Source organism: Nicotiana tabacum, chromosome 23 (genome assembly GCF_000715075.1).
Source record: "Nicotiana tabacum cultivar K326 chromosome 23, ASM71507v2, whole genome shotgun sequence".
Classification (NCBI taxonomy): domain Eukaryota; kingdom Viridiplantae; phylum Streptophyta; class Magnoliopsida; order Solanales; family Solanaceae; genus Nicotiana; species Nicotiana tabacum.
The window spans coordinates 112,861,972-112,934,060 of record NC_134102.1 but is presented as its reverse complement, the minus strand read 5'-3'; the positions used below and the strand labels follow the sequence as shown (position 1 = coordinate 112,934,060).

At 38.8% G+C, this 72,089-nt stretch overlaps 1 protein-coding gene and 2 non-coding genes across 5 annotated transcripts; 1 reads left to right on the top strand and 2 right to left on the bottom strand.

The window, feature by feature from the left end:
• Nucleotides 1–32,347: 32,347 nt before the first annotated feature.
• Nucleotides 32,348–32,420, bottom strand: LOC142177859 (small nucleolar RNA Z105). The gene has a single exon (XR_012706404.1). It is a non-coding gene; the product is annotated as a small nucleolar RNA Z105 (small nucleolar RNA).
• Nucleotides 32,421–32,506: 86 nt separating this feature from the next.
• On the bottom strand, nt 32,507–32,604 carry LOC142177863 (small nucleolar RNA Z161/Z228). Its single transcript, XR_012706408.1, has one exon. It is a non-coding gene; the product is annotated as a small nucleolar RNA Z161/Z228 (small nucleolar RNA).
• Nucleotides 32,605–37,519: 4,915 nt separating this feature from the next.
• LOC107796465 (uncharacterized) lies at nt 37,520–43,064 on the top strand. Of its 3 annotated transcripts, XM_075245273.1 has the most exons (5): nt 37,530–38,988; nt 39,945–40,096; nt 40,206–40,260; nt 41,006–41,204; nt 42,527–43,064. In XM_075245273.1, the coding sequence occupies exon 1, from the start codon at nt 37,703–37,705 to the stop codon at nt 38,759–38,761; it is 1,059 nt and encodes a 352-aa protein (XP_075101374.1). In that variant the 5' UTR covers nt 37,530–37,702; the 3' UTR covers nt 38,762–38,988; nt 39,945–40,096; nt 40,206–40,260; nt 41,006–41,204; nt 42,527–43,064. The 3 variants fall into 3 exon arrangements, with proteins under 3 accessions (XP_016474726.2, XP_075101374.1, XP_075101375.1); XM_075245274.1 differs by lacking the exon at nt 40,206–40,260; XM_016619240.2 differs by having other exon boundaries at nt 37,520–38,988; nt 39,945–41,204.
• Nucleotides 43,065–72,089: the final 29,025 nt, after the last annotated feature.

Here is a 72,089-nt window from a genome sequence, read left to right as displayed (position 1 = left end):
TTATGTTATTTTAAACAAGTGATGAGTAAATTGGTGAAGGTGAGAGAGTAATCAAATCGAAGAAAATAAATTTCGTCGAAATTTGATATTTTGGGATAAAATATGGCCCGGGCTAAAATACCTGGTATTTATGGACTAGTACCATACAAGGTACCACATGGCCATGATAGTAAGATATATAAGGTATGTGAGAAGTGGGTAGCATTTTAAGTAAGTGGAAATAATTTTTAATTATGAGAGTAATTGATTAATTATTGGGTAATGGGACATTACCTAGTTAATTAATAATTAGTGGTAGATTAATTGAAGTCTTTGGATAAAGACTGAAGCAAAAACGTGGCAGTAACTCAATCTATGTTTGATGACTCTTACAAGTTACTTGATAAGGCTTATGTTGGCTTAGTCATCAACTTTGGAAGGTTTAGTCATTGATGCCTCATTCATTTTAAGGAAAATGGATGTAAAGTTGCATAGTAACGTTATGGTATTGGCTTAGTCATCAACCTTGGAAGGCTTAGTCATTGATGTCTCATTCATTTTAAGGAAAATGGATATAAAATTGCAAAGTAACGTTATGGTATTGGCTTAGTCATCAACCTTGGAAGGCTTAGTCATTGATGCCTCCTTCATTTTAAGAAAAATGGATATAAAGTTGCAAAGTAACGTTATTAGCTCCAAATGGCAATGGTAACGTGAGGCTTCTCCAAAAATCACAAGTTAAAAGAGGGTCATATTCAGTAAGGTAACCGTCTTAAACAAAATTTCATACGAGATTTCATAAGGTAATAGCAACGGGATTTTGCGATTCTAAGGGAGTACGGTGCAACCTTTTCCAAGAATATCATACGGATTTTTCCCTACTTTAGGTATGTTAAGGTTAAGCCCTTCTTTCATTTTGGCATGATCTCGTAATTACACGAGTTTGATAACGAGGCATAAAGAAAGTTCATACTCCCGAATTTATGTATATTTTTCTAGTCTCGTAAGTTACAATATTCTCCTTATCGGGACTCCATATTTAATTGAGTATTGTCGTGTTCTAGTCAAGAGAGCAGAGAGCATGTATATGCAGTATTATAGTATTTTCATTACCATCGAGCTATAATTGATGGGCAGGCCCCTATTGGGCAACCTCTAATCAGATGGTAAGTTATATATCGAGCCTATTGTGGCCGAGCGCCTATGAGCGAGCCCAGTTGGCCGAGACACAGAACCTAGTATGGTCAAGCGCCTATGAGCGAGCCTACTACGACAGAGCAGTTATATATATACCGAGCCTTATAGGGTCGGGCATCTATTTTACTTACTATATTGAGAGAATTGAGTCAGTATCAGCAGGTAAGCATATCTTCAGATTATCTTTGACTCTCAGTTACTTTCAGTTATTATATTATCAGTTCAATTTTAGCTTTCAGTATATTGCCTTATATACTCGGTACATTATTTGTACTGACGTCCCATTTACCTGGGAATTCTGCGTTTTATGCCCGCAGGTCTCGATAGACAGGTCGAGAATCCTCCAAGTAGGCAATCAGCTCAGCGAAAGATGTTGGTACACTCCATTTGCTCCGGAGTTGCTTGTTTTGTCAGTATGATTTAGATGTGTATTGTTTGGTATGGCGGGGCTCTGTCCCTACCTTTATGACAATTATATATTCTTAGGGGCTTGTAGACAGATGCCATGTACGTAAACGATTGTATGGCCTTGTCGGCCTATGTTCAGTATACGAGTGGTTATTTTGGCTTTATAGGCCCATATGTCTTATGTATAAGTTGGTGTCATATGTTGTATTCTACCTAGCTCACGGCAGCCTCTCCGGCTCAGTTATCTATGATAGTATGATACGAAAAGATATTTTATATTGGTACTCGGTTGAGTAAGGTATCGGGTGCCCGTCGCGGCCCATCGGTTTGGGTCGTGACAAAAGCAGTATCAGAGCAGTTTTGTCCTAGGGAGCCTACAAGCCGTGTCTAGTAGAGTCTTGTTTATGGGTGTGTCGTGCACCACACTTATAAGCAGGAGGCTACAGGGCATTTAGGACTATCACTCTTTTTTCTTACTCTAGATCGTGTGGTAGAGCTCATTTATAAGAATTCAAACTCCTAGCTTTTATTTTATCCGTAATATGATGATACCTCTTTTTGGTAAGAGATTGAGTGCGGATATGGAAGAGTTGAGTCAGAGGAACTCGATTTTTCATGATGCTTATGATGAGGAAATGTAAGGTATTCAGTAGATCATATGTGTACTAAGATGTGTAAGCCTCTTGATAAGGAGCCTTAAGGCAAGGATATCTATCCACCCCTATGGTGAAAGGCAATCAGAGATTCAGAAGATAGTACAAGTCTCAACAAGTAAAAGAAGCAAGGTGAAGAAGGGTACGAGGCGCCCAGTTAATGAAGACTATCATTATTTACCATTCAGGATGGGAGAAATAAGCATTTTGAGTTACCTTCAACGGTAGCAGGGGTATGTACAAACGGCCACACTCATCTCATTTATGTCATATGGAAGTTAACAAAAGTAGTATAACAGAAGGATGGATATCGGGATCTAGCTGGGGTTAGAGTGACCCAAAATACGGGATGAAATGTTTGCGTTAGTTGACATTTCCGAAGGATAGTGCAAATATGCTAATAGATATCCTTGTGAGGCACCCAGATAGTGCACTCTACAATAGTACGGTTATGTATGAGTATTACAAAGACAGGCACTGGAAGCCTTGAAAGGGATAAATATTATCTTAGTATGGCTCCCGTCCCTAGTAGAGAGAGAATGTTAAATGTTACATAGTCTATAATCGAGGGAAGGAAAAGATGAGAGGTGCCAAGCCTGGAGATAACCAAAGAATATAGGACATAAGGTTGTATCCTCATTTCGAGAAATAAGTTCGTGACTCCAACGCGGTTGTCAGGAGGAAAAGTTGTGAATACCTAATTTTTGTATTATTTTAGCACCTCCTAAAGTCATTAGTGTTTTGTTGCTTTAATTATATTTCTCAATTTTTGTGTCTTTGATTGTATATTTCCAATCATAAAAATACCAAAAAATAGTTCTTTATTTATTTGTGCATTTTAGGAATTAACTAACTATTCAATTGGTGAATTTATCTAGTTAATTGATCATTTGAATAAGTTACTTAATTAATTTATTTGTTTGTGTAAATTTAGTTTAATAAGTAGGATTAAGAAAGAAATTGGGCCAAATTTGAAAGAGAAAGTGGCCAAAAGTGCAAGATAAGAGGCTGCCTTTGAAAGGGTCCGGAACGACGTAGTTTTGTCTCAAAACTACGTCGTTTCATTAAGTGACCCAAGATCAAATCTCACCCATTGATCACCCATTGATCTAATGGTCCATATTTGATCTCTCAAGAGGTATTTAAAGCCTCAAAAATCTGAAACATTCCCTCATTTCACCCATGACTCTTTCTCTCTTCTCTCTCTCTTCTCTCTCTTCTCTCCACCGCCGTCGCCGCCGCCAGAAATCACCCACCGGCGGCGGACCACCTCCAAACACCTCCAAATTAACACCATATAATCTCCACAACCTCCTCTTCCCATATCTCCAAACCAATTCCTTCAAAAAACCCTCAAACTCCTTGAATTTTAGATCTAAGAAACTTTAGCCGCCACTTTTTTGCCCAAAATCTTGAAGTTCCGGCCACTACTACCCCCACAATACCTACATCAACGGATAGAACTCATCAAGACCTACCTATTGATGTCAATTTCATCCCGAAAATCCGGCAACTAAAAATCCGGCCAAATTCCGACGACCACCCCGAACACCCTCAATTAGTATACCCCTATTCTCATTTCCTTTGTCTATATTTTTTCTAATTGTATTGTATTTAGTTTATGTCTAGCATAATTTCTGATTTTTTTTTTTATTTTTTTTATTATTATTTATATTTATATTATTAGTTATATTTAATCTATGTTAGCTTAGTCGTTCATAGTTATTAATTACTGATAATTAGTTATTCATTAGTTTTGAAATAGCTATTTGCTTAGTCATGATAGTTTATGATAGAAGTTTCAAGTGCTTAGCGAATTTATTTTTATTGGATTTGAGTATTTGAATTTTTGTGTTGATAAAAGCTGAAATTAAAGAAGGAATAGTACAAGTTTGGTTGTTTTTACTGTGCAAAGACTTTGGAGTGCAAAACTCAAAAGTCATTGTGTGGTGACAAGTACAATACTTTTTGACAGCTTTTGAATAGTGTTTAGCACACAAAGTCAGTCTTTTGGACAGACTTTTGGTGAACCAAAATCTGTCCAAAAAAATCTGATTTATTGGCCTATTTAAAGGGCTCTTTACTCACTGAAAAGAAGAGGACACTCTATTACACACTCTATCTTATACTGAGACACATCTTGGAGAGTTGCTTAAAGACATATATCTTTGAGAAAAATTATTAGCTTAATACATATAACAAGCTGAAATTTCAGAGTTTTGTGAGGATTATTTGAGTGCAAAAACCTCGAGAAAAATAGAAAGATCCCTTAGGCAATTTGTGAAGTTGATAGCTACCAGTTTCAAGCATTTTTGTTTGAGTTTTCTGGGTTGTCTTAACACTTGAGTTGCTGCGGTTTCTACTGTATTTGCTGCTGAATTTTGTTGCTGCACTACTGTATTTTATTATTTCACAAATCAGGTAACTTTCAAATTCTTATATTGCAGATTCTTGATGATAATAAGAATGATTTGGTTTGGTTGATGGAACATATTAGATCTGATTTTGTTTCAAGATGAATGTTATATTAGTGTTATCATCATGTAAATCTGTTAAAAATTAGTTAAATTATCGTTTTCTTCTTTATATATGTGATTAAAATTGCATTCTGTTAAGATTACTTAGTTTAAGGAAAAGATAAAGACCCCACTTTTAACCATGTTTGTTTAGTTTGGGCTCTTTTCCGTGAGTTACTTTCATGGTTCATGTATAATTATCTAAGAAAGACTTCTAGTTTCAAATGTTTTGATGCTTTTAATTATTGTCAACATAATGTTATACTTAATATAGTTCTTCTCTTTAGCATTGAAGTATTACCGTTTTTTGTAATTTTTATATTTAGTCATTATTTTTATGTTGTTAATGAGTGTAGTTTGATTAGTGTCATGATTGGTGTAGATGAGTAGAAATATTATGCTAGTCCTTAAGAAATAGTTGGTTAAGAAGATAAAAGATAATAATTAGCATGTAAGTTTCTTTTATGAAAAAAATAATTTTTAGTTTGGACATCAATGTAAGAAGCAATTTGGGCTTAGAAGAATACTTGTTATTTTGTGTTGTCTTGGTCATCGAGGCTCTTAAGCAACATGGGCCAAATAAGCTAAAATTTGTAGGCCCAATGACAATAGAAAGTAAGATGGGCATTTTCTTTAAAACCAATAAATTATCTTTTGTTAAATAAAATAAGTGGCCCAATACCATGATAATTTAACATAAGCTTACCCGGGTTTAATGTATTGCATTAGTGAATTTTTTTTTAATAATAATATTTTTTTTTCATTCGAACAAGTAATAAATAAAAAAGAAGCGCTTTTTAATTAATTTAAACGATAGGCAATTTTAGGCACGTTTGAGATGTAGACCATGTGTTCATACACGGTCCTTGGTCGATATTTTTTTTAATAAAGTAGTCATGTGTGCATTCCCGCTCCTTGACTTTTTAATATTAATTGTATTTAAACCATGTGTACCGACACGTTCTTTGTTTTAATACATATAATCAAGTAAGGACTTTGTGTGCTTGCACGCTCCTAGGCCAAAATTATTAATTATTAAGCAGCACTGGACAATAGTAACTTAAGGCAAATAATACATACTTTATCCAAAAATAATTCAAGCCAAATTTTAGTCAATAAAAGCGACCGTGCTAGAACCACGGGATTTGGGGAATGCCTTACACCTTCTCTCCGGCTAACAGAATTCCTTACTCGGACTTTATTTTCGCAGACCAATAATAATAGAGTCAAATCTTCCTTTGATTAGGGATTCAAATAGAAGGTGACTTGGAACACCAACAAAATCAATTCCAAGTGGCGACTCTGTAAATAAAATAATCTCTACTCAATTTTGTCACTTTAATTGGAAAAACCCTTTAATCCACACAATATTATTTTACGGGTAGAAAAAGGGGTGTGACAGCTATGGCGACTCTGCTGGGGACTTTCAGAATTCGAGCTTGTACATTGACTTTATTTGGCTTTATTAATTTTTGTATATATTGTGATTTATTTGGGCCTAATATGTTACTTGTCGAGTTTTTACCGTTTTGATATTGTTGAACTGTACATATAAATTGTATCTTCTCTCGCATCCCTCTGAGTCTTCTGATAATTAGTTATGTTGTGTTTGCCTACCAGCATCACAAAATTTCTGTCTTGAGATAAAGCCAGTTAACCTACCAGCTTCTGGTGACGGATTTAGTCACACGTGTTTAGTCGGGAGAGCCGTTAGCAAGCCAGTGCTGTTCTACTACTGGTGACGCGTGACGCTTGACGCTCCTCAGCTTGGGTTGTCCGTCCGGGTAAGTCAGGTCTAGATACCATCTCCTTTAGGATTTACAAACTTAGAAGAACAAGCCACAAACAATGAATATCCCTAGTAGGCTACGCTTTATTTGCATCATGTGCATTTGACTTAGCATCGCTCGACGCAGGGGCCGAGTTCTGTTTTAGGACATGTACCTTGTTGAGACCATTATGTCATGTTATGTGCTACTTGTTACATTATTTGGGAGGCTTGCATGTCGACCGACTTCAGCATAAATCAGTTGAATGAATAGAGAAAAAATGATGTGGTCTAGTGCATATGGTTTTTAAATATTAATTTTCATAAAAAAATAAAAAAATAAAAAAATAGTCGGATTTCACCGAACTACGCGGGTCTGATTCTCACCGGATGTGAGATACGTAGGCAAACCTCATCGGTTCCGGCCCCCAATTTTCAAAAATCCAAAAAGATATTTTCCTTTAATTGCATCTTTAGAAGTTTTTTTTTTAAACCAAAAATTCAAAAATATTTTCTTCCTTTTTAAAAAAAAAGTCTTTCTTCCACAATCCAAAAAATATTTTCTTTCTTTTGAAATTTAAAAAAAAAATCAAAATTGAATTTCTTTTTTCTACTTTAGAAGTTTTTCTTTCACCAATTCAAAAAAAAAAAATCGAAAAACAAAATTGAAAATATTTTCTTTGCTAGGAGATTTTGTCGGATTAATTGTATATGAAAAAATAAGAAGAGTTAGTTTACCTTTTTATTTGTCATCCGCCGAACTACGCGGGTCTGATTCTCACCGAATATGAGATACGTAGGCAAACCTCATCGGTTCCGGCCCCAAATTTTTTTTTTTAAAAGAAAAATTCAAAAATAGTTTCCCTTCCTTGATTCCCTCTCTAGAATTCTTTCCTTAGAAAATCCAAAAAAAAAAATTAAATCCAAAAATAATTTTCTTCTTTTTCGAAGCCTTTCATTCAAAAAAAAAAAGAACAAAAAGAATCTTCAAATCAAAATTCAAAATATTTTCTTCCTTCTTTAGAATTCCTTTTTAATTTAAAAAAAATTAAAAAATCCATAAAAAGAAAAAAAACTCAAAAAATATATTTAAAAGTTTTTATCAATAAAAAAAAATGAAAAATGGGCCAGTCTATTCCCAATCTTCCTGAACTACGCAAGATCTGATTCATGCGGCGTCATGATACGTAAGAAATCCCCATCAGATTCGATTATTGCATCAAATAAACTGAAAAAAAGATAGAAGAAAAAAAGAAAAGAAAAAGGCAAAAAAAAAAAGGAAAACAAGAGTAAAATTTCAAAAAAAGAGAACTCTGTGTCCAGTTTGACAAAGAAAACGGCAAAAAGTTTTCGTGAATATGCTGTCAAATGGCGCGAACAAGCCGCCATCGTAAAGACTCATATGGACGAAGCAAAAATGGTTACGGTCTTCCAATAGGCCCAAGAGGCGGACTACTTCCAGAACACGATGTCCGCTATGGGTAATTCGTTCGCCAAAGCTATCAAAATTGGGGAGATGATCGAAAATGGTTTAAAAAAAATGGGTCGAATCTTGAGTTATGCTACCTTTAAAGCCACATCACAGGTCGTTGCACCGCCTCCCTATGTAGTGATGAACGCGCAACCTTACATACGGCCACTGCATTATACACAAAACCGAGATCCACTTTCCAGAAATGCCCGTTCTTACCAAGTTCCATATAATCCCCCAACCAAATGATCCCCAATACGATCCTTGCCCAAGAGAGCCTTTCAGAAAGAATCAGTTCACCCCTATTGGTGAATCATACTCGAGCTTGTTCCAAAAGCTAGTCAGGCTAGGTCTGTTGCAGCCAGTGGCCCCGAACCGGCCAAGCCCAGAGTCCTCCTCGCACCGGGCTACTGCTAGATGTGAATACCACTCTAGAGCAGTGTGACATGATACGGAAGACTGTTGGAATCTTAAGAGAGCAGTGGAAGATCTCATCGAGGTCAAGGCAATAATGCTTAGGATGAAGATGCCCTTAATATGATGAACAATCCTTTGAATGTTCACACCAATGAGCCAATAGTTGGAATGATCCGTGAAGATGAGGAATTTGATCCGGCATTGAAAGCTATTTCATCCATTGCCGAGACAGAAGAAAAGCAAAAAATGGTCGCCAAACCTGAAAGTCCCCCATCAGACGGGAGACTCGGTAGCCAGTCTTGTTATCCTTTCTGCGTCCAGATTATTTCAGGGTGTAATCCAGATGTTTTACATTATTGTCTTACTTTTCGATGAAAACCCTTCTATCTTTTAAATTCAAAATGAAAAAAAATCAAATTTAAAAAAATAAAAATCAATTAAATGAAATTAATATTTCATTGTCTAGGAATGTTTTCTTTTCTTAATCTTGTCACCTTTCTTATTCTCTTTTTGAAGTGCTGTTAATGCAGATTTTAATAACATGACATGCTTGCGAACTTCATGCCCAGATCCTAAAACGCCGTCAGACCTCAAAATAATGAATCAAGAAGCAGAATGTGTTAAAGATAAGGCTTGTGAGAAAATAAACAAAGAATTGGAACACTAGGCCTAAGCCAAGTCCAAATGAAATCGGAAGAAGTTGAAATTCCCTCTCTTCGGATCATTGTTGAAACCGAGATTAAGGATAAAGATTGGGTCAAGAACCGGCTTGCAACAATTGACGATGATTGATGAAAAATGTATGGCCGCAGTGTGCCACGGGCAGTTGTACCAACAAAGAATGGCCCGTGCCTACAACAAGAAAGTGCGGCCCGGAAAGTTCGAAGTGGGGCAACCCGGCCTAAGACGTATCCTCTAGCATCATGAAGGAGACAAAGAAAAATTGGCTCCAGATTGGAATGGTTCATACATTGTAACAAGATTGCTGCCAAAAGGAAGCGTTGTATTTGGGAGATATCGAAGGAAATGTCTCCGAGACAACTGTCTATACAGACACTGCCAAAAGGTATTATGTTTGACCATTTTTACGCATCTTTAATGTTCTCTGATTGGGATGACGAAGGCTTTCATTCTCGCTACCCAAACTCTATCAACCCTTTGCAACCCTCTTGAGCCGGTTACTTTTCTTTGATTACCATCTTTGGATCATAGAAGTTTTTATGAAAAAAAAAAGAGAAAAGAAAATGAAAAAAAAACAACAAAAGAAAATCAAAACAAAGTGAATTGAACTACATTCGACTTGATTCCGAAAGTATACGTAGGCAGCCTCTCTCTGGGGTTCAGTCACACCAAAATAAAAATCAACATTTCCAAAAAAAAAAAAATTAAAACTAGGGCAATTGTTACAGATGGTCGAAGATAGTTTCGCTTTAAAGGTTCCAAAGTTGTAATTCAATCCAAATTATTTTTACCCAAATCCTTTTCAAGTCCTTCCGATCAATCAACGAGAATGTTCAAGAATTGGAGGATACAGTTACTTGGATCTGATACAATCAAATGAGAGAAATAAAATAAGAGAGTCTTATTGGTAAAAATCCTCACGGCCATCGTAGGGCGTTGCAGAGCAGAGAAAATGAAAATGAGAGATTCTTGTTAGTGAAAACTCGCAAAGGGCACTATAAGGCGATGGTGAGAAGAGAAATGAGAGAGATTAGCTGGTGAAAACCCGCAAAGGGGACTACTGATCGAAAAAAGGAACTTCACAGCCATTGGTATTGTCACTTGATAGTCCTCGGCATTGTTTCTCGGTTTCGAGGCAAAAGTTTTGATGAATTTCTAAGAGTCAGACAGTTTACACAGATCATGCATCCAGTCCAAAAAGTATGTCATGTTCACTGAAATCTGTATGTACTCCAGATAAGTCCTTCTTTCCTTTCCCTGAAAGGGATACCTCCTGTCTAAATTCATTCTACATTCTACTGTTTGTTTTTCCTTGAATCCCTTTTGGTCTAACTCTGTTTTGAAACTAAGGCAAAGAAGGGATAGCAAGACTGATTTACAGGACTCCGGTTTAATACAAGCTAATATGCAAAAAGGCACCCAGACTCGGTATGGGCATTGAGTTGACCCCGATTGGCCATGGCGGCCGATGCTTCGAAATCAAAAACTCTTGTAAGGATGAAATCAAATTGAAAGTTCCTACAAGGGTAAAATGAAGTTGAAAAGGTTAAGTCTCAAGTGGCTAATCGTTTTGGCAAAAGTTTGAAAAGCCAAAGGTTTCGCCAATGCTCTGAAATTGAAAATGTTGAGGAAAGAAGTCGAAAGTGAAATGCCACAAAGTAAAAATAAAGTTGAGAAGGTTAGGTCCCACACGGCCAACCGTGGTATTCAGGAAGTCATCATAAAAAAGATAGGCACAAAGCCAAGCTTCCAAAGACATCAAGGCCACAAATCGACCACCACATTTTAAAACTCACATTTTTTTCTTTGTTTGCAGCAGGAACAAAGCAGTGCAGAATGTCGATTCCTAAAGGACGAATGTCACCAAAGGTAAGGTTTCACATAATCTCCATTTTCTTTTATTTTCAGCATGCATCACTATTGTTCATACAGATCATTTTGGTAGCTTAACCCAGGTAGAACATTTTCGCTTTGGGGGATCCAGCTCACAGTTCCGGGTAGAAGTACTCTTCGCCCAGGTTATTTTTCGTAGCTTAACCCAGGTAGAGGTTTTTCACCTAGGAGGATCCAGCTCTTAGTTCCGGGTAGAAGTACTCTTCGCCTAGGCTTGTTTTTCGTAGCATAACCAAGGTAGAACCTTTTCGCCTAGGGGGATCCAGCTCATAGTTCCGGGTAGAAGTACTCTTCGCTCAGGTTATTTTTTCATAGCTTAACCCAGGTAGAACCTTTTCGCCTAGGGGGATCCAGCTCATAGTTTCCGGGTAGAAGTACTCTTCGCTCAGGCTTGTTTTACGTAGCTTAACCAAGGTAGAACCTTTTCTCCTAGGGGGATCCAGTTCATAGTTCCGGGTAGAAGTACTCTTCGCTCAGGGTGTTTTTCGTAGCTTAACCCAGGTAGAGCTTTTTCGCCTAGGGGGATCCAGCTCATAGTTCCAGGTAGAAGTACTCTTCGCCCAGGCTGTTTTTCATAGCTTAACCCAGGTAGAACATTTTCGCCTAGGGAGATCCAACTCATAGTTTCCGGGTAGAAGTACTCTTCGCACAGGCTTGTTTTTCGTAGCTTAACCCATGTAGAACATTTTCTCCTAGGGGGATCCAGCTCACAGTTCCGGGTAAAAGTACTCTTCGCCCAGGTTGTTTTTTCGTAGTTTAACCCAGGTAGAACCTTTTCGCCTAGGGGGATCCAGCTCATGGTTCCGGGTAGAAGTACTTTTCGCTTAGGGTGTTTTACGTAGCTTAACCCGGGTAGAACCTTTTCGCCTAGGGGGATCCAGCTCATAGTTCCGGGTAGAAGTACTCTTCGCCCAGGCTTATTTTTCGTAGCTTAACCCAGGTAGAACCTTTTCGCCTAGGGGGATCCAGCTCATATTTCCGGGTAGAAGTACTCTTCGCCTAGGCTTGTTTTTCGTAGCATAACCAAGGTAGAACCTTTTCGCCTAGGGGGATCCAGCTCATAGTTCCGGGTAGAAGTACTCTTCGCTCAGGTTGTTTTTTCATAGCTTAACCCAGGTAGAACCTTTTCGCCTAGGGGGATCCAGCTCATAGTTTTCGGGTAGAAGTACTCTTCTCTCAGGCTTGTTTTACGTAGCTTAACCAAGGTAGAACCTTTTCTCCTAGGGGGATCCAGCTCATAGTTCCAGGTAGAAGTACTCTTCACTCAGGGTGTTTTTCGTAGCTTAACCCAGGTAGAGCTTTTTCGCCTAGGGGGATCCAGCTCATAGTTCTGGGTAGAAGTACTCTTCGCCCAGGCTGTTTTTCATAGCTTAACCCAGGTAAAACATTTTTGCCTAGGGAGATCCAACTCATAGTTTCCGGGTAGAAGTACTCTTCGCACAGGCTTGTTTTTCGTAGCTTAACCCAGGTAGAACATTTTCTCCTAGGGGAATCCAGCTCACAGTTCTGGGTAGAAGTACTCTTCGCCCAGGTTATTTTTTCGTAGTTTAACCCAGGTAGAACTTTTTTGCCTAGGGGGATCCAGCTCATGGTTCCGGGTAGAAGTACTTTTCGCTTAGGGTGTTTTACGTAGCTTAACCCGGGTAGAACCTTTTCGCCTAGGGGATCCAGCTCATAGTTCTGGGTAGAAGTACTCTTCGCCCAGGCTTGTTTTTCGTAGCTTAACCCAGGTAGAACCTTTTCGCCTAGGGGGATCCAGCTCATAGTTCCGGGTAGAAGTACTCTTCGCCTAGGCTTGTTTTCGTAGCATAACCAAGGTAGAACCTTTTCGCCTAGGGGATCCAGCTCATAGTTCCGGGTAGAAGTACTCTTCGCTCAGGTTGCTTTTCGTAGTTTAACCGAGGTAGAACCTTTTCGCCTAGGGGGATCCAACTCATAGTTTCGGGTAGAAGTACTCTTCGCCCAGGCTTGTTTTTCGTAGTTTAACGCACGTAGAACCTTTTCACCTAGGGGGTACCAGCTTATGTTTCTGGGTAGAACTACTCTTCGCCCAGGTTTGCTTTTCGTAGTTTAACCTAGGTAGAACCCTTTCAACCCCTGGTTATGCTCCTTTCAGTAATACAGGGTGCCAACCCCTAGTTACATTTCTTTCGGTAATACTGGGTGCCAACCCCTGGTTACACTCATTTCAATAATATAGGGTACCAACCTCTGGTTACATTTCCTTTCGATAATACAGGCTACCAACCCCTGGTTACATTCCTTCTCAGTAATACTGGGTGTCAACCCCTGGTTACACTCATTTCAATAATACAGGGTACCAGCCCCTGGTTACGTTTCCTTTCGGTAATACAGGGTACCAACCCCCGGTTACATTCCTTCTCAGTAATACAGGGTGCCAACCCCTGGTTACACTTCTTTCAGTAACACAGGGTACCAACCACTGGTTACATTCCCTCTCAGCGATAAAGGGTGCCAATCCCTGGCTATATTCTCTCTTAGTAATACAGGGTGCCAACCCCTGGTTATATTCTTTCTCACTGATATATGGTGCCAACCCTTGACTATATTCCTCCTTAGTGATACAGGGCGCCAACCCCTGGTTACATTCTTTGTTAGTGATACAGGGCGCCAACCCCTGGTTACATTCGTTCTCAGTGATACAGGGCGCCAACCCCTGGTTACATTCCCTCCAAGTCTTTCAACCTCACTCGTAGGAGACACACTTCCTAGTTTGGGCGCCAACCCTTGATTATATTCCCCCTTAGTGATACAGGGCGCCAACCCCTGGTTATATTCATTCTTAGTGATACAGGGTGCTAACCCCTGGTTACATTCGTTCTCAGTAATACAGGGCGCCAACCCCAGGTTACATTCCCTCCAAGTCTTTTAACCTCACTCGTAGGAGACGCACTTCCTAGTTTGGGCGCCAAACCTTGATTATATTCCCCTTTAGTGATACAAGGCGCCAACCCCTGGTTACATTCTTTGTTAGTGATACAGGGCGCCAACCCCTGGTTACATTCGTTCTCAGTGATACAGGGCGCCAACCCCTGGTTACATTCCCTCCAAGTCTTTCAACCTCACTCGTAGGAGACGCACTTCCTAGTTTGGGCGCCAACCCTTGATTATATTCCCCATTAGTGATACAGGGCGCCAACCCCTAGTTATATTCTTTGTTAGTGATACAGGGCGCCAACCCCAGGTTACATTCTCTCCAAGTCTTTCAACCTCACTCGTAGGAGACGCACTTTCTAGTTTGGGCGCCAACCCTTGATTATATTCCCCCTTAGTGATACACGACGCCAACCCCTGGTTATATTCTTTGTTAGTGATACAGGGCTCCAACCCCTAGTTACATTCGTTCTCAGTGATACATGGCGCCAACCCCTGGTTACATTCCCTCCAAGTCTTTCAACCTCACTCGTAGGAGACGCACTTCCTAGTTTGGGCGCCAACCCTTGATTATATACCCCCTTATTGATACAGGGCACCAACTCCTGGTTACATTCTTTCTTAGTGATACAGGGCGCCAACCCCTAGTTACATTCTTTATCAGTGATACAGGGTGCCAACCCCTGGTTACATTACCTCCAAGTCTTTAAACCTCACTCGTAGGAGACGCACTTCCTAGCTTGAGTCATTCCAATAGGAGACACACTTCCTAATATGAACCATTAATCCTAGGAGACGCACTTCCTAGTCCGAGTCTTTCAACCTCACTCGTAGGAGACACACTTCCTAGCTTGAGTCAACCGTATTCATTTTAATAGGAGATGCACTCCCTAATATGAGTCATTATTCCAAGAAGATGCAATTCCTAGTTCGAGTCCTTCAATCTCACAGCCATTCCAATGATACCCATGGGACACGCACCTCCTAAGTCCAAGTTATATCAATTTTATACCTAAGATAAGAACATCCTTTTCGGAGCCTTTAGTTTCATTTTTGGATCTTTCAAATAAAATAAGCTGACCTGCAGTTTTACCCAATAACTCGCAAAATTTTCTCAGTGCCAAACTGGGGCAGAAAATTTTGTTCGTTTTGTTTGTCTTTGATGGCTTTGCAGGCCCTGCCGTAGAGCACATGTTGTGATGATTAAAGCTTGCAGTTTCAGCTTTCTCATCATAATAAAGAAATTTTTCGGTCACAAGTTAGTTGGAGTTAGCTTGGATAATGTGTCAGCAACTCAGCTTCTCGAGTTTCATTTTCCCGAACTCTGATCCGGAAAGCAAGCAATCGAGAATGAGCCATGATCCTTTCCTCAAAGAGCATCAAGATCCAATCTAAGGTCAACACAAGCGAGCAGGTCAAGAATCAAGATTTGACTCCACAAGACACATAGATTAGGAATTTTGTAACTCTTAGTTTCCAGACATATGTAGTTCTTTATCTTTTCCTTTTGATGCAAGCAGCAAGTAACAGTAACAGCAACAACAACAGTCTTAAATCTAGTGTCTGGTAGTCCAAGCTACCAAATTTTTCCAGAACTACACTGACCTGATTCCTCTAAATAAGGATATGTAGGCTACCTCGGAAGCACAGTTCGGTCACCATTTTAAAAAAAAAATGCTTTCATTGGAGTAATATGTGAGCAAAAATTAGCCATGGCATTCACTTTTCTTTGCACGAAAACTCTTCATGTTCTCGAGCAAAGAGGGCAGCTGTGAATACCTAATTTTTGTACTATTTTAACACCTCCTAAAGTCATTAGTATTTTGTTGCTTTAATTATATTTTCTAATTTTTGAGTCTTTGATTGCATATTTCCTTTCATAAAAATACCAAAAAATAGTTCTTTCTTTATTTGTGCATTTTAGGAATTAACTAACTATTCAATTGGTGAATTAATCTAGTTAATTGATCATTTGAATAAGTTACTTAATTAATTTATTTATTTGTATAAATTTAGTTTAATAAGTAGGATTAAGAAAGAAATTGGGCCAAATTTGAAAGAGAAAGTGGCCAAAAGTGCAAGATAAGGGGCTGCCTTTGAAAGGGTCCGGAACGACGTAGTTTTGCCTCAAAACTACGTCGTTTCATTAAGTGACCCAAGATCAAATCTCACTCATTGATCACCCATTGATCTAATGGTCCATATTTGATCTCTCAAGAGGTATTTAAAGCCTCAAAAATCTGAAAACTTCCCTCATTTCACCCATAACTCTTTCTCTCTTCTCTCTCTTCTCTCCACCGCCGCCGCCGGAAATCACCCACCGGCGGCGGACCACCTCCAAACACCTCCAAATTAACACCATATAATCTCCACAACCTCCTCTTCCCATATCTCCAAACCAATTCCTTCAAAAAACCCTCAAAATCCTTGAATTTTAGATCTAAGAAACTTTAGCCGCCACTTTTTTGCCCAAAATCTTGAAGTTCCGGCCACTACTACCCCCACAATACCTACATCAACGGATATAACTCATCAAGACCTACCTATTGATGTCAATTCTATCCCGAAAATCCGGCAACTAAAAATCCGGCCAAATTCCGGCGACCACCCCGAACACCCTCAATTGGTATACCCTTATTCTCATTTCCTTTGTCTATTTTTTCTAATTGTATTGTATTTAGTTTATGTCTAGCATAATTTCTGATTTTTTTATTTATTTATTTTTATTATTATTATTATTTATATTTTTATTATTAGTTATATTTAATCTATGTTAGCTTAGTCGTTCATAGTTATTAATCACTGATAATTAGTTATTCATTAGTTTTGAAATAGCTATTTGCTTAGTCATGATAGTTTATGATAGAAGTTTCAAGTGCTTAGTGAATTTGTTTTTATTGGATTTGAGTATTTGAATTTTTGTGTTGATAAAAGCTGAAATTAAAGAAGGAATAGTACAAGTTTGGTTGTTTACACTGTGCAAAGACTTTGGAGTGCAAAACTCAAAAGTCATTGTGTGGTGACAAGTACAATACTTTTTGACAGCTTTTGAACAGTGTTTAGCATACAAAGTCAGTCTTTTGGATAGATTTTTGGTGAACCAAAATCTGTCCAAAAAAATCTGATTTATTGGCATATTTAAAGGGCTCTTTACTCACTGAAAAGAAGAAGACACTCTATTACACACTCTATCTTATACTGAGACACATCTTGGAGAGTTGCTTAAAGACATATATCTTTGAGAAAAATCATCAGCTTAATACATATAACAAGCTGAAATTTTAGAGTTTTGTGAGGATTATTTGAGTGCAAAAACCTCGAGAAAAATAGAAAGATCCCTTAGGCAATTTGTGATGTTGATAGCTACCAGTTTCAAGCATCTTTGTTTGAGTTTTCTGGGTTGTCTTAACACTTGAGTTGCTGCTGTTTCTACTGTATTTGCTGCTGAGTTTTTTGTTGCTGCACTGCTGTATTTTATTATTCCACAAACCATGTAACTTTCAAATTCTTATATTGCATATTCTTGATGATAATAAGAAGGATTTGATCCCGGTTTGGTTGATGGAACATATTTGATCTGATTTTGTTTCAAGATGAATGTTATATTAGTGTTATCATCATGTAAATCTGTTAAAAATTAGTTAAATTATCGTTTTCTTCTTTATATATGTGATTAAAATTGTATTATGTTAAGATTACTTAGTTTAAGGAAAAGATAAAAACCCCACTTTTAACCATGTTTGTTTAGTTTGGGCTCTTTTCCGTGAGTTACTTTCATGGTTATGTATAATTATCTAAGAAAGACTTCTAGCTTCAAATGTTTTGATGCTTTGAATTATAGCCAACATAATGTTATACTTAATATAGTTCTTCTCTTTAGCATTGAAGTATTACCGTTTTTTTGTAGTTTTTATATTTAGTCGTGGTTTTTATGTTGTTAATGAGTGTAGTTTGATTAGTGCCATGATTGGTGTAGATGAGTAGAAATATTATGTTAGTCCTTAAGAAATAGTTGGTTAAGAAGATAAAAGATAATAATTAGCATGTAAGTTTCTTTTATGAAAAAAATAATTTTTAGTTTGGACATCAATATAAGAAGCAATTTGGGCCTAGAAGAATACTTGTTATTTTGTGTTGTCTTGGTTATCGAGGCTCTTAAGCAACATGGGCCAAATAAGCTAAAATTTGTAGGCCAATGACAATAGAAAGTAAGATGGGCATTTTCTTTAAAACCAATAAATTGTCTTCTGTTAAATAAAATAAGTAGCCCAATACCATGATAGTTTAACATAAGCTTACCCGGGTTTAATGTATTGCATTAGTGAATTTTTTTTAATAATAATATTATTTTTTTCATTCGAACAAGTAATAAACAAAAAAGAAGCGCTTTTTAATTAATTTAAGCGATAGGCAATTTTAGGCACGTTTGAGATGTAGACCATGTGTTCATACACGGTCCTTGGTCGATGTTTTTTTTAATAAAATAGTCATGTGTGCATTCCCGCTCCTTGACTTTTCAATATTAATTGTATTTAAACCATGTGTACTGACACGTTCTTTGTTTTAATACATATAATCAAATAAGGACTTTGTGTGCTTGCACGCTCATAGGCCAAAATTATTAATTATTAAGTAGCACTAGACAATAGTAACTTAAGGCAAATAATACACACTTTATCCAAAAATAATTCAAGCCAAATTTTAGTCAATAAAAGCGACCGTGCTAGAACCACGGGATTCGGGGAATGTCTTACACCTTCTCCCCGGTTAACAGAATTCCTTACCCGGACTTTGTTTTCGCAGACCAATAATAATAGAGTCAAATCTTCCTTTGATTAGGGATTCAAATAGAAGGTGACTTGGAACACCAACAGAATCAATTCCAAGTGGCGACTCTGTAAATAAAATAATCCCTACTCAATTTTGTCACTTTAATTCGAAAAACCCTTTAATCCATACAATATTATTTTGCGGGTAGAAAAAGGAGTGTGACAAAAGTTAGACCCCAAAGTACTAGAAATCCGTATGGGCTGGCGAACAAGATAAACTAAGCATGGATTAGGGATTGAGTGATTTGATAATGGTCGACATCATGAGAAATTCAGATTTCGTTCCAGCAATAATAGAATAGACAACAGAAGAAGATTCATGAAAGATTCAGAGAATGGTCATTCAGGAAGACACTTCCCTAAAGCAAGCAATGTGAGCAAAGTTAAGCTTAAGGGACTGTATGTGCCAGTTATACTAAGTGATACCCTCACGAGTAAGAAAAGTTGCTATCCTTGGTACAGAAGGATCACTGCAAAGCGAGTAAGGGTCAACAATGATGTGAGAAGATGCCAAAGATAAAGAGGTAAAACATCTATAGGTAAATCGTCGTAGCGCTAAATATTAGTACTCCTCTAAAGGGGGGGAATATGGAGTGATGTGGCATTAAGTCAGAATTAAGTCGTTACAGTAATTATGGAATGGTAAAGGAAGAATGCAATAAAATGAAAAAAGGATAAGATTGCACTTATTCAAAGCCTACAGATATGCTACGATTCCAGAACATTATGTAAACACGGCGTCAAGGAGAGGAAGTGAGGGTTCCTACCCGAGATGTTATTGATGAATAAGGAGCCAGTGCGAGAGGTAAGTTAAGACAAAGAAAATAACCCAAGAAAAACTACGCGGAATATTGATATGAGAATGGGCCAACGACTAGTTAACAGTTGATTCAGGAAGAGCCTAGTTATGGCTAGACAATAGGTCAACGTCATAGTCGGGTTCGTCGCTTACGCCATGGCCCATCGAGACGGGATTCGGAAATTAATGTTGTTTCTCATCATTTTCTCTCCGAGAAACGAAGGAACTATCTGTATACGGCCAAAATCGGGCTCGCCCCTTGCTTGACTAATCGAGACTGGAATATGATAGATTAAGGTCCGACCTCGAGTCATATCAAACCGAGATGTGAAGTTATATCGCCAAGATCGAGACCCCGGGACCGAACAAAGTCGAGATCAGGCGAGATCAAGGGAAACTTGCTGAGTCGGATAACAGAAAGACGAAATATCCACGATCGAGCGTAGATCACGGCGAAAATCTCGGCATGTATCAAGGATAGACCGATTAATTAGCCAATCAGGAGATTTCTTACTTCATTTAGAACTGTATTAAGAGTAGGACTCGCCTACTATATAAAAGGGGTATGATCATTTGTAAAGGGGGCACTTTTACGCAACATAAAGCAATACATTATCTTTTTCTAGCTTTCATTATCTTGTTACTCTGTTCTTATATCAAGTTGAAACTTCTCTTGGCTCAAAGGTGATCTAACTCGAGGGCCAAGGCTATTCGATTTGTTTGGTTTGCATTTATTTCTTGTATCGTCAAGTTCAATATTAATATATTCTCTTAATTTGTGTCAAGTTATATCACATATCCTTAAAACCGCGTATAAATTCAATTGTTATCCGTTTTTAGGGTAAACATTATTAATCCTTTATTTCATAGAATTTTCAATTTTATGTATAATTAATTAGTTATACACCATATTCAGTATTATACAATTTTTAATACATGAATAAGCATGTAAAAAGACAATACTACATTTTCAAAACCTTTTACAAATCTTTTTTAAAGAATATGAGGATATTTTGGTATTCAAAATAATTTTAAAAATTATGCATACATATTATTTTTAATACACCAGACCAAAAAATTCATAAGAAATAATACAAGCATACTAATTGCAGTATAATTAATTCCAACATTACTAAACCCAACATTACTAAACCTAGCGCTAATGATACACCCATTCAATACTATTTAAATTGCTAAAATCAGGGTGTTCTCTTTCTAGATGTTCAGGCAGGTACATTACTAAACCTGCAAGATTTAAACAGAAGGAAGGATAGTGATTGATATAGGGTTCTGCATTTTGGGGCAAAGGTAAACAACTAGCCACTCTTCGTCGAAACATTACACTGCATATATAGGTAAAATATTAAATTTTAATTGTATATAACATATATTGAACACCTTTTGTCGAAAATATTTTGTGCTTATTTCAAGTTTGAACACCCTAAATAAAATTCCCGGCTTCGCTACTGTCTGCGTTCATCCCTGAGGCATCGCTTTTTAAGCTGCCAAAGAGCCAAACGTTAGACCCTTAATACTGCTCACCATACAGATTAAAGCACCAATTGAAATATTCAAAGAAAAGGCGAAAAGACTTGGAATATTATCAGTTATAAATACTATTACTCAGAATGAGAAAGACCAAACGAATCTATATCTATATCTCTGTATCTATATCTCCAACTTTATATATATATGGGACAACAAGAGATGAGTTGACTGACTCATCTCTTTGGCCAGAGATCTTATTTATTTGTTTTCTCCTTTTTGGCTTTTATCCCTTTTTTCATATTTGTGTGCTATTTTTTTTTATACAATATAATATCCACCCATTAACGAAAGAAACGGTCTCAACAATGAATGTCAACATTTCCTATTCCATAATTTTGGTCCATTACTACTATATGATAATGATAATAATATATGTTAAGAATGATAAATTGAAGAAGTAGACCCATAAGGATGATAATTTGATAATGAACAAACTCGAAAAGCAAATGAAGATCAATGAGAGGTGTCTATTTTTTTTTTTTTCTTCAAGAGTTTCTGTTTGAATTTACAAAATAATGATAAATTTAATTTGCGACACCATTATTTATGTGTTACTTTGATGACTATGTGGTTAGCTAGCTTTGAAGTCTAGTAGATATGGATATTACGTTACAAGCTCTCAAGGTAATTTTTTTGTTGTCTTTCTTTCATTTTTTATTTTGTAGTTATATGTTATATTAAGGTTTTTCCCAATTTAAAATACTAATCTGCTTATGATATAGTTAATCATCAAAAATTGCCTCATGAATGTGGGTTATAATAAATGCATGGACAAACCCGATATCAATAATCATGTTTGTGCCTATATGTCATATGAATGATTACAAAGTTCAAAACTTACTTGACTCTATCGATTTAGAAGATCAATCCCACTTTTCTCACTCTTGTCTTCATTCATTGTTATGTATTAGGTGCCATTTACTTTTGTCCTAGAATTTATTTTCGTTTGTTTGTCAAATTTCTTTTAATCTTCCTGAAATAATTTTAGAAATTATCCTTGTGTACTTGCATTTTTTATCTTATTTTTTCTTTTTGATTTTAGATACATTTCTCGGCCCTTTCCCGAATGCGAATGCTAAATGGTATTGCTTAGAAGCTAATTCTTTCTTAACAAAATAATAGTATAAAAACTGATATGTACTTACTTTAAAGAAAAGGAACCAATTTATATTTGGTTTGATGGAGTTTGGGTTTATTTGCAGCATATTTCACTATCGCATATTCCAATTAATATTTTTGCTTTCTTAAATAAAAGAAACTTTGACGTTGTTCTAAAATTAGAGTACACTCGACCTTTTAGAATAAGGATAATGTATTAATCCTCTTCAAATATTAGAAACTCTCATTCAATACGAAGTTTCTTCAACGAATTTTTCAAATATTTATTTCTATATATTAAAGAGATCAAAATTCTTGATTTTTTTCTTACTTTACATGATTATTAAAGAAAAATAAAAAATAGTTTCACCTATATTAATCTATTAGAATTAGTAAGATTTTTCGAAATATTTTACTATATCTATCATATTATACTAAGAGTGGGAAGCTCCTACCTCCAAAGTTAGATTACCATTTTACCCCTACACTAAATTAAAATCTAATTAATTAAATAGGACTACTAAGTCTAAAGTTGAAATATGAAAATGTCCATCAAATTTACTAAAATGTAAATTTACATTTCAATATATAATAAATGTATAGTACGTATATTAAATATAAAATGTTAACAGATTGTTTTGATTTGAAAAATTGACAAATATGTTTCTAAAGTTAATGTCATTTATTGTAATCTATTAAATTTAGAATAACTTTCATCTTCCACTATCGATTAATATCAGTCTTTAAAATGTGCATTGAATAGTTAACTCTTTCACCTTATAACAGTAATTATAAATTCATGAATATCAGCTTTTTCACTCCTCAATTTACTTATTTATCAGTTTTTCCAACATACCATCTACAATCTGGTTTCGACTATGAACGTTGGGCTCCATTCCAATCGATTCCTACTCGATAACTTTACCTTTTTGTCTCTCTTTCTCTTTGGATTATTACTTTCAACACACACATAATTTTCTTGGTTACTCTCAAAAGGTTAACAATTTGAAAAGTTATAGACCAGTTTCATATGCATGTATAATTTATAATTTCTAAACTCAATGCTTTTATTTCCTTAGTTAATCTCATAAGATAGAAAAGTAATTTGAAAAGTTAAATTTAATCTCAATTATAGACCAGGTTCATATGTAAAGGTAAAATGCGTAGTATTTGAACAGTCATTCCTACGACTATTTAGGACCTAACGCCGATAATGCACTGAAGTCATAGAGATTTGTTATGAGTTAGTTGGCAAAAGTTGGGTTCATTTTTTTCTCTTTATTCATAATCCTTGACCCATCTACTTCACTTTATATGTTATTTTCCTTTTTTTTCCTATAGTGTTGATTCTCATATTAATGCCTAAATAGCGTTATTTTATGTGTATGATATATGTTTTTGTGCAGTGACTATTGTATATCCATCTTCCTAATAAGGAGCTGAAGTGTTGTATAAACCGATGGCCTCATGGTATTTTTATGCACACAGACTTTATTTGTCCGATTATTTACCTCGATAAAAAATCAAAATATTTGTTGAAAAAATAACTTAAATTATTTTTTTATTTATTTTGTGGATAAAATCCATCTCTGTAACAAGATCCAAGCTCTTGATAGCATCTCTTGGAAAGTAAGATCATGATATTTAAAAAGTCACACTTATTGGCTACATGTTAACCCCTTCAGTTGTTGTTCAATTAATTGAACTATATGTATATGTAATAAAAATATTGAGCAAGATCTAAATAGGATAATATTCTTAAATTTGTACTCCATTACCTCACTATTCACATATCTCATACATGCACGTTTTAAGATATTAGAACACGAAAATTCTTAAGTACTCCTATGATTTATTTAGAATGCAAATATTTGATTTCTAATTGGAACAGTACTGTGACTATTAGTGTTCTTGAATAGTATTTTTTTTAAAAAAATATTCCCAAGTCTCAAAGAAGCATGAACAGTTTGACCGAGTGTGTAGTTGAGGACTATGTCATGTATATTAATTTTATTGAGTTTCTGGTGTATACTTAACAAAGAATCTGATGATCTGATGAAGTGCATAAGCTTGCGTTTTTCATGTATAATTATTTATTATCCTTTTGAATATTTCTTTCGTTGTATATAGCATATATACGAAGAGCATGTTGTTTGAAATTATTGGCTTTCACGACAAGCAAGAAGCCGAGGAAGCTAATATTTTCATAACTTAAATAAAAAAAAATTAGAATAATTAAGTTTTTTATTTGCCATATAATATTATTTTTCGGAGCACACGTGTCAAATCAATTATACAATAACATATGCATCTAAATAGTTTAGTTCTTCATATTCATACGAACTAATGGCATCCAATCATTTTTAACCTCAACTACTAAATCACTAATCAAGGATCATATATTATATGATTTTTATAATGTGAATTTATATATTATTCTTTAGTTTCTATTTTATTGCTCAAAAACATATTTTAATAATCTTATATGATGGTTTTTAAAAACAAATTGTACTAAATGACTCATGGTTTTCTTAAAGTTTTGTACTAAATTACTCGTGTGTTTTTAAATATTTTGTACTAAATAACTTGAGATCAAAGGCGGATCCAAGATTTAAATTCTATGGGTTTCAATCTTTAAGATTTTAGCATTGAATCTATTCACTTGTGGATTACACTAGATTAGTATTGTTGTTTGTTTGTTTTATTGAACCTATTATGTTTTAAAAGTTATGGGTTCATATTATTATTTGTTACAATTTTAGTGAATTTTCACACATAAATTATGCTTGACGTCTTCTCGGGATACACGTACAACGCATGTGACGAGAGACTAGTATTATATTAAAAGCATGAACTCTTAAAGTTAAAAGTCAAATTACATATTTACCCTTTTAAAAAATCTAATTACCCGCTTATAAAAAATTAAATAAAAGCAGCAAATTTATTTGAAGGGATGTAATCCTTCGGAACAAATACTAATGTCCCGAAAATTTTCTGTCCTAAACAGCTAGCCAACTACTTAGAAGAAAATTAAATTAAAGTAACAAATTTGTTTGAAGGGACGCACACCTTCATAATAGGTTACTATTGTTCCAAACAGTACGTTTCTATGTTCTATTTCAAAGTTCTTGTCATCATGGGATGAAATATTATAAGGCACAATTATCTCTTTTGGGTCATCATCAGCAATAATTACATGGGATAATTTAGAAGGCTGATTGGCATGTAGTTACAAACCCGACACTCATTTCTCAATTAGCGGCACTCCCTTGCTTCTTTTAATTATACTCATAACATTAGCGTCTCATCATCTTAATCTTTTCGTTATTCCGAAAAATATATTAATTCAAAGATGAAAAAGTTGTTGCGGAAGCCAAATGTATATAGTGTGAATGAGTCACAATTACTATACCAAAAATTATGACAACCACTAAATAATAAACAAGACAATAAGACAACAATAAAAGAACACCAGAATTTACGAGGTTCGGCCAATTTTGCCTACTTCCTCGGACACAATCAATATTTTATTCCACTCCAAAATTACAAGTGAAATAATACTAAAGAGAGAAGATACAAATGCCTTAAGAAGATAAAAAGGCAAATGAGAGGTGTGTTTAAATCCTAAACATTAGGCCTCCTTTTATAGGGTGAAATTCTCATTCAAAATTGCCATCCACCGATGTGGGACTTTTGCCAATTTCAACAAATCTCCACCTTGGCAAAATTCCACATCTTCAATTTTCTCTCAATAACAAATTTTGATTGTGTCTTCATCTTCAATCTTTAGTGTTCAACAATGTTGATCAAATCCAAACAATGTTGAAACTTGACCGCAGTCACCACTTTTGTCAGCATATCAGCAGGGTTCTCCGTAGTATGAATTTTCTTCACCGTGACTCTACCTTCTTCTATGATTTCTCGTACGAAATGATACCGAACATCAATGTGCTTCGTCCTTGCATGATAAACTTGGTTCTTCGCTAATTGAATAGCACTTTGACTATCACAAAAAATTATAATAATTTTTTGTTCAATACCAAGCTCCTTTATCAACCCCTGAAGCCAAATTGCCTCCTTCACAGCCTCTGTAATAGTCATGTACTCTGCCTCTGTTGTAGACAAAGCAACTGTTGACTGCAAAGTAGACTTCCAACTAACTGGTGCCTTTGCAAAAGTAAACACATAACTAGTAGTTGACCTTCGTTTGTCTAGATCACCCACAAAATCTGAGTCACAATATCCAACTACAGACCGATTGTCTTCCTACTCAAAAACTAACCCAACATCTACAGTACTATGAATATACCATAGAATCCATTTCACAGCTTGCCAATGCTCCTTTCCTGGATTATGCATATATCTGCTAATAACTCCAACGGCTTGTGAAATGTCAGGTCTTGTACAAACCATTGCATACATCAAGCTACCAACAGCATTTGCGTATGGTACCCTTGACATATACTCCTGTTCAGTTTCATCCTTTGGCGACATAGTAGTACTTAGCTTAAAATAGGGAGCAAGTGGCGTACTAATTGGCTTAGTCTTCTTATCTATGCCAAAACGTTGTAGTACTCTCTTCAAATATTCTTTCTGAGATAAACAGAGTTTCTTTGAACGTCTATCTCTTATTATCTCCATGCCAAGAATTTTCTTTGCCTCACCCAGATCCTTCATCTCGAAATCCTCTTTTAGTTGAATCTTCAACTTATCAATTTCTTCTGAATTCTTGGAAGTTATCAACATATCATCAACATATAGGAGAAGATATACAAAGGAACCATCATTAAGTTTGCGCAAATATGCACAATGATCGTATTTGCTTCTCTTGTACCCTTGCTGCAACATAAACTTGTCAAATCGCTTGTACCATTGTCTAGAAGATTGTTTCAATCCGTACAACGATTTTTCAAGTTTGCATACCATATTTTTTTTCCAGCAACTTTGAATCCTTCTGGCTGAGTCATGTAGATTTCCTCCTCCAAGTTTCCATGTAAAAACACAGTTTTTACATCCATCTGAACTAGTTCCAAATCCAACTGTGCTACCAAAGCCAACATAATTCTAATGGAGGAATGTTTTACAACTGGAGAAAAATACTTCATTGTAATCAATTTCCTCCTTTTGAGCATATCCTTTGGCCACCAATCTTGCTTTGTAGCGAACATCTTCTTGGTTAGGAAATCCTTCTTTCTTTGCAAATACCCATTTGCACCCAATTGCTTTCTTTCCCTTCGGGAGATTGGCCAATTTTCATGTATGATTCTGATGAAGGGACTGCATTTCTTCATTCATGGCAATCCTCCACTTATCTTCTTCTGAACTTTGGATTGCGTCTTTATAAGTGGTAGGAACACCATCAGCTACAATTGAGGTTGCACAAGCAACCGTCTCTATGAGATGAACAGGTTTCGTTATTGTCCTTTTTGGCCTGCTGGTTGCTATTGATTCAAGTTGTTGTCGAGGTTCCTGAGTTGGAATCTCCCTTTCTACTGGCTCTTCTTCCAGAGGGTAATCTTCATGAGTTTCCTCCTCTGCTTCTTGTGTAGGAAAAATAAATTTTCCCTCAAACTCCACCTGCTTTGATGCACCACCAGTTTGTTTGACATCTTCAACTGTCACCTTATCTGTTATGGCAGATTCATCAAAGGTAACATCTCTGCTGAATATAATATTCCTTGTCTCTGGACACCATAAGCGGTATCCTTTGACTCCAGAAGTAATCCCCATAAATATAGCCTTCTTTACTCTCGGATCCAATTTTGACTCTTTCACATGATAGTATGCAATTGAGCCAAACACGTGCAAAGAATCATAATCTACAGCAGGTTTTCCATACCATTTTTCAAATGGTGTCTTGCCATCAATAGCAGAAGATGGTAGACGATTAATGAGGTGGCATGCATATGTAATTGCCTCAGCCCAAAATTCTTTGCCCAAGCCAGCATTGGACAACATACACCGTACCTTCTCAAGTAAAGTCCGGTTCATACGTTCTGCCACTCCATTCTGTTGTGGTGTATGTCTGACAGTGAAATATCGGACGATGCCATCATTTTCACAGACCTTATTGAAATGATCATTTTTGTATTCACCTCCATTGTCTGTGTGAATACACTTGATCCTCCTGCCTGTTTGATTCTCCACCATCATTTTCCATTTGAGAAAAATTCCCAACACTTCATCTTTCCTCTTCATTGTATACACCCACACTCTTCGGGAAAAATCATCAACAAAGGTTACAAAATAGTGCTTCCCACCCAATGAAGGTGTTTTGGAAGCACCCCAAACATCAGAGTGTACATAATCCAAAATGCCTTTAGTATTATGGATCGCTGTACCAAATTTAACCCTTGTCTGTTTCCCTTTGACACAATGCTCGCAAAACTCCAAGTTGCAAGTCTTTACGCCTTTTAACAATCCTTGATTAGATAGAGCTTTCAAGGATTTCCCTCCAGCATGTCCCAAGTGCATGTGCCATAGCCTGGTTGCTTCTGCCTCTTTGTCATCACTGGATGTCACTATTGTTGTCCCAATAACTGTGCTACCACGATAGCAGTACATGTTATTGTTCTTCCGATTGGCCTTCATTACCACTAGTGCACCGGAGCATATTCTCATCACTCTATTTTCTGCAATGATTTTGAACCCTTTTGATTCTAGGGCTCCCACAGAGATGAGATTCTTCTTCAAACCCGGTACATATCGAACATCTGTTAATGTTCTGATCATTCCATCATGGCTCCTTAATCTTATTGAACCAATGCCATATGAGGTAAGAGGGCTGTTATCCGCTGTGTGGATGACTCCATATTCTCCTTCTTGAAAATTCACGAACCAGTCCTTGTTGGGACACATATGATAGCTACAAGCCGAGTCCATCAACCATATGTCTGATGATGTTGATAACTCTGTTGTAACTAATGAGAAGTCTGAATCATCACAATCAGCTACATTTGAATCCATAATGGCCTTTCCATTGTTATGTCTGGCCTTATTCTTCAACTTCGGACAGTCTTTCTTCCAGTGCCCCTTTTCTCGACAAAAAGCACATTCATCTTTGCTGGGTCTAGATCTCGACTTGGATCTTCCCTTCTTAGTCCTCGTTTGATTTTGAGGACGACCCCTCACAATTAGTGCTTCTCCTTCTCTGCCCTTCTGTTTTTCTCCCTTTCTTTGTTCATAGATGTACAAAGCCGAACAAACTTCTCTGAGAGAAATTTCATCATTTCCATGGAGTAGAGTAGTTTCAAGGTGCTCGTACTCATTAGGAAGTGACCCCAACAACATCAAGGCCAAGTCACCATCATCAAAAATTGCATCCATATTTTGCAAATATGTGACCAACTTATTGAAACTGGTGATATATTCATTCATTGTGGTACCAGGAACATAGGTGAAGCGAAACAGTCTCTTCTTCATGTACAATTTATTTTGACTGTTTTTCTTCAAAAATTTATCCCCCAGTGCTTTTCATAATTTACTTGCAGAAGTTTCCTCTGTGTATGAATATTTCTGCTCTCTAGCAAGGTAGGATCGAATGGTACCGCAAGCAACACGATTGATAATTTTCCAATCTTCTTCTCTAATAACATCTGGCTTCTTTTCTTCAATGGCAAGATCTAGCCCTTGTTGAAAAAGAATATCTAGAATCTCGCCTTGCCACATCCCAAAATGTCCTGACCCGTCAAAAATTTTTACTGCAAATTTCGCATTTGACACAATTCTTGTCATAAGCGAAGATGCCAACGATGACGTATTATTGACACTTGATGTAGATTCTTCTTGTTTACTGTCTCCCATTTTGACACAAATATTATTTAGTAGCTGACGACACAAATCAAGATTATTTCCTTTCTGGTGTGGAAGATCAGACTAAGCTGCAACCACAGAGCATACTCAGACAGAACCTTGACTCAGTTACCAAGATAGATCTTTTCTAATGTGGAAGATCAGACTATGTTGCAACCACAGAGCATACTTAGACAGTACCTTGGCTTTGATACCAATTGTTGCGGAAGCCAAATGTATATAGTGTGAATGAGTCACAACTACTATACCAAAAATTATGACAACCACTAAATAATAAACAAGACAATAAGACAACAATAAAAGAACACCAGAATTTACGAGGTTCGGCCAATTTTACCTACTTCCTTGGACACAATCAATATTTTATTCCACTCCAAAATTACAAGTGAAATAATACTAAAGAGAGAAGATACAAATGCCTTAAGAAGATAAAAAGGCAAATGAGAGGTGTGTTTAAATCTTAAACATTAGGCCTCCTTTTATAGGGTGAAATTCTCATTCAAAGTTGTCATCCACGGATGTGGGACTTTTGCCAATTTCAACAAAAGTATCATCACATAACATTTATATATGTATCATGCATTAGTTAGATCTCTTTCCTTCACTGTCTATTCTATTAGTAATGATTCAAAGCAAGTTGCCTAGCAATTTATGCTCTTTCTTCTCGCATTCTCATTATACTCAGAAGCAGATGTAGCCTAGAGTGTATGGGTTTATCTGATTATAGTAGAAAATATGGGAAGAACTTTTACTGATGGAAAACTGTTACTGAACAAAAAAAACTAGACAATTATCAATTTCAAAGAAAAAGATCTTCAGAAACATAAGAAGTCTGATAATTTAGAAGGAAGTTCAAATGTCGTCCAAAAATTAGGTCCAGTGCTGCTAAGTTTACGGGAGTTTATAAAAGCTACACGAAGGGAGACGGATGCATAAAAAATTCTTCGCCCTTTTCACGGAAAAAATATTAATTTGTTTATTTATAATGTTTTAAATACTGTTTAAGGCTTGAAGTTTGTGATGGAGATGTCGTATTCATGATATACTTTTTGATACTACAAAATATTTTTGCTAGGTTTTCATGTCAATACATTCAAATCTATCTCTGAGAAGGCCAAAATGTTATTTATAGAAATTTTAGTATATTAACAGGTTGAGAATACTTTAATCAAAAGAAGACAAGTCAATTAAGTTTTTTTAAAAATAAATATTTCTAACATATGGACTATTTTTTAGTGCTGCAGTAGCAAGAATCTAAGTACTATCTCGAGTTGGTATTAGTAAAGAGAAATAATTCACTTTTCTTGTCAAAATTGATGTGATAGTGAAAATTCAAGTAGGAGTTTTATTAAGAAAAATTAGCAATGATACGAAGGAAGAAGATGAAATAATAAAGATCAACATCCAATAATTAATAAAAAAATTAAAATTAAAAATAAATTAGCGGCCTTTCTTTTACATGTAAATGAACTTTGAACTGATCTGATTTTGAAGTTGTATTTGTCAAAAAGTATTACTGCTGGTGTACCAATCAAAATATCTATTTTAGTATTTTTTTTAATATAAAAGAGAAACTTGTGCTGGTATAATATTCTAAATTTGATTTATATTCGTACCATCGTCATTTTAATCGATAATTCTTCTAGTGTTTTTATTCTTATTTAGATTTCATAAATTATCTATCTATATTTATACAAAAATAATTACTCAATAAAAGGAGGTCAACACAATCTATACTATAGGTGTAAGTGAATTCTATGTTAATATATGTTCAGCTAAAGTATTCACGATTTTCATAAATTTAGATATCAGCTATTGATATTAATAATTATGTAATATGAAGCATGTTATAATCTGATAACACAAGTCTTAGTAATGACAAAGCAATTAAGCCACACAAAAGGAACATATATTTGATTGTTCATGGTCATAGGTTTAGAAGATATATTGATCTTTCACATAATTTGTAGTTTTATTTTTTCAGGTATAAGTATATACTTAAAACTTTATTGAAATAATAATAATATTATAAATTTGAGGTACTACATGACTTAGTACATTACTTAGCATATGTGCATCGCTGTCGAGAAACTAATATTTTAAAATGCATAACATGTATTAACTAGTAGTAAACATCAGATTTATCATCGCGTTGACAAAAAAATTATTATTAAATCAATCAAATCCAAACAATATGTTTCCTCTATATCCAGATCTGTTTCTTGTAAATACCCCGAAAATTAAAAAAAAATATGGACCTTGTAAATACCCCGAAAATTAAAAAAAAATGTGGACATTCATGTATCTACTCCAAAAGAGAAAAAGGGATTTTTTTTTTCAAATTCGAGAGGTTAAAGGGGTCAGCGTAAATAAGAGCAAGCATTCAGAATGAGTAGGAGGTTAGTAATTCCTTTCATGAAATAAATCGGATAATTATAACATCATCATCATTATGCTTGCCCCATCAAACCAAAACAATTGAATATCTTTAAAAGCTAAATCAGCAACTTTTTAAATAAAACATTTTTTCACAAGAAGAAGAACCCATCAGAAAATTTGGATCTTTACATCAATTTCGACACCAAAAGGTGCCTCAGACGACCGTCGTGAGAATTAATCCAAAAAATCATCATTTGGCTTTAACTGATTTACCAAAAATACTCTTAACATTAGAAAAATACATAAATGAAAGCATTGAAGACGTAATGAAACTTTAGAACAGCAAAAATCTACACTAATTTACATTAGAATAAGCTTTCAGGGTTTTTAAGAGCGCCACGAAAGAAACAGAGGATGGGAACTTATTTATAAGGGTAGGAACGTCGTGTCAATAGGGTTTAACCTCAACGGATGTTTCCTATTGGGCTTTAACTGGTGGTTCGTTATGGATCATGGTATAGTACATTAAGCCCAAAAGACAAAGCCCACCTGCACCTACACTAATACAAGGGAGTATAATTTGGGGTTTTGGGGCGGGGGAGGGGAGGAGGAGGGGTGAGAGGAGGACATAAAAAGTATAACAGCTTTATAAAAGAATCCCTAGCTCGTTCATATGCAATCTCTGCTGCTTTTCAGTGTCCGAAATCTCAAAATCAGAATCAGAAGAACCTGGAGCATCAGACCGCACTGGGAGTCCTTTCTTTGCAGCCAACTCAAGCTCGCATGCCTTACCAATTTAGGCATCAATATAAAAAATGCAAGCTTTGGCTCCTTCCAATGTCTTTCTCCTCATAATGTACATGGTGTAAGTTTTTTCAACAACGAGAGGAGCCTCTCGGCGCTTGAGTTCTTCTTTGAGTTGAGCGATCTCTGCAGAAAGATTGTCCCGAGCGGACCTAGCAGATCGGAGACTGACATCAAAATCATGGACAATTAAACTATACAGCCTGTTGTGGTCGATAGTTTTCTTATACTTCTCCTTCAACCAGGCATGTCTCGTCCCCGCGGCAGCAAGTTATTCGACCTTAGAATTCAAAGTTGCTTCTAAATTAGTTACCCCTTTAGCAGCAGCAGCAGCAGCCTCACGATCATTGGCAGTAAGAATGACATTTTGGACTTCAGCCCATTTAGCCTTGACTTCATCAAAACCGTCCCTCAGCAGCCCAACTTCCTGGCTAAGGATCACCGCTTCTTGCTCACTTTGCTGCAAACGGGCTTCCAAAACATCGGCCTCAGTGGCCCTGGTTTCCAGTTCCGAGAGGCGAAGAACAATCCGGTCACTTTCTGCCAAAAGGTGATCCCGTTCAGAAGAGAGTTCCTCCTTCTCGCGGATTAACCTTTATAGGCCCTCGGAAGCAAGAAAATTGGCCTGCAAGATAAGAAGAGGTAAAAATTTAAAATGCACTAAGTCAGAAGCTGGAAAATACCAGAGAAAGACAGAAATATACCGTTGCGACATTATGCATGGCAGTGTTCAACAAATACTCCCTCGAGAGTATCTGAATCTTTTTCCCAATCCTTCTATGAAGCCAAGGGCTTCAGGTAATTCGCAAGCTCCACCGGCCGGGAAAGAAGGTTGCACCCAGTAGAGATCGAGAAGGTAACATTTCTCCTCATTTGAGGATCTTTAGAAGGGGTAGCATAATTTTACTCCAAATTCCCATGAACAGGAGACTGGGGAAGAAGAACGCCTTCAGCACAGCCAGGTACAACCGTTGGAGATGATGTTGTTGGGGGAAATGAGGATGAAGATGGAAAAGATGTAGCAGCTGCTGGTGGCGAAGAAGGTGGTGACAAAGCTGGTAAAGGAGAAGAACGAAAAATGGCTACATCGAAGGCAGCACTGGTTGTTGGGTGCTCACCAACCAAGGACGGCAAGGACCCGGTACTCTGCCTCGCAGTACCGAGCACAACGATTAGGGCCCGAGAACGGGAGTTGGCATTTTCCACCAAATCAAACTCTCCCCAAAGTGCCGAGACATCATCCTCGATGGATATGACTGCATCAACAGGTTGAGCATCATGTTGAGAGGATAAGGATCATTGTCTTCTATGAAGAGAAGCTCCCTCATCACTAGCTTCTTCATCATCAATCACGACACTATCTATGATCGGCCGGAAGGAGGACCGACCAACGTCGCCACCTGGGATAATTCTGGGGCATCAACCTTTGCCCTCTTATTCTTCTCCCCGGCCGCAGAAGAACGCCTTATTTTTGGTTGCTTGTTCTCTAGCCGGGGACTATGTGAGGAAATATTTGTGCCCGGAGTAGACCCGGCGGCACCCGTTCGAGCAAGCGCTTCCTGGAGCAGCCTCGCCGCATCAGCAGGGTCGGCCAAAACATCCTCTTTAGGGATCTCGACTGAGCCCGAGGGAAGACCTAATTTGACAAACAAGACAGGAGATTCAGTCATATTCCATATATACAAAAACTAAAGCAAAGCAAATTATAGTTACCATGAGTTTTGGCCTTCCACTTGTATTTGATAGACAGTTCTTTCCACAAGCGGATTTCGGGCGTGGTAATGTCGAAGATCTTTTTGACCCACCGGTCCAAGCCTTCTACCACCGGTGGAACCCATCGGGTCGCTATAACATACAGAAGTTGAAAGATCAATACATGCGTAAAAAACACATTTAGGGAGGGAGAATGTATTCAAAGAAACTTACGGGAACGGTTCCAAGCAACCGGAAAGGATGAGGCAGCTGTTGGAATAATGTCACCGGAAGCAACTGCAACAAACCGTTCCACCCACCCTCGGTCATTGTCATCATCCATTCTAAAAATTAAAGTATGGTGACCACGCTTGCAAAGATTTATCATCTCCCCCGGAAGATCTTGGGGGAGTACAGATTCATCATGTGAGCCAGGGTCGGCTCTTCTCTGGTTTTAAAAGCACAAGCGCCGAAGGCATGCAACCGTCCTCCATACAGAGGGGCTTACCTGTGCCAGACATACCTAGTAGCGAAGACAAAATTTCGCTATCACGGAATCAAGCTCCCCACTCAAAGAGAACGTGCCCAAGATAAAAGGGTACGTGTAAAAATATGTGAAACCCTCTCTGGGAAGGGTCACTCGCTCCGATAGGTCGGGAGCAATGATGTCCAAATTCGGGCAGCAGCAGTCTTCCTTCACAGTGGGGATACTGGAAGGACGAATGGAAGATGGATACCTGCTAACCGCCCTATGTACGGGGGTTATCAGTGGGAAATTTCTCCACCAAATCCTTCAAAGTATTAGGCCTTTTTGGAGATTATGAAACTCACTATTGGAGGAGCAGAATCTTCGTTTTTGTTCTTATTCTTTGAAGAACCAGAACGTTTAGATGAAGAAGCCATTAGAAGAGGGGAAGAAAAAGTTATGTGTTTGGAAGAAATTAGAGAAGAGATGTAAAACAGGGATGCAGGTTGGAAGTTCAAGCAACTGGTGAAACCTAAAGGAAAAAGGGAGTCGATACGTATAAGTAAAAATTTTGGGCGGCTAAAATACTTGGCTCCAATTACCTCGATAACCGGCAAAAGGCGTGCTAAATCATGTGAGGACGCGTGTTCAAGGCATTAAATGCGGAGAGACTGGTGTCTAATAAATCGTTAGTAACCTTCAAAATGAATTATAGTAATTCCCGCCAAAAGAAGATTCTCACCAACTTCCCGGTAACACAAAGTTATGTCACCAAAAAGTAGGGGGACTATCTGTATTGAGTAAATTATGTTATGGTACGTGGCCATTAAAGAAGGGGACACGTGGAATCGAAGCCAAGAGGACGAAAAATCGGGCACATATACCTTGTGTGTCACCGAGAAAGGCAAGTCCATAAAGGCATTAAGCATGCTGCGCCCGGTAATATTTAATGAAGAATATTCCATAGCATTAAAGGGTAACGACTCATTACAGAAAATTGGGCATTTATGTTTATCGTTAGGCTTCCATTATCACATTTTAATAATTGTCATTAGTGGTGGGCCCGACCATTATGCCCACTGAGTTATAAATTAAAAAGCTCAACTGTCATTGTAAGACACGATTTTCTGGATATCAAAAGACACATTCTAAAATAACATCCTGATACTATTTTTCTCTTTCTAGCTTGTTGTTCTTATTATCATCGTGCCCGGAAACTATGTCCCAGGGCTCTCCATATTTATCATTTTATATACATTTGAGCTAAGTATCTTACATCAAAATTGACTGATCCATTATCTTATGGGATCAAATTGATTCATCTGTGTAGAAATCACGAACAAATTCAACTGTAATATATTCCGGGTAAACAACAATTACATTGTAGCCATTTGAAATTATGAGAGAGTTATTCAATAAATTATTATATATGCTCATAAATAAGGATCTTCCTCCCATGAGTTTTAGTTGTTACTATACAATTTTTATACATAATAATAAGGGTATGAGAGTTAAATATTCACAGTTTATTTAATTAAGATATGCGAATATTTTCGTATTGTCTATTCAGTTTTCCAATTGATTTTTAATAATAATGAGTTTTTTCATGATGAATGACAACTGTGAATGCTAATATTATACCGGTACTAAGTTTCACAGGGTCCTCAATCCAAAAAGATAATTAGATTTCCTTTTGATCAATTTCTATAGCGTCAACTTATTGTAATTTTTTAAAAAAAAATTGGACCATTTTGTTAGTAAATATTTTATTTTTCTATCTCTACTTAATTTATAATAGATTATTTAATTTTATCATTGTACCGCGATAAATTCACTATTTTATATATACTAAGGGCCCGTTTGGCCATTAAAAAAATTCCTTTTTTGAGTTTTGTTTTCACTTTTTTTTTTTGAAATCAGTGTATGACCATGAAATTTTTGATTTTCACTTGAAAATGAATTTCAAAATTTTTTAAAAATTTGAAAAACTCTAAAAAGCTATTTTTTAAAAATTTTCACTTCAGATCACTCACAAAAATTTATAAACAATCCGAATTATATTCATGTCCAAACACAACTCTAATTTTCAAATAATATTTTAAAATTTCTTTTTCCACGTTTTCCCAAAATTTTACAATTCTTATGTCCAAACGCCCGCCAACTAAGTACTGTATTACTTTTTCAAAGCTTAAAGTTGATTGCGGTCCAACAGTTTGAGGAACATTCTACACACGACTGCGAAAGCCTAGATATTTCCATGCCTTCCAAAAGAACTCGTGAAACTTCTGGAACATTCAATTTAGTTTCTCTATCAAACACATAAATAGCAGAAAACCTCACCGCTTCTCTCATTGTAAAGCACTCTAATGTCTTTAGCTATCGAACGAATATCAACAAATGGAAAGCCCATTCTACGGAAGCTATTGGTCCCAGCCGACTCGCCCTCGCTATTCCTCAAACATGAGAGGAATACCCGTGCGGCCGATACACCAAAATGCTATCGGTATTAAGCCGGTTGTTGAGATTCCGGTCCACTTCGTCGGTTCGGATCCTGAGCGGCCCGTTTCATCCTTGAAGACTCAGGAACCTAAGCCGGACCAGTCCGTATTCGCCTTAAGGATTCAGAAGGTATTCAGAGGGTTTTTAGTGAGAAAAAGCTTGAAGAAAATTATATCAATAGGAAAAGAGGTGGACGAAATTGAGCGCAAGATTTTGTGCGGCGAAATGGCGGAGTTGATTCGGAGAGACGAAAGGGAGAGGTTGCGGGTAAATGAGACGCTGATGTCTCTGCTTTTGAAATTGGATTCCGTTCGTGGAGTTGATTCCGGTGTTAGGGACTGCAGAAAGGCTGTGATTAAAAAGGCAATCTCTTTGCAAGAGAAAATTGACTTTATTGTTTCCGCAGGTAATCAAATTGCAGTCGAAGAGGAGAATAAATACAACGATTCCGATGAAGTCCCTAGATTGGTCAATCAGACCGAAGACATCCCCCATTCTACAGGAGATCAGGACGAAAATGAAAAATCGACATGTCAGAGTGAAGTTTCTGATCTATTGGAGCAGAGTGTGGAAGCAGAAAATCAAGCAGCATTGAATTGTAGGAAGAAAGATGAGAAAACACAAGTAGAGGGCGAATGCGATGCAGAGAAGTCTGATGAGTTGCCGGAGGTAAGTGTGGAAAGAGGCGAAGTAGGAGATGTGATTGAAGGAATTGATGAGGAGGAGAATGAAGCAAGGTTACATGGGGAAAATGAGAGTAGAAAAAACAGAGAGTTGATGGAGAAAATGGTGGAAGAGAATGAGAAGATGATGAGAATGATGAATGAGCTGTGCCAGAGAAACGAAATGCAAACGCTGATGCTGAATTCACTGGCGCAGAGGGTGACGCAATTAGAGAAAGCTTTCCTATGTGATAAGTTGAAGGCAAAGACAAAGAAAAAGAGGCATACTGCTTAAAAACTGCTCTGGCAGAAGCCGAGCCAATCTTGTTTGAGAGTGTTTCCAGTGACTTAGTATTTCTAATGAGCAATTCGTTGATTTTGTCTTTTTTTGTCTTGTTCTAATCTTCTGCTCTTTCCTATCTACCTATGTCTGTAGTGCGACGTGTCTCTTGCTGAAATTAGAGAAATTGATAGATTGACAAATTCTTTGGTTGGGTTCTTCTTCACTACAACTGTGAACTGGTTAGTTTGCACACTGCGCATTGGCCTTTCTGTTTGTTTTATTTTATTTTTTCGGTTATTTATTCAAGAAAGGTCTATATTTGTAGTCTAAATTGCTGTTATTTGCTTTCTCCGGTAATAGTTTGGTTGACTTTACTTGCTCTGTGATTAAGAGGGGAAACTCCCAAAGTTACATTTCCCGCATAGTTTAGTTTTGTTTCTTCAAGTTTGTCGAATAAAATGAACGATTCTTATACCATATTCGCTTCCAATCTGCGAGCTCGATGGAAAGGTGTTTTCTTCAATTTTGTCACTTCTTATATGCTACAATTTATGCATGTTGCTGTGTATTCCTGTTTTTATTTGGGTTTTCTTATTTCCATGCCTTTCAACTACGATTTACCTTATTATTTTGCAGAAAGTGAGGATCAGGTGTCTACTTGTTTGATTTGAAAAAAGGCGTTTATAGGCAAACATGCTGCATTTACGTGTTGGTTCGGTTATGTCGTTGACCACTCAATTGTGTTTAATCTTTATACTCCCGTAAAACTCCATCTTGCCATGAGTTTCTCCTCTGCGCAATAAATGAATAAGTTTTTCTATAGCCAGTGGACAATTCCCATCCAACCAGTTATTGATTAGAAGATTTTGATTCTCTTGGAATTCTTCAGAATAGACACTTTGCAAGATGATGAATTGAAGTCTGGCTATACTTGATGTAATTACTGGCTCAATTTTGCCAAGGCAAACTGTGTATGTAGCATAGAATATGTTTGAGAATCTGATAAGTTACTAAAAGTTACAATCCATCTTTTAACCATGTATCTGCTACATGGACCAATAGTGCTTCTGTAGCTTGTAATTTGTATCTTTGTTTTGGTTATGTTTTTGTCCCATCGGGTGATTTGAGTTCTTGAACTTAAATTAGTATTGAGCTTCATCGAAGTGTTTTCTATTCACTGAATTAATTATTGCAGGTCATTAAAATAACTGATTTGCTTTATCGAGAGCAAAGAGTTCAAACTCCGTGAAAGTGCCAATTCGTCCGTCCACACTAGCCAACCAGCCAACCACGATGACCATTCGACATATAATATTGTTCATGATGAAATTATCCAAAGACGTCCATGTAAGTCTTTCACTATCTCCAAATTGGATGAATTTCTGCTCTATTTCGCCCTTTTACTCATGTTTATATGGTTACAACTATTCACATTTGTTTCTTTTTTGTCAAATAGTCAACGAGGTTGAGAATGGATTTTACTTACCTCAAGTTCGGAAAGAAGTTCAGTAGTAAGGGTTTTCCATCATATTACTAGATCTTAATGCTTATATGATCTTATTCGATATCATAGATTTGACCATCTACTTATTCTTCCACTTCCTTTTACATTGCTATCTCAATGTATTTAATAATCAGTTGCTCAATTCTTTAACTTTGTGTAAAAGTTATTTGTCTTGATTACTTGCGAACAACATGATTGCAGAGAAATAGAACACCCAGCCAACCATACAACTGGTGCCAGTAAGAACTTCTTAAATGACTGAATGAGTATTTTTGAAATACAGTTATTACTTCATCCTTTTTTGTTGATTTTTTTTAACCAGACAGTTTTACCATATTGGATAATAGAAAACTAAATACCATCCAACATGTGATGGCTGAATATTTGATATTACTTTATGATATCTGAGTCATGACACCAAAGTGCTCCTTCTACAGACATCAATATCTTTTTCTCTTTCTCTTTCTCTGTCTTCCTTGAGCGGTCCTTTGCTATGTTCCATAGAGGTCAAGTTTTTCAAAAGGTCATAGGTTTTAGGTTGCCAGATGAAATATTGAAACTCGTTTGAGGAGCTGATGATGTATTTGCCCTAAAAAACAGGGAATTACAAGTATATCCTAGATTGCATATGCTGGTAATACAGTTGGAAGTATTTTCCTGCCAACTTTTGAAATTATGAGTTCAAAATTTAATATATGCTCATAGTTTACTAATTTACCACATATATTCATGCTCTATGTTGAAATTACTAGGTTGAGGGCGCTTATGGCTCGACGATGCAGTCTTATGGAAAATTGAAAGGACTGCTGGAAGATTAGCTTCAAAGCTTGAACTTTCACTTTCAATATAGTCAAAAGAAATGCAAATGGCGTCACTCCAGAATCCACATTGATTGTTTTGAAGTGAAGGGGCTTTGCCTACTAACTAGGAGCTTCAGTCACATGAAGAAGTGTAAGTTCTTTGATATTAGTTGACTTGAAAAAGGTATTGCAGATCTGATGCTCCTGTTGATATTTTTTCCCTGCTCTGTGGAACTTGAGTTTCATGCGTCTTTGTTTCTGAGTTTGAACAGCTTAGGCAATAGACAATTGTTATCTCCTGGTTGAATTTCTACTATTGTTGTAGAAGGTTGTAAATTTTTTATAATTAAGTGATTTTTAGCTAGACGGTAGATTTACATTAGTCTCATTTTCAACATTGAAAATGGCAGAAACTAATTTAAAATTTTGGTGTAAGGTGATGCCCATGTTATGAAGAAATCTTTAACAGGAGTAAAAGAAGGGGTACATTGCACCTAGTTGTTGAACTAAGTGATATTGAGAATGAAGTTATAGTGAAATTTGTTGACGCCTTACAACTGATCTTGAGAATGAAGTTATAGTGAAATTTGTTGACGCCTTACAACTATGTTAAGACATGATGCAATATAGGTGTCTAATTACTCAATTTGCTCAGCAACCATGTCTTACAACAAGAAGATGATAGGATAAAAAGATGTGGATGAAAATATTCTACTACAGATTATAGGTAGACCAAGAAGAACCAGAAGTGTCAAAGTGCATTGGGTTACCTATAAACTCAACCATACAAAATGCTTCTTTATTATGTGAGGATAAGAAACAACACTGGAAGACTGGTAGCATAGGAAAGACAACAGAAGGACTCAATAGTAGAAGAACAAGAGAAATGGTAGAAGAAAATGGGAGATATAGTTCAATCCCAAGAAGAAACTATTCTAGCTGCTCATTTTCTGAGTTATTAAGACGAGTTTACACATAAAACTATGGTAGTCAAGGTATTTAGTGGTGTATTCTGATATTGAATTCACTTTGTAGAGTTTTTCATTATACTTGGAGCATTTTTTGCTTAATTTCTACCCCAATAAATTTTAAACTTTAAAAAAGGACTTTCATATTACCTATTGTGTAAGGTATTGATAATATTTTTTATTGTGCCTTACCTCTTCAGATTTTATTAACATTGAGATACAGTTTTTGCTGTGCATTTCGACATTAGTCACATCAAAGTACTAGATACAACTTATTTTAACATAACTTATCTTAATTACATGATACTTCGGTACTTTCATAAGTGCAATCTGTTGGGGTTGTTAGTAATTTGTTGAACATTTCTACGTGAGATTTTGTTGTATGTTCAAACTGGGACTTTGTCAGGATAAAAGGAATCAGTTGGGGGTGGGCATAATCATTTATGTGGAGACTCTTGTCACTTATTTACCTCTTGATATTCTTAAATTTATCGTCTCTTATTAGGGTTGCCTTCACGACTAACAAGGATTTGAGAGGTTGACAATAACTACAGGTGAAGCCGTGCATAGAATTTGCCAGGTGAAATATAATAAGAGAGAATTACTGGGAGGAAAAGAATATAAACCCCTTACCCCAACCAAAGTAAGAAAGAAATGTGTTATATTTTGATAGAACTTTTACTGAAAATTTTATTGTAACAAGAGCCATATTACAAGACTGAGCGCTTTGCGCCCTTACCACCAGACTAACAAGGATTTGAGAGGTATAAAGAAGCAATTTGGGTGATGATCAAGGTCTTCTTGCTGCTGAAATTCAGTCTCCACTTCACCTCGGCAAAGGATGATAGCAATATTGAGTCAAACCTTGTGTTGTGTTGAAGGACGAGCACTGGAAGAAGAAAATATTATTGGAGTATCAGTAGTTGTATATACAGTTAAAATAATTGTGATTTTTTGGTTGATACATAGTTTCTGTTATATAATATTATATGTTTGCACTTTGGTTAAGATTTCTAAATAATTTGGGAGCAACACTTTTTCCATGTAAGCATATTAAAGTGAAAATTTTTGGGCCCATGGGCAGGACGTGTACTTGCATAAAACACAGATATTGGAATGTATAGATTATTACCGCAATTCATTGTATTATGCTGGACTTTCGCCTTGTGATTCTTTGGTTTAGTTACTCGAACTAAAATGGTAATTTTCCCGTAGCACTAAAACGTCATCATCGTATGTGTCATTCTTATTCGGCTTATCCTCTTATGAGGTTAGCTACATCTCTCTTATATGTATGGGAGGCATGGAAGTTGTGACTTGAACCTCTCTCTGCTTAATATATATGGTCATTCACATTCACTGTGGAGTTACTTATAGTAAATTGTAAAGTCATTGTTTGGACATTTTTAAGTGCAAACAACAGTAAATTAGAATCAAGGAAAGAAGTAAGTCTTTGAATTACATAGATCTTCATTATTTCAATCAGAGGCGGATCCGGATTTAAATTCTATTGGTTCAACTGTTAAAATTTTAGCATTGAACTCATTATATTTTTACATATAAATTCTACTCCTCGTCCAAAGTTATGAGTTCAATTGAACCCGTCATTGGCACACTACATCCCCTTGATTCCAGCGTTAAGTGGATTAAAACACCATGATATTAAAAACTGATCTAAATTGATATAAAAGATGATAATCAAACTAAAAGTTTTCTATATGCATAATAGGGCATTCAATAAGCACAAAAGATGGCATAAGTATACTGAACATCTCTCGTGCTAATACGCATAAAATATAGGATGAATCGCATCTCTAATACCCGTAAAACATTACAAGATTAATGCATTAGTCTAAGGCACCTACATAGCAAATGATCATCAATTGAATGACAAAATGATCATCAATTGAATGACAAGTAAAAATAAAATTGAAACAAATAGGGAAGGTGGAAACAATTTTACCAAGAGAACAACAGGCACCAGGAATCTCAGAAAGGCTAGGAGTAATTATGGATGGCTCTTCAGTTTTTTTTTTATCTACCCACATAAGGAACGCTAGACTCATTTTCTTTGTCCCCACCCTCGATCTGTTTTCTCCACTTAATTCATGCTCATTCTTGCTACCAAAATTATCACTTACAGAAAAAAATGATTAACTTTTATTATTCCAGCATAGCTCTAAATGTTTAGCATACATTACATATTACAATGGGATAGAACACTATCTTTTTTGAGTTGAAATGATCTTTGAGAACCTCAATATAAGCAATTAACATACCACAATGGCACTTGAGTGTTCTCTATCCTTACCTCAATACCATCATTTTTTACTAATGTGCTAGATTGATAAATTTGGTAAGCAACAATTATGTCTTAGCTTACTCTTAAACCATATACCATGTTTGATGGAGACCCTCTTTCGCCATTTCTTTGATGGCTATCATTTTGAGGATGCTAAGCACCTCAATGTCTTCTTTCCAAACTAAGTATGGCCAGTGTAACATCCATTATCCTTTATGGCCTCTTAAGAGGTGTTGCAAATTACCATGACTTTGCAACATAATGTATAGAGTAGCTATCTAAGTGTCACCTCCAGAAATGTTGTGACGTCAGTTTTTGTCATGACCTAGAATCCCCACCCTCGGGACTGTGATGACGCCTAACATTTCATTTGCTAGGCAAGCAAACGCTAGAATAGTTTTTAGCCATTTTAACAAAAAATAAATTAACTGATACCAATTAATCTGAACAACTGAAATAAAACTAAAATAAAGTGAGGGAAACCATGATAATCCGCAGTATCTAGATACAATCCCAGAACTGGTGTCAAAAGTGCACGGGCTACTAGAATAATATAGATAATGGTCTGAATGAAAGTAAAACTGCTCGAAAAGAAATAAACAACTAGGATAAGGTAGAAGGGACTTCAGGGCTGCGAACGCCAAGCATCCGTACCTCAAGTCCCCGTCCGATGGTCAATCTGAGCAATCTACTGACCGCCTCTAGGACCGACTCCAAAATCTGCATAAGAAGTGCAGAGTGTAGTATGAGTACAACATGTACTCTGTAAGTGCCGAGCCTAACCTCGACGAAATAGTGACTAAGGCAGGTCACTTACAATAACCTGTACGCATAATAATAATAATGACAGGAAAAGAATACATGAAAGTAAGGCAGTTAACTTATGAAATTAAACTCAATCCTCAAAATCGGTAAAATCAGAAACACCAGTACTCAGAATCTCGTATGAAAGTATCGGGAACTAGCACAGTACAACAATGAATACAAAATACACAATTCGTTGTGGCGCGCAACCCGATCCCACCGTACAAACACAATCCTCCCTTATTTTACCCGTTGTGACGTGCAACCCGATCCCACCGTACAAAGACAATCCTCTCTTATTTCACCATATCAGTATCAATAATAATATATAATATCCGTTGCGGCGCGCAACCCGATCCCACCATATAATCAGAATCAAGATCATATTCCTCCCTTATTTTATCATATCAAAATCACATATAAAATCCGTTGTGGCGTGCAACCCGATCCCACCATATCAATATCAATCCTCCCTTATTTTACCTGTTGCAGCGTCAACCCGATCCATAAACAAAATCAATAAGTGCAATCAATTTAACAACTCAAATCACAATAATATCTACGATTAAAGAAATATAAAAGCGAAGCCATGAAGGAACCTCGTACCAAATCAAGGAATGATAAGATTAATACAAAGCAACAAGGCAAGCCAAATATATGACAATTAAAATGTACAAGTAAGACAATTGAGGCAAGTGGAAATTAATCATGGAAGCATTGAAGAAATGTACATTTTAATACGAGAGAAATAAGTGACAAGTAGCAATAGTTCCTATTCCCTCAAATCAAGGTTAGACCCAACACTTACCTCGCTCCGCAAGCAAATCAAAGCTCTACCGGGGCCTTTCCTCTACAATCCACCTCCAAACTAATCTAATCTAACCAAAATCGACTCAATAACATCAAATAATACTGGGGAAATCAATTACAATACGTGAAGTTAAGATCTTTATATTTTTCCCAAAAAGTCAACAAAAGTCAACCCCGACCCTCTTGGTCAAAACTCGAGATTCGGAGCAAAACTCATTTACCTATTCACCTCCGAGCCCGAGTATGTAATTAGTTTCGTAATTCGAACTTAATTCGAGGTCTAAAATCCCTAATTCTATGCAAATCCCTAATTTCTACCATGAAAATCCTAGATTTGATGTTGAAAACTTATGAAATGTAATGTGTAATTAAAAAGAAATAGATTAAAGTTGCTTACCAATAAATTTAGAAAGAAAATATCTTGGAAAAATCACCTCTAGGGTGTTTAGGGTTGAGAGTTTGAAAGAAATGAGCTAAATCCCGTTTTTTTCCTCTTTTGTCTAGGCCCAGATATCGCAATTTGCAAACCCCGCAAATGCGAAGAAGCCCACATCTACGCTGTCATCCTTCGCAATTGCGAACCTGGCAGAAGCACTCTACTATCGCAAATACGACACGGTGCGCCAGAACCATCAAAGTCCTAAGTCTTTCAACACTCCGCCACGCGTCCGATACTCACCCGAGCCCTCGGGGCTCCAAACCAAATATGCACACAAGTCCAAAAATAACATACGAACTCGCTCGCGCAATAAAAATACCAAAATAACACCTAGAGCTACTAACCGGACACCAAAATGAATGAAATTTTCAATGAAACTTAAGAACATGCAATTTTTCAACCGAACGTCCGAATCACGTCAAATCAACTCCATTTTGCACCAAATTTCGCAGACAAGTCATAAATAAAATGAACCTATACCAAGTTCTGGAACCGTAATACAAACCCGGTGGCATAAAAGTTAACCTATGGTCAAACTTAGAAATTTTTTAAACCTTTAAATTTCTAGTTTTCAACAAATTATGTTAAGTCAAGCTAGGACTTCCGAATTCGATTCCTATACGTCCAAGTCTCAAATTACGATACGGACTTATCGGGACGGTCAAAACACTAATCCGGATCCGTTTACATAAAAACGTTGACTGTAGTCAACTCAAATGAGTTTTAAGGCACGATTTCACATTTTCATAAATTTTCTCATAAAAACCTTCCGGAAAAAAGGACACGAACTGCACATGCAAATCGAGGAAGGCTAAACAGAGCTATTGAGGTCTCGGAACACAGAAATGAAGGGTAAAACTATAAATGACCTATCGAGTCATCACATTCTCAACCTCTAAAATAAATGACCGTTCTCGAACGTACATAGAAAAGTACCTAGATCGGTAAAAAGGTGTGAATGTCTACTCCGCATGTCCAACTCGGATTCCCATGTGGCTGCCTCGATCGGTTGACCTCTCCACTACACTCGAACTGAAGGATAACCCTTAGACCTCAACTGCCGGACCTGCCGGGCTAGAATAACCACCGACTCCTCATAAGTTATATCCTTGTCTAATTGGACTCAGCTGAAATCTAACATATGGGATGGATCACCGTGATACTTCCGGAGTATGAAAATATGGAACACCGGATGGACTGCTCATAAACTAGGTAGAAATGCGAGCTTGTAGGCCACCTCACCTACTCTCTCAAGAATCTCAAAGGGTCCGATATACCTAAGGATCAACTTGCCATTCTTTCGGAACCTCATCACACCCTTCATGAGTGAAAATCGGAGCAATACCCTCTCTCCAACCATGAATGCAACATCATGAGCTCTATGCTCGACATAACTTTTCTGCCTAGACTAAGCGGTGCGAAGTCGATCTTGAATAATCTTGACCTTATCCAAGGCATCCTGAACCAAATATGTACCCAACAACCGAACCTCTCCGGGCTCGAACCATCCACCTGGCGAATGACACCGCCTCCCATATAATGCCTCATTAGGGGCCATATGAATGCTAGACTGGTAGCTGTCATTGTAGGAAAACTCCGCAAGCGGCAAGAATGGATCCCAAGAACCCCCAAAACCCATAAAGCAAGCGCGAAGCATATCCTCCAATATCTGAATAGTGCGCTCAGACTGCCCGTCCGTCTGGGGATGAAATACTGTACTCAACTCAACCCGCATACCCAACCCACGTTGTACGACCCTCCAAAAGTGCGAGGTGAAGTGCGTATCTTGATCAGAAATGATAGACACGGGCACACCGTGAAGACAGACGATCTCGCGGATGTAGATCTCAGCTAACAGCTCTGAAGAATAGGTAAATGCCACTGGAATGAAATGTGCCGACTTGATCAACCTATCCATAATGACCCATACCTCATCGAACTTCTTCTGAGTCCGTGGGAGTCCAACAACAAAATCCATGGTGATACGCTCCCACTTCCACTCAGGAATCTCTAACCTCTGAAGAAAACCACCGGGCTTCTGATGCTCGTACTTTAATTGCTGACAATTTAGACACCGAGCTACATATGCAACTATATCCTTCTTCATCATTCTCCACCAATAATGCTTTCGCAAGTCCTGATACATCTTGGCAGCATCCGGATGAATAGAATACCGGGAACTGTGGGCCTCCTCAAGAATCAACTCATGAAGCCCTTCCATATTAAGCACAAAAATACGATCCTACATACTCAAAACCCCATCATCTCCAACAGTAACCTACTTGGTACCACTGTGCTGCACCGTATACTTAAGGATAAGCAAATGGGGATTATCATACTGACTCTCTCTGATGCGCTCATACAAGGAAGACCGAGCAACTTTGCAAGCTAGCAGATGACTGGGCTTTGAAATATCTAACCTCATGAACTGATTGGCTAGAGCCTAAACATCTGCAGCAAGAGGCCTCTCACCAACTGGAATATACGCAAGGCTACCCATACTCACAACCTTTCTACTAAAGGCATCGGCCACCATATTAGCCTTCCCTGGATGATACAAAATGGTGATATCATAGTCTTTCAATAGCTCCAACCACCTGCTTTGCTTCAAGTACAGATCCTTCTGCTTGAACAAATACTGTAGACTTTAATGATCCGTGAATACCTCGCACGACACGCCGTAAAGATAGTGCCTCCAAATCTTCAGCGCATGAACAATGGCTGCCAACTCTAAGTCATGAACATGGTAATGCTTCTCATGAATCTTCAACTACCGCGACGCATATGCAATCACCCCACCATCTTACATCAATACTGCACCGAGCCCAATATGAGATGCATCACAATACACCATGTAGGATCCTAAACCTATGGGCAACACCAATATTGGCGCCATAGTCAAAGCAGTCTTGAGCTTCTGAAAGCTTAACTCACACTCATCCGACCATCTGAATGGGACACCCATCTGGGTCAATCTAGTTAATGGGGCTGCTATGGTGAAAACCCCTCTACAAACTGCAGGTAATAACCCGCCAAACCCAGGAAACTCCAGATCTCTGTCGCTGAAGTAGGTCTAGGCCAGTTATGAACTGCCTCAATCTTCTTAGGATACACCTTTATGCCCTTTGCCGATACAACATGACCCAAAAAAGCGACTGAGTATAACCAAAACTCACACTTTGAAAACTTGGCATATATTGGCTATCTCTCAGATTCTGAAGTACAATCCGAAGATGCTGCTCATGCTCCTCTCGACTGCAGGAGTAAATCAAGATATCATCAATGAACACAATCACAAAAGAATCCAAATAGGGCTTGAACACCCGGTTCATCAAATCCATAAATGTTGCTAGGGTATTTGTTAACCCAAATGATATCATTAGGAACTCATAATGCCCATACCGAGTCCGAAAAGTTGTCTTAAGGACATCGGATGCCCTAATCTTCAACTGATGGTAGCCAGACCTCAAATCAATCTTCAAAAACACTTTGGCACCCTGAAGCTGATCAAATAAGTCATCAACCCTCAGCAACAGATACTTGTTCTTGATAGTGACCTTGTCCAACTGCCGATAGTCTATACACATCCTCATCGACCCATCTTTCTTCTTCACGAACAATACGGGCATACCCCAAGGCGAGACACTAGGTCTAATAAATTCCTTATCAAGCAATCATGCAACTGTTCCTTCAACTCCTTCAATTTTGGCGGGTGCATACGGTATGACGGAATAGAAATGGGCTGAGTTCCCAGAGCCAAATCAATATAGAAGTCAATATCTCTGTCGGGAGGCATCCCCTGCAGATCTGCAGGAAACACCTCTAGAAACTCACGAACAACTTATACTGAATCCATGGAAGGAATCTCCGCACTAGAATCATGGACATAGGCCAAATAGGCTATACATCCCTTCTCGACCATACGCCGAGCCTTCAAAAATGAAATAACTCTGTTGGTAGAGTGGCCAGGGGTCCCTCTCCACTCTAATCGAGGAAATCTCGACATGGCTAAGGTCACCGTCTTGTCATGACAGTACAATATAGCATAACAAGGTGACATCCAATCCATACCCAAGATAACAACAAAATCTACTATTTCAAGAAGTAGAATATCTACACTAGTCTCAAGACTCCCAATAGTAATCACACATGAGCGATAGACGCGATCTACAATAATAGAATCTCCCACAAGCGTGGACACATACACAGGAGCACTCAAAGAATCACAAGGCACAACCAAATATAAAGAAAATTAGGATGACACATAGGAATAAGTAGATCCCGGATCAAATAGAACTGAAGCATCTCTATGGCAAACTGGAAAACTACCTGTGATAATGACGTCAGATGACTCGGCCTCAGGCTTAGATGGGAAAGCATAACATCGGGGCTGGGCCCCACCACTCTGAACTACGTCTCTAGGATGGCCTCTACCTGGCTGGCCTCCACCTCTAACAGCCTGACCTCTACATGTAGTTTCCTGACCTCTACCTCTAGCTGGCTAAGTGGGCGGTAGAGCAACCGGTGTCGAGACCATGGCATGAGAACTTTGCTGGCGCATGCCGCCCAACAATCTCGGACAAAACCTCCTGATATGACCAGTACCTCCACACTCAAAACACCCATCCTACTGCTGTGGCTGCTGAAGCTGAAATTGAAGTTGACCCGAACGGGCCGGATAACCACGATGATAGCTCTGAATCAGAGGCGCACTGATAAGAGCTGATGGTGCACTATAGGCTGGCTGCCTAGAATGAGGCACATAAGGACCACGACTCCCTGAGGTACTATGAGATGCCTAAAGCGCTGACTGAAATGTCCTGGGAGGATGGCACCTACCAAAAGTACCTATGCCTCCAGATGAGGCACCACTGAAACTACCAGAATGACGAGGCCTCTTATCTGACACTGGCCCCCTCTCCTAAGCATGAATCATCTCAATCCATCTAGAAATATCTATGACTGTCTGGAAAGAAATATCACTCTCGGTCTCATTGGCCATATGTAGCCTGATAGTGTAAGTGAGCCCATCAATGAATATCCTCACTCTCTACCTCTCAGTAGGAAGCAAGATAATGGCATATCGATCTATGTCCACAAATCGAGTCTCGTACTAGGTGACAGTCATACTACCCTGCTGAAGACGCGCAAACTGCCTGCGGTACTCCTCTCTTAGAGGGACAGGAATGAGCTTCTCTAGAAATAGCTGTGAGAACTGATCCCAGGTAAGTGCAGGCAACCCAGCTGGTCTAGTCAACATATAATCTCTCCACCACTTCTTGGCAGAACCAGTCATTTAAAATACTGCAAAATCGACCTCATTGGTCTCAACTATACCCATGTTCCACAGCACCTCATGGCAGCAGTCTAGATAATCCCGTGGGTCCTCAGAAGATGCACCATTGAAGTGAATGGGGAAGATCTTTGTAAACTTGTCCAACCTCAACAAGGCCTCAAAAGACACAACGAGCCTATCACCGGCCTGTGCCGCAACAACCGGCTGAACCACCCCAACTAGAGGAGCTGCTGGAGTCTGATACTGGGAGCCACCTTCTCCGGAGTGTGAGTAACAAGAGTCTGTGCTCCTTTCCCAGCCCGAGAGATGGGTGGTGCCACCGGGAAGGTATCGGTCTGGGCCAAACACTCAATAAGGCCCACCAAACAGACTAGAGCGTCCTGAAGCACTGGAGTGGCTTTGAACCTCTCCAGGACCTGAGCTGGTCCGACGAGTACAGTATGAGCTGGAACCTTCTCCTAGAAATCCACCTGAGGCTCCACTGCGGGTGCTGCTGCTTGAGCTCTAGGTTGAGCTCTACCTCGGCCTCTAGCGTGACCTCGACCTCGACCTCGACCTCGACCTATACCCCTGGTAGTAGCTGCCACAGGGGGCTCCGACTCCTGTCTGGCTGTAGATGCAGTGCGTGTTCTCGTAATCACCGAGAGAACAAGAATAGAACAGTTCAATCATCAATGATAGAATAAAATTGTACGATAGAGAAAGAAGTATAATTTTTTCTAAACTCCATAGCCTCTGAAAAATAAGTACAAACATCTCCGTACCAATCCTCCAGACTCTTCTAAGCTTGCTCGTGACTCGTAAGACCTAGGGAACCTAACATTATTACCATCGGGACCGTGATAACGCCTAACATTTCACTTGCTAGGCAAGCCAACGTTAGAATAGTTTTAGCCATGTTAACAAAAAAAAGTAACTGATATTAATTAAGCTGAACAACTGAAATAATACTAAAATAAAGTGAGGGAAACCATAATAATCCACAATATCTAGATACAATCCTAGAATTGGTGTCATAAGTGCAAAAACTACTAGAATAATATAGACAAGGGTATGAATGAAAGGAAAACTGTCTGAAAAGAAATAAACAGCTAGGATAAGGTAGAAGGGGACTTCAGGGTTGCGAATACCGAGCAACTGTACCTCAAGTCTCCGTCCCATGGTCAATCCGAGTAATCTACTGACCGCCACTAGAACAGACTCCAAAATGTGCACAAGATGTTCAGAGTGTATTATGAGTACAACTGGCCCCATGTACTCTGTAAGTGCCGAGCCTCGATGAAGTAGTGACGAGGCTAAGGTGGGTCACTAACAATGTCACGACCCAACTCCATGTCAGGCTGTGATGGCGTCCATCACCGTTGCTGGACAAGCCAACAATGAACAACTTAGTGATTTCCTATTTTTATTAAGCAATTCCAACATCTAAAGCATTTGATAAATAATGAATTTTTAAGGCAAACAAATGGAAACATCTAAAAGCAGTTATAACTATTGAACTACAACCCAAAAATCAAAGTCTACTAATATGTGCCAAGATCTAGTGTCACAAGTGTATGGGCAACTAGTAAAATATGCAAAAGATAACTATCCTACTATCTGAAATAGAATAGACAGATAAAAGCAAAAGAGAAGCTCCGGCATGCTGCTGAACGACTCAGAAGGGGGGCAACTCATCGTGAAGTCTCCGTCCAAGATCAGGTATGCGCTCCTGGCGGGTAACTAGATGCACCAGCCTCAGATCCTGTACAATTAAGTACAGAAGCGTAGTATGCGTATATAAACAATATGTACCCAGTAAGTATCCAGTCTAACCACGAAGAAGTAGTGACGAGAGGTCGACTTGACACTTACTAGGGCCAACAATAATGTAATTAAAGTGTTATGCTAAGTATAGATATCATGAATAATACTGATAGTTCAATAGGGGGAAGAGATAAGTTCTTCTTTCAAAATTAAAATTTCAATTTCGGTCATATCATTTAACAACTTACATTTCAAGGCATTTAAGCAGTATAAATCACGGAGAGTTCCAAATAATTAACATGCGCAACTATACCGAGGTCGTATGACGCGAACCATAGATGCATCTATTTACTACCGAGGCGCTTGGCCCGATCCATAAATAGCAATTATTTTTAAGGAAACACGAATTCTTATTTACAATCAAGTATTCTAATAAACTCTTTAAATAGGTGAACTTAGCCCTTTTTCAAATTCTTTTGTCAAATTCTAACATGATTCGAGTAATTGAATTAGCAAGTAAGGGCTCAAACATTTTGAATAAGGCATGATACGGTTCCTCAACTACCCGGATAATAGCATAATAGTAACTACGTACGGACTCTCGTCACCTCGTACGTACGTAGCCACCACAAATAGGTACACATTTATTTAATTCACCTATGGGGGTTAATTCCCTCTTACAAGGTTAGAAAGGAGACTTACCTCGTCTCAAAGCCTACTTCCCAATTCAAGAATGCGCTCAAACCTCCAAATTGGATGCCAGATGACTCAAAGCTAGTCAAACATTACATAAACTAAATCAATCTATGCTCAATAGTTCATAATTCCACCATTTAAGTGATTACCCAACCTAAATTGCAAGATTCCTAAACTTCACCTCGGGCCCACATGCTCGAATTTCGAAAATATTTACAGAAAGTTGTTATCCATAACCTTAGGAACATAAATATATAATTTTTACTAAATTACATAACAAATTTCGTGGTTAAATCTTATTTTATCAAAAACTTAGGTTTTTAGATAAACCCACGGTTTTTACTAATTTACATGTTATAATCTACCCATAAACTATGTATTTAACTCACAATAAGTAAAAATTACTTACCTCACAAAGTTAGGTCGAAATCCCCTCCTTCAAACCTCTCAAATCGTCCAAGAGTTAGAGAAAATGTGATAAAAATGGCCTAAGTCCATATTAAATGAGCCCTCACTGCCCAACGACTTTCGCACCTGCGGTGCCTTGGCTGCATCTGCGGTCTCGCACCTGCGACAAATGCCTCGCAGGTGCGCTTTTCCCTCACTAGCCAGTCTCTGCATCTACGGACATAAGGAGCCGCTTATGCGGGTCTAGTCGCACCTTCGACCACAGCTCTCACATCTGCAGTCACGCAAGTGCGCCCAATCTTCCGCATCTGCGGTTTCTGGGCTGCCCTTGATCTCTCGCTTCTGCGGTTCGTGGCTCGCACCTGCGAGCCCGCACCTCCGGCTAGCCAAGCGCAAGTGCGATTATGACAGAACCCTGATGCTTCAGCTGTTGTTTCCCAAGTCCAAACTTGGTCCGAGCCTCATCTGATTGATACTCGGGCTCCCCGGGCCCCGTCCGAATATACCAACAAGTTTGGGATCATAAAACGTACTCGCTCGAACTCTCGGGATGCCCGAAACAATACTAAAACTAGGAATCACACCCCAAAATCAATTGAATCAAACTTAAGAACTTCAAGTTCTTCAATTTACTTCCAATGCTCCGAAACATACTTAAACTACTCGGATTGACACCAAATTTTGCTTGCAAGTCTGAAATGACATTATGAAACTATTCCCGATCTTGGAATTCCGTTTGGACCTCGATATCACCAAAATCCACTCCAAACCAAATTTAAAGAACTTCTAAAACCTTTAAGAACCAACTTTCACGATTAGGCGCCAAAACGCTCCCGGGCCATTCAAAACCCAATCCGAACATACGCCCAAGTCCGAAATCACCATAAGAACCTATTGGAACCGTCAAATCCTGATTCCGAGGTCGTTTACTCAAAATGTTGACCGAAGTCAAACTTGGCCTTTTAAGCCAATTTTAAGGAACCAAGTGTTCTGATTTCAACCCAAATTCTTCCAATTCCCGAACCAACCATCCTCGCAAGTCATAAATCAGTAAAAGAAAGTACGGGAAGTCTTATTTAGGGGAACGAGGTTACATTCTCCACCTCTTAAACACATGTTCGTCCTCGAACGAGTTTAGATTCATACCTGAAGTGTTGAATAAGTGTGGATATCTGCTCCGTATGTCCTCCTCGGACTCCCAGGTCGCCTCTTCGACTGGTTGGCCCCTCCACTGAACCTTTACCGCAGAAATCCTCTTGGATCTCAACTGACGATCCTATCTAGCAATAATAGCAACTGGCTTCTCTTCATAATCCAAGTTCTCATCTAACTGAATAGTGATGAAATCTAACACATGTGACAAGCCGGCATGATATCTCCTGAGCATCGACACATGAAAAACTGGATGAACCCCTGATAGACTGGGAGGTAAGGCAGGCTCATAAGCAGCCACCCCAACTCGCCTCAACACCTTAAATGGGCCTATAAACCTTGGGCTCAACTTGCCCTTCTTTCCGAATCTCATAATACCCTTCATCGGCGAGACTTTCAAGAGAACCTTCTCGCCGACCATAAATGATACATCGCGCGCCTTCTGATCAGCGTAACTCTTCTGTCTGGACTGTGCTGTGAGAAGTCGCTCCTGAATCAACTTTACCTTTTCCAAGGCATCCTTTACCAAATCAGTACCATATAACCTAGCTTCGCCGGGCTCAAACCACCCGATGGGAGAATAATATCGCCGACCATATAAAGCCTCAAATGGAGCCATCTCAATGCTGGAATGATAACTGTTGTTGTAAGCAAACTCGGCCAAAGGAAAGAACTAATCCCACTGTCCCCCAAAGTCAATCACACATGATCTTAGCATGTCCACCAATATCTGAACTGTCTGCTCTGACTGGCCATCGGTATATGGATGAAATGATTTGCTGAGATCTACACAGATCCCCAACTCGCTTTGTACGGCTCTCCAGAAATGTGAAGTGAACTGAGGGCCTCTATCCGATATGATGGAAACAGGCACACCGTGCAACCAAACTATCTCCCTAATATAAATCTGGGCCAACTTCTCTGAAGTATATGTAGTCACAACTGGAATGAAGTGTGCCGACTTGGTCAACCTGTCGACAATGACCCAAACTGCATCAAACTTCCGCAAGGTCTGCGGTGACCCAACTACGAAGTCCATGGTAATGCGCTCCCATTTCTACTCAGGTATAGTCATTTGCTGAAGTAGGCCACCTGACCTCTGGTGTTCATACTTGACCTGCTGGCAATTTAGACACCTAGCCACATACTCAACTATGTCTTTCTTCATCTGCGGCCACTAATAGTGCTGTCTCAGGTCACGATACATCTTCGTAGCACCTGGATGAATAGAATACTGAGAGCTGTGTGCCTACTCTAGAATCTTCTCCCTCAAGCCATCAACATTTGGAACATATAGAAAACCCTGGAGTCGCAGAACACCATCCTCGCCAATAAAAACCTCCTTGGCACTACCCTATAGTACCGTCTCTCTAAGAACTGCCAAATGCAGATCATCAAACTGCCGAGCCTTGATCTGCCCCAATAGTGAGGACTGGGCAACAACACATGCAAGAACCCGGATGGGCTCTGAAATATCCAATCTCACAAGTCTGTTAGCCAAGGACTGAATGTCCAAAGCTAGTGGCCTCTAATTTGCTGAAATGAATGCCAGGCTACCCATACTCTCTGCCTTCCTGCTTAAGGCATCCGCGACCATATTTGCCTTGCTCGGATGATAAAGAATGGTGATGTCATAATCTTTCAGTAACTCGAGCCATCTACGCGTCCTCAAATTGAGATCCCTTTGCTTGAACAAATGCTGTAAGCTGCGATGATCAGTATAAACCTCACATGACACCCCATACAGATAATGCCTCCATATCTTAAGAGCATGAATAATCGCGGCTAACTCTAGGTCGTGCACAGGGTAATTCTTCTCATGAATCTTCAGCTGACGCGAAGCATATGCAATAATTCGCCCCTCCTGCATCAATACATAACCCAAGCCAACGCGTGAAGCATCGCAATATACCGTATACATCCCCGAGCCGGAAGGCAATACTAGAACCGGTGTTGTAGTCAAAGCTGTCTTGAGCTTCTGGAAGCTCGCCTCACAATCATCGGACCATCGGAACAGAGCACCCATTTGGGTCAATCTAGTCAGAGGTGCTGCAATGGATGAGAAACCCTGCACAAACCGAAGATAATAACCTGCTAACCCCAGGACACTCCTGATCTTAGTCACCGAAATGGGACGAGGCCAATTCTGAACTACCTCAATCTTCTTGGGATCCACCTTAATACCTTCTCCTGATACAATATCCCTCAAGAATGCCACAGACTCTAGCCAAAGCTCACACTTGGAGAACTTAGAATATAGCTTCTGTTCTCGCAATGTCTGAAGTACCACTCTCAAATGCTGCTCTTGCTCCCCCAGGCTACGGAGTAAATCAAAATGTCATCAATGAAGACAATAACAAAGGAATTAATATAAGCCTGAACACCCGGTTCATCAGATCCATAAATGCTGCTGGGGCATTAATCAAGCAGAATGACATCACTAAAAACTCATAATGGCCATTTCTAGTATGGAAGGACGTCTTCGTAAAATCTGAGTCCCGAATCTTCAACTGATGGTACCCTAACCTCAAGTCGATTTTAGAGAACACCCTAGCACCCTGCAACTGGTCAAACAAATCATCGATACGCGAAAATGGGTACTTGTTCTTGATGGTAACCTTGTTTAACTGGCGATAATCAATGCACATCCGCATAGTCCCATCTTTCTTCTTCACAAATAACACTGGTGCACCCCAAGGTGATACACTTGGTCTCACAAACCCCTTTGCTAACAACTTCTCAAGCTGCTCCTTCAACTCTTTCAACTCTTTCGGAGCTATACGGTATGGTGGGATAGATATAGGTTGGGTGCCTGGACACAAATCATATAGAAATCAATATCATGATCTGGCGGCATGCCTGGAAGGTCAAAAGGAAACACATCGGCGAACTCCCAGACTACTGGCACTGAATCAATCGCCGAAGACTCTGCGGTGGTGTCCTGAACATAAGCTAGATAAGCCAAACAACCCTTCTCGACCATATGTCGAGCCTTCAGAAAAGAGATGACCCGACTAGCTGTACTAACTGAGGAACCCTTCCACTCCAATCTCGGTAATTCTAGCATCGCTAAGGTAATAGTCTTGTCATGACAATCAAGGATGACATGATATGGGGATAACTAGTACATGCCCAAGATGACCTCAAAGTCGATCATATCAAGCAACAAAAGGTCTGCTCTAGTCTCATAACCATAGAATACGACCACACAGGAACGGTAGATCCGATCCACAATCACAGAATCTCCCACAAGAGTGGACACGCAAACAGGAGTACTTAAGGACTCACGAGGAATATCTAGAAAATGAGCAAACAAAGATGACACATATGAATAGGTAGACCCTGGATCAAATAATACCGAAGCATCCCTACCACATACAGAAATAATACTTATGATCACGGCATTTGAGGCCAATACATCTAGTCTGGCCGGAAAAGCATAGAATCTGGCTGGAGAGTAGGCGAGCTGGCCTCCGCCTGACTGAATAGTAGCCGACTGGCCTCCCCCTGCCTGACCTCCACTTCTAGGACGGGCCCTGCCAGCCTGCCCTCTACCTCTGGGTGGTCGAACAACTGGTGCTGTAGTCATGGGTTGCTGACCCTACTGCACTGCCATACCCCGAAGCCTGGGGCCGAATCTCCTCATGTGACCGAGATCTCCGCACTCAAAACAGACCCTTGGTGCGGCGATCTGCTGCCCTGATGTCTGAGCCTGATGGCCTGTAGACCCACTGGAAGAAACCTGAATAGCCTATGGGCAGTATGAACTCTCCGGCATGGCACTAAAATAGGAGCTGGAAGAGCCCTGGTGACTTGAGTACCCACTGGAAGAACCCTGGATGACTGGTGGACGATAAGAACTCTCTGGTATGGCACTGAAATATGGGCACGCTGGAGCACCTCGAAGAGGTGGTGGTGATGAATATGGGGGCCTGCTAGGCTGACCCCTCCCGAACTGACCTCTGCCCCTAGCCGGGTCACCTTTAAACTCTCCAGAGAAACGGGTCCTCTTGTCCTGCTGCATCTGCTCTCTCCCTCTCTGATGGTAGCCCTCAATCCTCTGAGCAATCTCCACTACCAGCTGATAAGAAGTCCCCATCTCAAGCTCTCGGGACATATTGGCCCTAATAACGGAGTGCAGCCCCGCAACAAACCTCCGCACTCTCTCTGCGTCCGTAGGAAGTATCATAAGTGCATGGCGAGACAACTCAGAAAATCTCGCCTCATAGTCGGTCACTGACATCTGACCCTGCTCAAGCTGCTCAAACTGATACCGCAACTCTTCCCTATCGAAAGGTAGAATATACCTATCCAGGAAAAGCTGTGTGAACTGGCCCCGAGTCATTAGAAGAGAACCCGCCGGTCTGCCAAGAAGATAAGACTGCCACCATCTACGGGCCCTGCCCTCTAGCTGGAAAGTAGCAAAGTCAACCCCATGAGACTCCAGTATCCTCATGTTGTGCAGTCTGTCCCTGCACCTATCAATGAAATCCTGGGTATCCTCATGGCACTCGCCTCCGAAGATAGGAGGGTGTAGCCTAGTCCATCTATCCAATAACTTCTGCAGATCGCCGTCCGCAACCGATCTAGGCTCATGTGCCACTTGCTGCAACTGGCTAGGCCCCGTCCGCGGGTAGTGTGTTCGGAGTTTGATATACTGCAACTGCATGCCCAAGAGCCTGAGCAGCAGGGGTCTGTGCTCCCCCTCCCACCTGAGATGTGGCTGGGTCTGCTGGAAATAAACCAGCTTGGATCATAGAATCCATGAACCGCAACATACGTCCCATGACCTCCTGAAAGCCCGGCGCTGTCATGAAATCTACCGGGGCTGGCTCTGCTGCAGGCACCTCGCCCTGCTCCTCCATAATGGGATCCTCCACTAGATCCACTGGTGGTGCTACTGGGGTAGCTCTGGGACGCCCTCATCCCCTACCTCCGGCCGGTGCCCTCCCCCGGACTCTACCTCGGCCTCTAGCAACGGGGGCAGCAGCCCCTCTTGGGTCTAAAACGTCCGCCGTACGCGTCCTCACCATCTGTGGGAGAATAGAAGAAGGAAATTTATTATACTATCAGCTGCACGATATGAGATGAATAATGAGTAGTTTCCTAACACCCTATAGCCTCTCGAAAATAAGTACGGATGTCTCCACACCGATTCGTGAGACTCTACTAGGCCTGCCCATAACTTATGAGACCTACGTGAACCTAGTGCTCTGATACCATGTTGTCACGACCCAACTCTATGTCAGGCCGTGATGGCGTCCAGCACCATTGCTAGACAAGCCAACAGTGAACAACTTAGTGATTTCTCATTTTTATTAAGCAATTCCAACATCTAACTTTACTTACATTTAAAGTATTTGATAAATAACGGATTTTTAAGGCAAAAAAACGGAAACATCTAAAAGCAGTTATAACTATTGAACTACAACCCAAAAATCAAAGTCTACTAATATGTGTCAAGATCTATTGTCACTAGTGTGTGGGCAACTAGTAGAATATACAAAATATAACTATCCTACTGTCTGAAATAGAATAGACAGATAACAGCAAAAGAGAAACTCTGACATGCTGCTGAATGACTCAGAAGGGGGGCAGCTCAACGTGAAGTCTCCGTCCAAGATCAAGTATGCACGCCGGGCGGGTAACTAGATGCACCAGCCTCAGATCCTGTATAATTAAGTACAGAAGCATAGTATGAGTACATAAATAATATATACCCAGTAAGTATCCAGTCTAACCTCTAAGAAGTAGTGATGAGGGGTCGGCTTGACACTTACTAGGGCTGGCAATAATGTAATTAAAGTGTTATGCTAAGTATGGATATCATGAATAATACTGACAGTTCAATGACGTGAAGAGATAAGTTCTTCTTTCAAAATTAAAATTTCAATTTCGGTCATATTATTTAACAACTTACATTTCAAGGCATTTAAGCAGTATAAATCATGGAGAGTTCCAAATAATTAACATGCGTAATTATACTGAGGTCATACGGCCCGGTCCAACATAATATTAAATTGTGCACTGTCGGAGGGTCGAACGACGCGAAGCATAGATGCATCTATTTACTACCGAGGTGCTTGGATCGATCCACAAATAGCAATTATTTTTGAGGAAACATGAATTCTCATTTACAATCAAGTATTCTAATAAACTCTTTAAATAGGTGAACTTAGTCCTTTTCGAATTCTTTTGTCAAATTCTAACATGATTCGAGTAATTGAATTAGTAAGTAAGGGCACAAACATTTCGAATAAGGCATGATACGGTTCCTAAACTACCCGGACAATAGCATAATAGTAGCTATGTACGGACTTTCGTCACCTCGTACGTACGTAGCCCCCACAAATAGGTACACACATTTATTTAATTCACCTATGGGGTTAATTCCCTCTTACAAGGTTAGAAAGGAGACTTACCTCGTCTCAAAGCCTACTTCCCAATTCAAGAACTCGAAGCTAGTCAAACATTACATAAACTATTCAATCTATGCTCAAAAGTTCATAATTCCACCATTTAAGTGATTACCCAATCTAAATTGTAAGATTCCTAAAATTCACCCCGGGCCCACATGCTCGGATTCTGAAAAACTTTAAAGAAAGTTATTACCCATAACCTTAGGAACATAAATGTATGAGTTTTTACTAAATTCCATAACAAATTTCGTGGTTAAATTATATTTTTATCAAAAATCTAGGTTTTCACCTAAACCCATAATTTTTACAAATTTACATGTTATAATCTACTCACAAACTATGTATTTAACTCACATTAAGTAGAAATTACTTACCTCATAAAGCTAGGTCGAAATCCCCTCCTTCAAAGCTCTCAAATTGCCCAAGAGTGTGAGAAAATGTGATAAAAATGGCCTAAGTTCGTATAAAATGAGCCCTCACTGCCCAACGACTTTCACACCTGCGGTGCCTTGGCCGCATCTGCGGTCTCGTACCTGTGGCAAATGCCTCGCAGGTGCACTTTTCCCTCGCCAGTCTCCGCATCTGCAGACATATGGAGCCGCTTCTGCGGGCCTAGTCGCACCTGCGACCACAACTCTCGCACCTGCGGTCACGCAGATGCGCCCAATCTTCCGCATCTGCGGTTCATGGGCTGCCTTTGATCTCTCGCTTCTGCGGCTCGTGGCTCGCACCTGCGAGCCCGCACTTGCGATTGGCCAAGCGCAGGTGCGATTATGACAGAACCCTGATGCTTCATCTGTTGCTTTCCAAGTCCAAACTTGGTCCGAGCCTCATCTGATTGATACTCGGGCCCCGCCCGAACATACCAACAAGTTTGGAATCATAAAACGGACTCGCTAGAACTCTCGGGACACCCGAAACAACATTAAAACTAGGAATCACACCCCCAAACCAATTGAATCAAACTTAAGAACTTCAAGTTCTTCAATTTACTTCCAATGCTCCAAAACATACTTAAACTACTCGGATTGACACCAAATTTTGCGTGCAAATCTGAAATGACATTATTGAACTATTCCCGGTCTTGGAATTTCGTTTGGACCTCGATATCACCAAAATCCATTCCAAACCAAATTTAAAGAACTTCTAAAACCTTCAAGAACCAACTTTTACTATTGGGCGCCAAAACGTTCACGGGTCATCCAAAACCCAATCCGAACATATGTCCAAGTCCGAAATCACCATACGAACCTATTGGAACTGTCAAATTCCGATTCCGATGTCGTTTACTCAAAATATTGACCGATGTCAAACTTGGCCTTTTAAGTGAACCTTAAGGAAACAAGTATTCCGATTTCAACCCAAACTCGTCCAAATCCCGAACTAACCATCCCCGCAAGTCATAAATCAGTAAAGCAAGTACAAGAAGTCTTATTTAGGGAAACGGAATTCTAGAAAGTAAAACAAGCGGTCGAGTCGTTACATACAATAACTTGTACGCATAATAATAATGACAAGAAAGGAATACAAGAAAGTAAGGCAGTTAACTTATGAAATTAAACTCAATCCTCAGAATCGGTAAAACCAGAAACACCAGTACTCAAAATCTCGTATGAAAGCATCGGGAGCTAGCACAATACAACAATGAATACAAAATATACAATTCGTTGCGGCGCGCAACCCGATCCTACCGTACAAACACAATCCTCCCTTATTTCATCCGTTGCGGCGTGCAACTCGATCCCACCGTACAAACACAATCCTCCCTTATTTCACCATATCAATATCAATAATAACATGTAATATCCATTGTGACGCGCAACCTGATCCCACCATATAATCAGAATTAAGATCATATTCCTCCCATATTTCACCATATCAAAATTACATATAAAATCCGTTGCGGCATGCAACCCGATCCCACCATATCAATATCAATCCTCCCTTATTTCATATGTTGCGGCGTGCAACCCGATCCATAAATAAAATCAATAAGTGAAATCAATTTAACCACTCAAATCACAATAATCCCTATGATTAAAGAAATATAAAAGCGAAGCCATGAAGGAACCTCATACCAAATCAAGGAATGCTACAATTAATACAAAGAAACAAGGCAAACCAAATATATGGCAATTAAAATGTACAAATAAGACAATTGAGGCAAGTGGAAATTAATCACGGAAGTGTAGAAGAAATGTACATTTTAGTACCAGAGAAATAAGTGACAAGTAGCAAGTTAAGGCATAGGAAGCAATTAACGCATGTAAAAATTAAGACATGGAATAAAATAATTAATGACATACGTGAAAGCATGAAAACAGGAAATTTGACGGCGTATATACACTCGTCACCTCGCATATACGCCGCTATACATGTATTTCACATAGCACATAGCTCAAGGGTTCCTATTCCCTCAAATCAAGGTTAGACCCAACACTTACCTCGCTTCGCAAGCAAATCAAAGCTTTACCGGGGCCTTTCCTCTAAAATCCGCCTCCAAACCAATTGAATCTAACCAAAATCAACTCAATAATATCAAATAATGCTAGAGAAATCCATTACAATATATAAAGTTAAGATCTTTACATTTTCCCTAAAAAGTCAACAAAAGTCAACCCCGGGTCCTATTGGTCAAAATCCGAGATTCGGGGCAAAACCCATTTACCTATTCACCCCCGAGCCCGAGTATGTAACTAGTTTCGAAATTCGATCTCAATTCGAGGTCTAAAATCCTAAATTTACAAAAAATTTTAATTCTACGCAACTCCCTAATTTCTACCATGAAACTCCTAATATGATGTTGAAAACTTATGAAATATAATTGGTAATTGAAAAGAAATAGATTAAAGTTGCTTACCAATGAATTTAGGTTGAAAATCTCTTGGAAAAATCGTCTTAAGGGTGTTTAGGGTTGAGAGTTTGAAAGAAATGAGCTAAATCCAGTTTCCCCCCTCTTTTGTCCAGGCGCAGATGCCGCAATTGCGATCTGGGGTTCGCATGCAAATGTGAACCCCACAAATGCGAAGAAGCCCACATCTCTGCTGTCATCGTATTTGCGATGATTTGTTCGCAAATGCGAACACTGGAGCTTCATAAAAGCGATCAATTGATCACAATTGCGATCCTTGTTGTTCCAGCCCTCTTTCGCAGTTGCGAAGGAATAGTTCGCAAATGCGAATGCGACCCTGACATTGCAATTGCGAGGTCTGAGGCATGTGCACCAGAACCAGCAAAGTCCGAAGTCTTTCAATACTCCACCACGCGTCTGAAACTCATCCGAGCCCTCGGGGCTCCAAACCAAACATGCACATAAGTCCAAAAATATCAACCGAACTCGGTCGCGCGATCAAAATACCAAAACAAGACCTAGAACTACAAATCGGACACGAAAACGAATAAATTTTTTATTGATACTTAAGAACATGCAGTTTTTCAACCGGACGTCCGAATCACGTCAAATCAACTCCCTTTTACACCAAATTTTGCAGACAAGTCATAAATACTGAAATGAACCTATACCAAGTTCTGAAACCGTAATTTGAAACCAATAGCAATAAAGTCAACCTACAGTCAAACTTAGGAATTCTTTTTAAACCTTTAAATTTTTAGTTTTCAACAAATTATGTTAAGTCAAGCTAGGGACTTCCGAATTCGATTTCGGGCATACGCCTATCTCAAATTACGTTACGGACCCACCGGGACCGTCAATATAATGATCCGGATCGGTTTACACAAAACGTTGATCGTAGTCTACTCAAATGAGTTTTAAGGGACGATGTCACATTTGCATAAAATTTCTCATAAAAACCTTCCGGAAAAAAGGATACATACTGTACACGCAAATCGAGGAAGGCTAAACAGAGCTATTCGAGGTCTTGGAACACAGAAATGAAGGTAAAACTACAAATGGCCTATCAGGTCTATAACAATTTTTTTAGATATGATTAATGAGCTTGTTGTTATGGGATCTATGGAAGGGTCTTGGAACAATGATGTGCAGGCGAAGGTAATTTAAATGAACTATAAAAATCTTTTAATATTCAAAAGTACATTTGTGATTCATATATATAATTGCTTTTTCAATGTTAAAGCCAAGTTTTCATTTTAAACTTCAATACAGTAAACTACTTGTACGAACCTAAATTTCAGAGGAGGAATATAAATGAACTTCAAAATATTAAAGTAAAATATTATTTTGACATATAATTACCAAAGAAATATCATCAAGCAATGTTGTTTTCCTTCAGTTTGAGCCGATCATTCACAACACATTGTACAATGTGAATAATTCTGGCTAGAGGAACTAAGTAATGTATGCTTGGTTATTGATTTTAGGTATTTAAGTTATAGAATACCTTATGGAAAAAAGGAACGGAATAAGAAAATATTATTCAGTACTTTTTGGCATATCGTAAAACATCTTTTTGCATCAAAGCTCTTCCCTTTTAGTAGTACTATATTTTGCTCCGGATGTTAGAGTTATGTGCGCTTAGAAGAGTTTAAACTAACCACATGCATGTACAAAATCCACCAAGAAAACATGAAGGAAGAGGAAAGACCAGATAAGTATAAATTACATATTCAAAATTATACACATTATACTAAAAAAATTAAAGAAATGCTAAGAGAAATTTAAAGGCAGATGAAGATTGTAAAAGCAATATTCCAAAAAAACAGAGAAAAACTAAGAAAGAACATAGAAAAACTAAGATAAATTCAGCAATCTACACACTAACGGGAACAAAAACTTTGAAATGAGTCCAGAATCCAAGGCCCAAAGAAAATAGTTATTGAAGATGGAGACTTACTTTGTCTCTTGCCCATCTTGTTCACATGATGCATATGCAAATTGAACTAAAACAACAACAACAACAATAATTCAGTATAATTTCACTAGTGAGATTTTGGGAGGGTAGTGTGTACGCAGACCTTACCCCTACCCTGAGGTAGAGAGACTGTTTCCAATAGAAACTCGGCATACTTCCCTCCAAGAACTCCCCACCTTGCTCTTGGGGTGACTCGAACTCACAACCTCTTGGTTGGAAATGGAGGGTGCTTACCATCATAGCAACCCACCTTGTAAATTGAAAATTGAACTAACAGAAGAGAAAAAGCCACATGAATTTCTAGAATAGCCATACGCAATTGTTAGTTTCTAGAAAAAGCCACATGCATTTCTTGAATAGCCATAGTCACACTTCTTTTAAAGTTGAAGTGTTTGGCCATGCTTTTGGAAGGAAAAAAAAGTACTTTTGAGGAGAAGCAAAAACAGTTTTGAAGAAGAAGAAAAAAGTAGCCTCTCTTCAAAAATACTTTTTTGAAAAGCACTTTTGAGAAAAATACACTTAGAAGCAGTTTTTAAAAATTTGACCAAACACTAATTGCTGCTCAGAAGTTTTTTTCAAATTAATTAGTCAAACACAAACTGTTTAAAAAAATACTTTTAAAAAAAAACACCTCAAAATAATCTGATTTTTACAGTTTGGCCAAACAAGCTATAACACTGATGAATGATGAATTGAGCACAGAAAAATCCGTACAACAATATGAAAGATTTTATCACGTCGAGAGACATCGCTTGCGAAATTTGAGTAAATTGAATAAACGGTTCTTCCGAGATGAGAGAAAAGAAACGAAGAAAAAGAAAAGATATGGTCAGAAAGGCAGAAGCTACCTAAATGTTAAATGATGGTTTAAGAAACTTACCAGCTCAGTAAATATGAAAGACTTTATTTGTACGTGATTTTAAGGATACGTGATCTAATTTGATACAAAGCGATAAATTAGATCAATTATGGAAATAGAAGATAAAAAAGATAAATGCAAACCACGCAAGTTTGAGAAATCCTAGCCTTGTGAGATTAATCTCCCCCAAGCTAGAAATAATATTATTGATATTGAAGTGTAATGGACTTTGATATAGATAGAAATACCAGTATATTGCCCATTGATATCAGTTACCCTGCCCCTTATGAATTATCAAGTGCCCTTTATATATTTGGGGATATCTATCTATTGAGATATTATTTTATTGTTCTATAAAAGGCAAAAGTCCTTGATTTGCTGACTGTTGGTTCCCTTTTTGAGCCATTCCGTGATTTCCGCCATAATAATTGGTTAATGACGAGAATTACGGACCCCTATCGGATGAGTTAGAAAAGCTTTCTTCGAGACCGTTAGAAACAAGACCGGTCACGCCTTCGGCAAACTCGAGGGCAAATCTGATGGTTTCGATGGTTAATTTTGATAGTGCTTTGGTTCGATCATAATTACCATGCGCCGATCTTGGTTAGTGGTGTTAGTCGTCAGATCGATCTTTGAGCTCGACTTCACCCGATCACAGATATTTCGGCCCTGGCCTAGTCAAGGAGTTAGGAAGCTTGATTGAATATCGAGCTCGATTTTACCTGTATACAGATAGTCCCCTCGTTTTTCAGATAGTAGATGACAAGAAACGATATGAGCCTCAGATTCTCACTTCGATATATCATGACGCAAGTGACAAAAATATGACGTCAAAATCCCCCTATTTTTCGAAGAGCAAATGATGGAAAACAGTCCGAGCTTTCGATTCTTACTTCCATAAAACATGACGATGAATTCATGACATAAGTGATAAGAATAGTAAAAATATCCCGTCGGTCCAATCTTCGAGGCATTAAATGTGTATCAGTCAATGGTCGACCATCTTGGGATATGAGTCGCCTGATGTGAACCGCCCTTTGGGAACACTATAAATATCCTTCAACCCATTAATTAGACCATTTTCAATTCCAACTCTTGCTCTTGCGTTTTAAGAGAATTTTATCATCCTTACCTTCTGGTTTTCTGGTTTTAAGCTTAAGAACTTCCTTACTTGTGAGTTTTTGAAATTTCTTCATAAGTTACCTGCTAGTTACAACTCCTCCTTTACTAACATCTTCTTCTCTCCTCTATTTAGAAGAAATGGCAAAGACTTCAAAATCTGTTCCTCAAAAAGAAACCCCTTCTTCCTCGAAGCCATCGGAAAATATTTTATCTGCTGCTACTGAGGAACCAAAATCGGAACCCCCTCTAAAGTAGTTTGTCCCTTCAAGATGCACAAAGGGGCCGACTTCAAGATCGAGCAAACCCCCTTGGTACCGGGTCGGTGCGAACCGGTCTCGAGGTACATATGTACTATTACAACCGACATACTCAATAAGGTAAAAAAAGACTGCAATTGGGAAGATAAACTCGTAGTGATCCCTACCCCCGAGGAAATGATCACCACCTACGTGGAGGATTTTTTAAGTGTTTACACTTACCTTTTCACGCTGGGTCCTTTAGACCAGTTGTCATAGCTTTTTGCAAAAGGTATGAGGTAATGCTCGGGCAGATCCATCCTTCATTTTGAAGGATCGTTATTCTGCTTCGTTTCTTTGTGAGCAAGCTCGAGGGGTGTCTATTTACCCTCAACCACCTCATGCGCCTGTATAGCCCTCGACTTTACCGAGGGGATTAATAAAGCTCACACGTCGAGCCACTAAGGCCTTATTCTCAAGCATCGACGAGGATCGAGACCGAGGCTGGTTGGGCTGATTTGTTCGAGTGAGGACCTCGGACTTAATCCCGGCTGCGGATATGCCATTTCCTGAAAATGGAATATAAAACATAAGTGTAATTTCGCCTTCAAGATTTCTTTTATTGCTTTTCTTTTCCCTCCCGTCTTATTGATGGTATGTGATGATGTAGCTGTTGCCTAGATGCCGGATGCCGTTCCTCGACTCAAAGAGAGGGTCAAGGTCATTATGACACAGAGACCTTATTCCAAGTGCTTCTGGCGTGAGCTCTCGAAGGGCCGATGGGAGGCCCATAACCATGGTGGAAATTTCTCCTCTAAGTTATATTTGATCTTACTTTCACATCATCGATCTCTAAATCGTTTTACTTTCTTTTTTGCAGGTTTACCAAAAGATGTCAAAATGAGGCCCCCATCAACCGATGACGATATATACGCCGATTCTCCTGCTCCGAAGCAGGATAAAGAGAATAAAAGGAAAAAGGCTCCGAGTTGCCCGGGCCCTGAGAAGAAAAGTCCAAAGAAAAGATTGGCTCGTAAACCCAAGGGAAGCACGAGTGGTCGAGTATTTTCCCCGAATTCACTCCATCGACTGAGGGATAAATCCAAGGGGGAAGGTGAGGCTTTTGATCTTGTGGCCAGTATGCGATCGCAGCTCGAAGGGCAAGGGGGGCTTCCGAACTAGGGAGAGACGAGGCCAAATATCATCATGTCGGGGAGACCAAGGTAGATGCAAGAGTTGAGGCTCCCTGAGATTTTGGCATAGCTACACAGGAAGCACTCGGCCCGATAGATATTATTGACTCGCCCTTGTTCACAAAGTCGATACTTAACGAGGCCCAGGTTGCAAAAGAACGCCTCCTCGAGGGGTCCATAGATCGAACGATCTTTTCCGTGGTTTTTTCGACGTTATGGATTTGATGGCTACAGAGGACTCCATTGGTTTTGGCGATATAGAGATACCGAGGAAGAGCTCTCCCTCATAAGCAAGCATGCATTCCTTCATCCGGAAATTGGTTGATCGATTCCTTGCTCCGAGTGCATATCTTGATCGGAAGCGTACCATTGTTTTTTACTTCCGGAGGATGCTCGGATTCTCTCCTCCCCCGTAGGGGTGCTTGGTGACCTAGGATGATCAAGCTAAGATGAACGAGGTGGACGCACCCTGTTTTTCAATGAAGCGCAACAGGCGCTGAATCAGGTAACTTCTCATTTTTCCAAGTGAATTTTTGATTTATACTTAGATTATTTTGCATATGTTTTAGTGTTTACCTTCTTGCTCATAGGCTTTGGTGCTTCATGACGAGGAGTTTTTGAGGTACCGGGGTAACCTGAAGCAACTCGAAACCGAAGTTCGAGAGGTTACTGAGAAGAGATACACCTTTAAACTTCTTAGTGAGCAGCTCAAAGGGGATACTAAGGACCTCTATGCCGAGCTGGAAGTGGCCCGGAAGGATCATGCTGACTTTGTCGAGCAGGTAAAAGTTTTGAAGTAAGTGATGATGAATTTAATTCGGTGACTGATGGTCAAAATCCGCACGTCTAGCAAACACTCGATCGGATTGCTCAGCTCTAAGCTGAAATGGACATAATCAAAGCTGAGACCGATGAATGGAAAGTCAAAATGGATCGCTTGGCCTCGAAAAAAGAGGCTTTTCGAGAACAACTATCTTCGGCCGAAATTCAGCTGAGAGCGACAAAGGAAAGGGCCAAGGTTCAGACAAAAAGGGTTGAGGAGCTTCAATCTTGCCTCGGTTCGAGCGTATCTGATCGAGATAATCTGGTCAAGGAGCTCAAAATGGCCAAGTCGGGGATCGTCGTGGCCAAGTTCGAAGCCGCTGAAATGGTGGCTCATTACAAGGCTGGTGCTGAAGCTGTTCAAGACCAATCGGAAAATATAGCCAAGCAAGTGGCAATCTCGAAGGCAGGCCCTCGAGAAAATTCACGCTCGAGGTTTTGACTTATCGGCTAAGATCAAGAATGCCAATGTGCTCGAAGCCGAGGCCATGAAGCTAGCTTATCCCGAGGAGGAGGATTATGAGGAATCAAGCGGATCTGAGGATGGAGAAGACCCCGGGAATCCAGATGATGAGGCGGGCTCCGACGACCTCTGTTTGATTTTGCTTCTTTTTGTACTTAGTATTTTGTGTCGAGGTTGCTCGACTTTTGTAAACACAACACTTCATAAATATAAATTCTCTATTTTTGATAATTTCTCGAGTTCTTCCTTTGCTTTTCACTTTACATTTTTGCAAAGATTGAAATGCCTTAGCATTAAATAGTCATGTTCGAACTGGCTTTGCCTTTGATTTTATTATCTCTATAGCATCGTAGAATCTGGTATGTCCGGGAACTCTCCCTGAATACTCATATTTTTAGGATATGACTTACCGAGAGTGAATTTTGTTTAGGTTTTCGTAAGCTTTTTCAACCTCGGGTTTTGTTAAAATGGA

Coding starts and splice junctions, on each gene's coding strand:
- LOC107796465 (XM_016619240.2), top strand. CDS start 37,703: ATGGAAAGCCCATTCTACGGAAGCTATTGGTCCCAGCCGACTCGCCCT.